The following is a 72,089-nucleotide window of genomic DNA, read 5'->3' on the forward strand; positions in this document are numbered from 1 at the left end:
AGGAACTGAGCTCCCGCCCCCCTATCCGCCTCCTCTCCGCCCCTCTGCACTATTTGCAATGGGAAGAGGTGGGGCGGGGCTAAGTTCCGAGAACTGCACACGAGGACAACGTATATCGGCTCGGCGTGAAAACCGAGCCGATATACGTTCGTGTGACTTCACCCTAACCTTGTTTTTTTATTTTTTGGGTTCTCCATCAGACAGTGATCGCAATGGCAGAAAATTACTCACTTCTCAGTAATGGCGCTAATGGTCTTATTTAAATGGCTACTGCACAGGCCCTCCCCTCACTTCTCAGTAATGGCGCTAATGGGCTTTTTTAAATGGCTGCTACACAGGCCCTCCTTTCACTTCTCAGTAATGGCGCTAATGGGCTTTTTTAAATGGCTGCTACACAGGCCCTCCCCTCACTTATCTCAGTAATGGCGCTAATGGGCTTTTTAAAATGGCTGCTGCACAGACCCTCCCCTCACTTATCTCAGTACTGGCTGCTGGTGGTGGCTGCTGCTGGCTCCCGCTGCTGGTGGTGGCTGCTGCTGGCTCCCGCTGCTGGTGGTGGCTGCTGCTGGCTCCCGCTGCTGGTGGTGGCTGCCGGTGCTGGTGGCTGCCGCTGCAGGTGTCTGCCGCCGGTGCTGGTGTCTGCCGCCGGTGCTGCTGATGGCTGCCGATGCTGCTGATGGCTGCCGATGCTGCTGTGGCTGTCGCTGCTGCAGGTGTCTGCCGCTGCTGCAGGTGTCTGCCGCTGCTGGTGGTGGTTGCCGCTGCTGGTGGTGGCTGCCACTGCTGGTGGTGGTGGCTGCCGCTGCAGCTGTCTGCCGCCGGTGCTGCTGTGGCTGCCGCTGCTGCAGGTGTCTGCCGCTGCTGGTGGTGGCTGCCGCTGCTGGTGGTGGTGGCTGCCGCTGCTGCTGGTGGTGGCTGCCGGTGCTGGTGGCTGCCGCTGCTGCTGATGGCCGCCGGTGCTGCTGATGACTGCCGGTCCTGCTGATGGCTGCCGGTGCTGCTGGTGGCTGCCGGTGCTGGTGGTGGTTGTTGCTGCTGGTGGTGTCTGCCGCTGCTGGTGGTGTCTGCCGCCGATGCAGGTGTCTGCCGACGATGCTGGTGGCTGCCGCCGCCGCTGCTGCTGGTGGCTAAGATGGCCTTACTTATGCTGCTGCTGGTGGCTAATATGGCCTCCAGATCCCTTCCCCTGCGCAGTCCGCGGCTGATAATGCCGCCGGCCGGAAGTGATGTCGGCCCCCTAACCGGAAGTCCCGGCACTACTAGATGCTCTGTGTCGGAGGTCTGTGGTTTTGGCTTACAGACCTCCGGCGCACAGCGTCTACCTGTCCCACCGTCCCATCGCAATGTTTTATCCTCGGCTACTGCACCTGGCCGTGCAGGAGCCGAGGATGAAACATCCCGATTCTCCGCATGTGGCCGCATAATTTCTGTATGCGGCCGTAAGCGGGCCGCGTGTCAGCGAAAATGGCCACGCGTGTCAGCACTGACACGCGTGTCATAGGTTCGCCATCACGGGCCTAAGCCCTAGCTGCAGGGAAAAGTAAAAAAAAAGAGTATACATCACCTTTAGAAGCGCCGTCAGCCCGGCCGCATCTTCACCCTGGGTCCCCGTCACTATTCTCTTTCATCTCTTCTGGCTAGGGATTGAAAAATCCCTGCCTCCTGTAAGCGCTGCCTCTGATTGGCTGACGCTTAGCAAATCACAGCCAGTGCTCGAGCATAGGCTCTGATTGATTAAGTGTCAGCCTATCACAGCCAGCACTTCCAGGAGGCGGAGATTTTTCAATCCCCGGCAAGAAGAAATGAAGAAGACCAGTGCCGGGGACCCGTGGAGAAGCTGCAGCGGAGCCCCGGACAGCGCTTCTAAATTTGTTCTTCTGCAGTTAGGGCTTATTTTCAGGGTAGGGCTTATATTTTAAGCCTCCACCCCCCTGAAGATCCTCGCATATGATTCTACAAAGTCGCACGACCTTGTAGCGCTATGAAATCGTGGTATTGCCTCAAGGATGCTGTGTTGCCCGTGTGAAGGAGGCCATAGGGCCCCTGCCCATGGACGAATATTTGCTGTGGATATTTTAAAGCAATGGGAGAACTCCGTGATCCTCTGCCGCGGCTGTGACAGCCACGTCTGGAGATTCCTTCATCCCCGCAGTGAGGCAAGGCTGTTTTCACGTGAAAGCGCCTCAAATCCACGGGTTTCACATGGTGGGTAGCTCGATATCGGGCCGTGAATCATGGCCCGACATTGCCCTCACCAGTGTGAAGGAGCTCTTAGACCCATGATGACGAACCTATGACACGCGGCCGCTCACCCCGTTAATGAATACCGGCAGGGGCTGTGGCTCCCCTGCTGGTATTCACTAACCAGCACTACTAGCAGCGCTGATCCCGGCGCACACTGTGGTGTCAGTGTGCAGCCAGGATCCTCCTCACCCCGTCCCCCAACGTCTCCTACCTGTTGGTTCTGCGAGAGCGTCCGGGGAAGGAGGCGTCCTGCGACACACTGACGTCACAGTGCGCGCCGGAGATCACCGCTGCTGGCGGCGTGCCGGGCACAGGAGGAGCAGAGCTTCCACAAGGTAAGTACATGGGTCTTGTGGGGGGGGCAGTCACTGCTGGGGGGCCGCTGTGGGGGGTAGGTAATGCTGGGGGGCCTCTGTGGGGGGCAGATACTGCTGGGGGGCCTCTGTGGGGGGCAGATACTACTGGGGGGCCTCTGTGGGGGGCAGATATTGCTGGGGGGCCTCTGTGGGGGGCAGATACTGCTGGGGGGCCTCTGTGGGGGTCAGATAATGCTGGGGGCCTCTGTGGGGGGTGCTGTCGCTGCTGGCGGCCGCTGTGGGGGGTGCTGTCGACGCTGGGGGCTCATCATTACTGAGATAAGTGAGGGGGAGGCTGAGAGAGGCGAGGGCCTGTGCTATGGGTTTTTTCGGGTTTATTAAATACAGTTATGCATTACAATTATACATATTTGTTATTTAAACTATAAATATCGCAAATTTATGGATTTTTTCTCGAAGTGACACACCACCCGAGTTATGCTCGGTTTTTGGCTAATTTTGACACACTGAGCTCAAAAGGTTGCCCATCACTGTCTTAGACCAAGAAACTTGATTCAATATCGCGCTCACCAGCGTGTGTTTTTACGCAGTTTGCAAGGTTTTTTTCTGGCAAACCGCCCCATCCCTTCTGTGAAGTCGCGTTCCTCAGGCAAATTAGAGGATCGGCAAGTGTTTCCCATTGTTTTCAATAGGAACCTTGCATCTCGCTCGCCTGCAGCTCGCACGGTGTGCAATGTCTTTTACTGTCCCCTTGAAAACAATAGGCGCTGCGTTTTGAGGAACGTGGATACAGCATGTCGCTCGCTCATGTATATTCACGTATGTTTTATGCGACACGCCAAGCTTGCGTGAGATTCTGGGCCGTGTGAAACCAGCCTAAGGCCACATTCATGTGAGTGTATTTGGAGGCGTAACATTTGCGTGCACGATACGAAGTGAATAGAATCCATTGATTTCAATGTGTTTATTCACGTGCGCACATTTTTCTACTTATTTCCAGAGCCCAAAAAATACACCGCAGTATGTGCTATTTTCCTGCACATTTGCACACCAAAAATACCCATAGTAAGTCAATGGGGAGGGGGGGATGCGCAAATGTGTGCAAAATATGCTAGGAGATGCGTGAAACACTGCGTAATTGCGCAGGAAAAATAACACATCTGGAACTCATTAGACTAATTAGCCGTTTCATGTACCTTTTTTTTTTTTTTGCTGCACGTAAATGCCTCGCGAGCTGAAAAAGTTCATGCTACTCTCATGTGCACGCAAATACATGTACGCTCGTGTGAATCCGGCCCAACATTCAGGACTTGTAGGACCACAATGTAGCCTGCTGTGTTCTTGCCCTGAACTATGTGCTGCTCCACATGAGAAACCTTCCAGAAGCTTGCACAATACAGGTTAGTGGATACAAATCTGCTAAATAAATAAGGAGGCAGCAATAAAAGACGGCAAGTGGAGCAAAGGTGACCCGGAGTAAGTGCCGACCAGCCAGGGGCGTGGCTTCGAGTTGGGGGCGTGGCTAGCTCTTATAAAGTTTGCGGCTCTTCCTGGAGTCTCCACAGCAGTACTGAGCTCCTGCACCATGACGGAGGTGGCGCTCTACCTGGACCTGGCCTCCCCGCCCTGCCGCGCTGTCTACTTCTTCGCCAAGGCCAACAAGATCCCCTTCAAGAACAATGTGGTGCTGCTAGCCAAAGGTCAGTCTGAGGGGGAAGCTGGAGGGGCAGTGGGGGATCCTGTGGTCGGAGTATGTCAGCTGGCAGCTCTAACAAGCAGATTGCGACATACGCTCTCCTGTGCAACTTTTTTGCTAGCGAACGAGGATACTTTGTATCTGTATTTGCGCAAGCAGATGGGTGGGTGAATCACCCTTGTCCTGATTTAAATGGCTATTAACCCTTTCCAATCCAATTTCCCTGCCACCCACACGCTCTCCAGCTCTTATTTATTTGGGGTGGGAAAGCGTACCGTAGATTCCTTGGAATAAGGCTGCCTGTCCATGGGCGAGTTTTCATTGTGAGATCCGTGGTGATAAATCGCCCGCAGACCTTGCATGACATGCTAACCATGGAAAGTGTAGCCCAACATCCACAAGCGGAGAAGACTGCGATTCTCCACTTGTGGGATTGAAATCGTGGCATGCTGGGATTATCTGCGATGAGCGTTTCCGTCGACATAATGAGCGAGGGCTCATTTTGTGCGGTACATCCTGTAGTTTCCATTGGTACCATTTTTGAATACATATGACATTTTGATCACTTTTTATTAGATTTTTTTTTTTTCTAGGCAACATGGTGACCCAAAAATAAGTGCATTTCTGGCGTTCTTTATTTATTTTTGGACGACCTACAGTGTGCAGTAAATAATGCATTACTTTGATTGGACTTTTACAGACGCAGTTTGTTATTTAGATATTATTATATAATAATTTTTTTTTAATAAAACTTTATTCTTTTTACCTTTTCTCTTAGTCCCCAGAAGGGACCATAACTAGCGATGCTTTGATCACTCCTGCAGTAGGATGTAATGCTATAGCACTTAGACATTCTGACAGGAAGTCTGTAAAGCCACCCCATGGGGATGGCTTGATGGGCATTCTGCCATGACAGCCCTGGAGCCTTTCAGAAGGACCCTGGCTGCCATGACACCCACCTGGCTCTCCCTATCTCACCGCGGGGGGGGGGGGGGGGGGGGGCTGTACGGGACCCCTGAACATCATTTTGGGGATTTAAATGCCGCTGTCAGGTTTGACAGCGGCATTTAAAGGGTTAACAGCCACAATCGGCCACGTGGCTTGTCGGGGCTGTTGCCCACGGGTGTCAGCTGTAAGAAATAGCTGACACCCATGATGTATGGAGGGAGATTGCACTGCGATCTCCCTACAGCGGCAGGATGTAAAAACATGATAGGGTGGTCACTAAGGGGTTAAATGAGTTGATATGTATATTCCACTGTGCAGGAGATATCTGACATCGGACCGCTCTCCTACATCCTGTAATATACAGAAGAGAATTCCGAGGACGACCCCCTCCTGCATGGTGTTCGAAACGCGTCAGACCTCGTCTGACATGGGATATATGCAGGGAAATCTCAGTGTATGGCCGGCTGCACACGGCAGAGCAGGATTCCGCATGCAGAACTCGGCTGTGGCATCCGGCTCTGCCAGCAGCGGCGCCCGCCATACCTGCTGTATTCTCTTTTCATCTGTACTGCGGCTGGTCTGTACGGCGAGCCGTCAAATGTGCGAAGTACAAATTTATTTATTTTAAAACTCCTTCTTTTCCTGCAGAAACCACGGCCTTTCCACAATTACACTGCAGAAGGGCCGTGGAGCGGACGGCTTCATTGGTTTCCGCAAGTGTGGAGGAAGAATCCATTTCCCATAGCTTGCTATGGGTGCCATTTGCTGCAGATCCGCGGTGCGGACGCCCGCAGTGGATTCCACAGCAAATATCCATTTGTGGGCAGGAGCCCTTAGATGAGGTCTGACACTGGATTGGAAGGGGTTAAGCCAAAAGAGGTGCCAGTGTGCCTCCCATAGACTGCTAAAATAGGTCTGCAAAAAATAGTAGTGAGTGAAATCGTGAGCCGTGCCTGCAGTAACAAGTGCCGGCCACTACACAGATTCACTGCACATATGGTGCCTGTGCGCCGACCGCCTCTTCTGCACACATCCGCAGTACAGAAAAAGAAGACCCGGACAGGTGGGCAGGGTGTTTGGCCACGGGCAGGGTCTGATTCCACTGCTGGCTCCCACATGCAGAATCCGACCTGCCCCTTGGACATGAGGCCTTAGGGCTCATCGCTGTAGATGTATTTAGATGTATCACCTGCCAACGTCTAAAAGCTGTGAATATGCATAAAACTATTTGTTGTTCTAACTCCATAGACTGCAGTGGACTGCTTCACCCAGCATGTCCCCTCATCACTGGACACTGTGACAATGATGTGACAGCACTGTCCCAGTGTCCAGTGATGATGGGACATGCCGGGGAGATGAAGAAATCTCCTGCTACAGCTGTCAGAGCAGGCTGCTGGCTCCATTCAAAGCAGTGAAGGGACTCGCAGAGAGAGAGCTATATCGGGCTGTCGCTCACAGCCCGATATCGCTCTCACCATGTCAGAGTGTGTTTCTCATAATGACGGTGGTCTTCCAGTCATGTGACCAGCATCATTGGGAGCGCGCACGCTGAGGAGAGAGAGAGAAAGCAGTGCATCATGGGAACTACCCAGCGGTGCCATCTTTGAAAAATTTTTCAGGCCAGCTTTATAAGGGGAAGAAAAGGAATAAAAAGGTTAGCAGAATATCGTGTTTTATGTGTAATGCTGTAGTGTGTGTGTGTGTGTGAGATGCTTTTACTCTACAAGGCAATAATGGGGGGGGGGGGTTCAGTTTGGGCTGCGGAACAACCCCTTTAACTGATCTATCTGTATTACCCATTTGGACATTTCCCTTCTTTTGTCACCTTCCACCATTTAGTGCTTGCTTCGTTTTGTTTATATTGCGGTTTTAGCGCTGCGGAATAAGTTGGCGCTATACAAATAAAGATTTATTATTATTAGTGTCTTTCTATATATTGTCAAACATTGTAATTCTTTAGACTTCCAAAAAAAGTTTGTGGGGTTTTTCTTGCACAAGGTTACACTTCAGGGTGGTATTTCTGGTAACATTCATGATTGCAGATAATATTTGGGCCTCTTTCTTTAGGAGAACACTTAACCGAATTCTTTAAACTTCCAAATAAAGCTTGTTTTTGGTTTTTTTTTTGTTGCACACGGTGACCCTTCAGGGCTTATTCAGACGACCGTATATCAGCTGCGTCTCACTGATCTCCCGCCCCCTCTCAGTCCCTTGCCACTATTTGCAATAGGAGGGGCAGGGCTGGGGTGAAGCTAAGTCTTGAAGCTTAGCTCTGCCCCCGTCCCGCCCCATGTAATGCAAATGGTGACAAGAGGCGGGAGCTCAGGTCCTGCTCCTGGCTCTTCCATGCTTCCTTCAACCCCTCCCCCCACCCCCTGCAGACAAGGACACTGTATATCGGCTCAGCGTGAAAACCCAGCTGATATACGGTCGTCTGAATAAGCCCTCAGCGTGGTATTTCTGGTAACGTTCATGATTGCAGATAATATTTGTCCTCTCTCTTTAGGAGAACACTTGAGTGAAGAGTTTGGCAAGGTGAATCCACTTCGTAAGGTACCAGCTCTCAAGGATGGAGACTTCACAATGGGGGAGAGGTAAAGGATCTAATGCTCTGAAGGGAATGTGTGATCTGAATATGGCCCACTCTACTTCAGGTGGGATTTACCAAACTGACCACTAATGGTGCATTTAGGTGGAATGATTATTCACAAAATCGTCTGAATGAAGGTCAACACTAATAGTTCAGTTTAAACTTAAGCCAACGACTGAACAAGAATCGTGAGGATCTTGTTTGTTTAGTTTAGCCGCCATACAAACCCTGCCAGTTCATGCAGCTTATACACTGATCATTCAGTATTTCACCCACGAATGGTGAACGATTCTTAACAAGAACTGCACAGTCTAAATGGGCTGCAGGAGCTGGTGGGGACGTCACCAGCTTGTTTGCTCAAGCAATTGATGATCGGGTCCTTCTTGTTATGTCTAATAGGCGCTAAAGCCTAAGGCTGGGATCACACGGGATGGATATCCATGGAATTCTCGCAGATTGGCCACACAGAAAATCTGAGAATTCCGCTGGAAAAATACAGCTGCAGGTCTTGGAGCGGCTTCACCGCCTGTATTTCCGCTGCACCCTTCCCTGCCCCTATAGAGGAGAGAGGATACAGCGGGGGGAAAAAAGGACATGCTGCATCTTTAATTTCTGCAATGCATGGCCATTTCCTCATTGTTTTTCCACAACAGATTGGCCGTAGCACGTGGATCCCGGGATTAGGAGCCGCATGTGGAATCCCGGTGCGGACAATCCGCACAGAAATTCTGCATCAAAACCGTTCCATGTTGACTCTCCCTGTTCTGTAGAGATCGCTTCTCGTTAGTACATGTGGGATTATGCTGAAGGGCAACACAGAATCCAACACTCACAATTGCAAATGCGCAGCCTGGCCTCCTTTGTACCCTCTCAGCAGTGGTGCCTCTTGGGGAACCCCTAACAGAACTAGTATACTACTTTTTTTTTTTTCTCCTCTCTAGTCCGTCCTAGACCACCATAAAGACTGCTCTCAGCCATGACTCCTCTCTCCACACTATCCTCAGCCTACTACAACCCAATGAACCTGTCACTAACTCTCCCATAGTGCTAGTGCCCCAAAGCTATAATGGTGCCACATGCTTCCTGCAGTAGCCTCCAAAACTTGGAATTTCATCTAAATTTGGGACATTGGGTTGTCTACAAGATAGTGTAACAATGATTGTAGGTGTACATAATAAATGCCTTCCCCAATCGGGACAGTGTGGACACAATGTCACATGCTTCATACAGTTACTAAAACAAGCTCAAACATGACTAGAAGAAGACAGATTATTGGAGTCTCTTGCCTTAAAGGCCAATATTGCCACCATGTGTATACAACTGGTATATGCCACTGTAAGTGGCTGCAGTACTACTCTATCAAGTAATCAGGTGACATGCCTTAGCCTGGAGTCCTTCACGTTCCCCTCTGCTTTCTGGCCCAAACCTCCATGATAACTTTCTTCCAGCCATGACTTGTCTCTATAATGTTCGCAACACGAGATCTCTTGGGGTACAGAAAAAGCGAGGAGCCAATCAACATTTTCCTAATTTATACAAACTCTCCATCCTGCTGCTACCCCCAATTCTGTGCCTGTTTCTGTCCCTGTTAATGTGGCATGATGTTGTCAAATACTATAGCTTAGAAATGTCATAACTATGATTAACACAAAAAAGTTCCCCCACAGGTGGCACCCTTGAAAACAATGCCAAGCAGATGGGGGCGCAGTATTAGACACCAAGGTTCATGGTGCCATCTTTTGTACAACACAGAGTAATACTGGTCATCTTGATGCCAAATAAGAAGCGTTCCTCTTAGAGCTCCCATATAGTAACACCCACCATTGTGGCCCTTACTTTGCCCTATAGACGACTTTCCCAGCTTAACCCCTTCCCGCTCCAGGATGTATATTTTCGTCCTGGAGCATTGGGGTATGTATGAAGCCTTAGGTGACTGCCTATAAAGCCACCCCCTATAGCATTACGTCATACTGCAGGAGCGATCAAAGCATCGCATGTTGTAGTCCCCCAGGGGACTTAAAAGAAAAGTTAAAAAAGATTAATAAAGTTTTATTAATTGTAAAAAAAAAAAGGGAAAGTAATAAAAGTTTAAATTCCCCCCCCCCCCCCTTTTGCCATATCTATAATTAAAAAATCTAAACCATAAAATAAAAATATATATTTGGTATCGCCGCGTCCGTAAAAGTTCGACCTATCAAATCAGCACATTATTTACCCCGCATGGTGAACGTCGTCCGAAAAAAGGAGAAAAAAAAGAAGCCAGAAATGCACTTTTTCAGTCACCCTGCCTCACAGAAAAAACGCAATAAAAAGCGATCAACAAGTCGTATGTATTGGTACTAATGGAAACTACAGGACATCCCGCAAAAAATGAGCCCTCGCTCAACTACGTCGATGGAAAAATAAAGAAGTTATTGCGCGCACAAGATGACTGCAGAAAATAACTGAAAAAAATTAAATGTCTGAAAAAAAAAGTAGTATAGTAAATAAAACTATACAAGTTTGGTATCGTAGTATTCGTACTGACCCATAGAATAAAGTTATCATGTCGTTTTTGTTGCAGTTTGTGCACCGTAGAAACAAGACTTACTGAAAGATGGCGGAATGTCGTTTCTTTTTCACTTTACTCTACTTAGAATTTTTTTTAAAGTTTTTCAATACATTCTATGGAACTTAAAATAGCACCACTGAAAGCAACTTGTCCCGCAAAAAACAAGCCCTCATGCAGCAACATTGATGAATGAATAAATAAAGGAGTTATGATTTTTTTTAAAGGGGAGAGGAAAAAATTAAAATGGGGGGGGGGGGGGGGGGGAGGGGAAAGGGTCCACGTCCTTAAGGGGTAAAGGAACCCATGGTAAAAAGGGGATGTGGCTGGGGCATGAGGCTGGGGCATGACCTATCACGATGTATGACTTGCATAGCAGCCTCTAGGGAGCGCAGCACCACTGACCACTTCTGTTTCAACTGACCAGCGGTGTTGCGGTGTTACCCTCACTAGAGGGTGCCTGGTGAAGGAGGTGCCAAGAGCACAAATACTTCAGAGGTGAGAGCGTCGTATCGTCTGAAATTCACTGCTAATTTTGAGTCAAAATGAACCCCAATGGTGCGTATTTAGGTTCTTTGTCTCTTGCAGAAATGCTGTGAATTATGTTCCAGAATTTTCTCCTACTCAGAATCTGCAGTGCTTCCGCTACGTGGGAACCTACCCTAAAGCTGGGTCCACATGGGGCTGTCTTGCTGTGAAATGTCCGCAGCGGATATTCTGCCTCCAAAACCCATTTAGTGCAGAATTTGAAGAGGGTTTTTGTGCAGAATTGAGAAGAGGTGAATTTTGCAGTGGAAACGGCAATAAAATTGACAATGCGCAGAATTAAATTCCACATGTCAATTTCCACACTGGTTTTGTGTGGATTTTCTTCTGCAGTTGTGGATGAGCTATTTGAAATCTCATCCCCTTTACTGCTACAGTAAATGCTGTGGAATATCTGTATGGAGGGTCCGCACATAAATTCCATGGCAAATCCACGACGTGTGTACCAAGTCCAAAGATGTTTTCCAGGCAACGCCTGCTGGCATACACCAAGATCTGAGTGGAAGCATTGCTCCGGCCTCTGTGTAGGGGCCGGTACTTGCAAGCGCAGCTCTTGCTGAAATCAATGGGAGCTGTGCTTGTAATTGCAGGTGTAATTTTTGCGCAGGTAATATGCAGTGAATAGAACCCATTGTTCTATGTGGGTTTGTTCATATGAGCATAGTTTTTGCACGACTGAAATGCGCTTATGCTTATGTGAGCAAGCCCCAGTAGTAATAATGGCCCCCATAATAGTCCCAAGAATGCTGCCCGGCCAGAGGCCAATAGCAGCCCCCCTATTGGCGTCTGGCTGGGCAGCATCACTACAGACTACACTCACCCCACCTGCAGCTCTGGTCCAGTGGCAACCGCTGCGGAGTCTGACCTCTCCCTTCAGCGCAGATGTCAGCAGACACAGACGGCTCTGCGCCATCGGAGCTTCAGGTGGGGTGAGTAAAGGCAGTGCCAGCCGGGATACACCAGGGTTGGAGCAGCAGCGCTGTGTAGTGGCTGGCAGGTCTCGTTGAAATTCATGGTACCCCAGGCTGCAATTACAAGCGCAGCTCCCACTGATTTCAATGAGGTGTGTCGGCCCCTACAGAGGTCGGAGCAGTGCTTCCACTCTCGACCCCCTGGTGTATCTGAACAGGAGCTGTCTGGATAACCCTGTCGGCTTAGTGATTCCCAGCACGTTGATTGAGAATCGCTGCTGTAGACCGTAATGTTGCCCCTTGAAAGTAGTGTTTTCCCAGTCGTCTCCACGACAGCACCACTTGAGATAGCCTCCTCCTGGTTGGACAGGAACACACCAAGAGGTTAAAAACTCCCCCCCCCCCCCCTCTCCCACCTTCCTCAGTGTCTTCCTGTCCTGTCAGGTGGAGACGCCAGCATAAAGAACTCACCGTGCGGATCGGAGGGCAGTGGGTCAGCCTATCCTCCCTTCCCGACGAGCGGCTCCTGGGACGCCACATGGGGTGGTTCCCCTGGGCCAGGTTCCTCCCACGGTGTCCCATAGGGGGTACAAAGTGTGGGCCTTAGCTCTCCTCCTCCGTCTGCGCAGACCTCTTCTCTGGCTGCAAAGGGCAGTGCACGGCGCTCTCTAAGTCCCTTTGCCGGAGGGGGGCGGGGCACCGCATCACGTTGCCGGACATGAGCAGCCGGCAGGGCTTGGTGTGGAGGTGCCAAATTTAAAGATTAAAGGAGCCAGAGAGAGGATATACAGGACAGGTAAGCCATTGCTATAAGGCTGGCTTGTATTGCTCCAAAGTGACTGCAGCACTGGTTAGATGAGTGCTCCAGCACTGGACATCTCTGAATCGTCAGCTACAGTGGGGGCCGTAAGTAGCCCGTGGGGCAAAAAGTTCATGCAAGGTCCATTTGTAGTATGCTGGAATGCAAGGCACGCGTAGCCAGGCTGGTTAAAGAGGAATCAGAGGGTTTCCTAGAAGATGTCAGAAAGCTGGTCAAGGAGGAAGTGCGGTCAGCTCTGACATCGCAAATAGCGCCGCCGGAAGGGGCATCCAGGGCTAAGCGCCAGTAAAGGTCGTATAGCCCAGAAGGATATTCAGACTCTGAAAGAAGCTTGATTGGGACAGAGCTGGAAGAACCAGCACCCAAAGAGTCCTCAGATGAAGAGGATTACAAAAAATATCTATTTCATCAGGAGGATTTAGCAGAGCTCATTAAATCAGTGAGGGCCACCCTTAAAATGGAGGAACCCAGAGAGCCGCGTACAATCCAGGACGAGATTTTCGGGTGATTAGGGGAAAGACGCAGACATACCTTCCCAGTCCATAGTAACATTTCCAAGCTAATACAGAAGGAATGGAAAAACCCGACGCAAGATCCTTCTCCTCCAGGGGGGTTAAAAGGCGATACTCGTTGGAGGAGGTGTGCGCAAGCTGGGAGATACTCAGAGTGGATGTCCCGATGGCGAAAAGAACAACCCTGCTCCTTGAGGATGCCACGCAACTAAGATGCGACGGACCGGAAGGCTGAGGGCCTCCTGAGAAGATCTTGGGAAGCAGCAGCTAGTACCCTCAGACCGAGGGTTGCAGCCACATGCGTGGCCAGGACCCTAGGAATATGGCTAGAGTAGCTGGAGCTCCATATATCTAACAAGACACCAAGTGAGCAGATTGTAAATTCTCTCCCTATTCTGAAGATGGCCACAAATTTTCTGGCAGACGCGTCAGCGGAGGCGGTAAAGCTCTCAGCAAAGGCGACAGCCCTGTCCAATTCAGCCAGAAGAGTTTTATGGCTAAAATTCTGGTTGAGCGATCTAGCCTCAAAAAACAAACTGTTCTATGGCCAATTTCTTTGGCCCAGATCTCGACAAAATTCTCAAGAAGGCATCCGACGGGAAGAAGGGGTTTCCAGAGATGAAACAACAGAAGGGGAAGACCTTTTTTTGGGCCCCAGCGCAGCAGTCTGAGTCATATATGGGCAAGGGCAAGACGGGCTGTTGGAGTTACCCCAAGGGGGGTAGAGGGAAGAATTTCCTCTTCAACCCCCATCAGGGGGACCCAACAAAGCAAAAACCCTGACGCCATCCCAGTGGGGGCAAGGCTGGGGAACTTTGCAGATCGATGGGCCTCAATCTCCGAGGGCTCATGGATCCCAGAGGTCCTACAGCAGGGATACCAAATAGAACTGGGGTCCCCCCCCAAAATGAAATGTTACCACAGGAGGCTCAGCACAACAACTACACCTACTCCAACAGAGCGTCTGGGACTTGCTACATTCAAATGCAGTATCTTTTGTACCTCCAAATGAAGAGACCCAGGGTCACTACACCAGACTCTTTCTGATAAGGAAACCATTCAGAAAGTCACTCATGATGATCAACTTAAAACCCCTGAATGCCTTTATCAGATATCGGAAGTTCAAGATGGAGTCAATCTCCTCAACAGTGAAGCTGATACCAAAGGGAGCCTATATGGCGTCTATAGATCTAAAGGATGCGTACTTTCATGTGCTGATCCACCGGGATTCTCAGAAGTACCTGAGATTCGCACTAGACATGGGCAGAAGAACAAGTCCTCTTCAGTTCAAATGCCTTCTCTTCGAGATTTCCTCAGTGCCACAAATTTTTACAAAGATCATGGCAGAGGTAGCAGCCTACCTAAGGCAAAGATCAATCCTAATAATACCTTATCTGGACGACATTCTGATCATAGCAGGGTCCTGAGCGCTCTTGGCGGAACACCTGGTGACGGTTCTCGGTCTGCTCCAATTCGTAGGTTGGATAGTAAACTGGAAGAAATACAGAGAAAAGGTATTCTTGGGCATAACGCTTGACTTGGAAACTCAATGCTCCTTTCTTTCCGAGATAAAAATACAGAAAATCCTTCAGCTAGTCAGGACTTTTCTACTGAGGAGGTCATGTACAGTTTGGGAGGCCATGTCCCTCCTAGGGAGCCTTACATCCTGCATCCCTGGGGTAGCATGGGCCCAAGTGCATACCAGACCCCTGCAGAACGCAGTTCTTTCAGTCTGGGACAGAAAACAGTCCTCACTAGGAACAAAGATGCGCATCAAGAACTCAGTGAAGATATCCTTGCGCTGGTGGACGTCCCCAGTGAACCTGCAAAAAGGAGTCCACTGGATTCAGAACCCAGCCACATACATCATGACAGACGCAAGTGCCTGGGGGTGGGGGTGGGGCGCACGTGGGAGACCAACTTCTACAAGGTCCCTGGCCACAGGAGATAAGAGGTCAGTCATCAAACTACAGAGAACTCCAGGCGGTTTGGAAGGCCCTCCAACAGCTGGGGGACTCAGTAAACAATTAACACGTAAAAATCCTGTCAGACAATACCACGGCGGTTGCTTACATCTGGCGCCAAGGAAGAACAAGGTCACCAGCCCTACAGGGCATCTCGCAAAAAATCTTCCGCTGGGCAGAGGGCCGAGTCCTCTCAATCTCGGCAACACATCTAAAAGGGTCGCTGAACCAGAAGGCAGATTTCCTCAGCAAAAGGCGTATAGACCCAGGAGAGTGGTCTCTATCTGAGGAGGCGTTCAGAGTCCTGACAGACAGGTGGGGACCCCCACAACTAGATCTGTTTGCAAGCAAAGAGAACGCCAAGGTGAAGAACTTCTTCTCCCTCAGACCAGGGGACCAGCCAACAGCGGTAGACACCCTCAGACAGAATTGGGGCAGAAAGCTTATATATGCCTTTCCTCCAATACCGTTGATTCCAAGAGTATTGCAATACTTCAGATCCCAGAAATGCATGCTGATTCTAGTGGCCCCCTTCTGGCTGAGGAGGAGCTGGTTCGGTCTTCTAAGAGCATTAAGCATCCAGGACCCAGTCATCTTCCCTGCCCAAGCAGATCTACTGACGCAGGGACCTCTAAGCTACCCGAATATAGACAAACTCCACCTAACAGCATGGATCTTGAAGAATCCACACCGAGAGGAAGAGGGTTCTCTGAGAAAGTAATCCGGACCCTAATGTCGAGTAGGAAGAGAACAACCAACCTTATTTACCAAAAAGTCTGGAGGAAGTTTATCTCGTGGTGGAGGCAGGGAAGAGAATCTCGGGGTTCCTTTCCGGACATCCCCTTAATTCTGGAGTTCTTGCAGAAGGGCCTGGATATGGGCCTCTCCCCAAGCACCTTAAGAGTTCAGGTCGCAGCCCTTAGTACTCTACTCGACACCAAGTTATCAGAGAGCAGGTGGATTAGCAGATTCTTGACAGCAGCAGATAGGTTACGACCCAGGCCCACAAATATATTTCCGGACTGGAATCTAAATTGGGTCCTGAAAGCTATGTCAGCAGAACCCTTCGACCCGATCGAACCACTTTCAATAAGAATGCTCACGATCAAGACAGTCTTCCTGGTGGCCATTACCTCAGCAAGATGGGTTAGTGAACTACAGGCCCTATCTATCTGCCACCCGTTCCTTAAAATCACTGACACAACTTTAGTCTTCAAATCAGACCCAGCCTTTATGCCAAAGGTGGCATCACCCTTTTACAGAGCTCAGAATGTAGTGATCCCCTTGTTCTTCGATAAACCGAAGGGCGAGAGGGAAAAAGCCCTAAATTGTCTGGATGTCAGGAGAGTGGTCCTGAGTTATATTAACACCACAAGTCACTGGAGACAAGACGACAATTTGTTCGTCCAGTTCTTTGGCCCAAATAAAGGGAACAAAGCTGCAAAAAGCTCCATAGCCAGGTGGATTCGCCTGGCCATTGCAGAACCCTATAGGGCCCTAGGAAAAGAAGTCCCCTCTGTTCTTAAAGCCCACTCCACAAGGACAGTAGCGTCTTCATGGGCCGAGCATAGTTCAGAGTCCGTTGAACAGATATGCAAGGCTGCAGTTAGGAAGAAGCCGCACAATTTTGTTAAACAGTATAGGGTAAAGGTGCAGCTGGACGAGGACATGGTGTTTGGACATAAGGTCCTCTCGGCAGCAATCCCACCCTAAAAATTTTTAGTTGGTACGTCCCAAGTGGTGCTGTCGTGGAGACGACTTGGACAAAGGTGATTTATACCTATCTGATAATCGGGTTTTCGCGAGTCTCCACGACAGCACCCGTAACCCCCCCCCAAAAAAAAGAGAATATATATTTAAAAAAATACTAGGAAATATTTATGAAATATAATTTCCATGAGGAAAAGTATAGGTTAAAATACCAGTTAGGTAAAGATTTAAAGGGGTTGTCCCTCGCCTAAAGAGGAAAAAATTTTTTTGCCCAGTACCTGTAAAGGAATACTGCTGCCAGGTGTTATTAAAAAAAAATTCACTTACCTGAATCCCCGTTCAGCAACTTAAAAAAAATCTTCTTTCCAAGATGGCTGCCGCTGGTCTTCTCCCACGATGCACTGCGGGTCTTCTCCCATGGTGCACCGTGGATGTTCTTCTGCTGTCTGTGCTCCACTGCCGATTCCAGCCACCTCATTGGCTGATCGGCACCATGTGACGGGGGCGGAGCTACGCGATGACGCTGAGAAGGGGGGAGAAGCCAGGACGTAGCTCGTGAGCCCGGACCCTCCAGAAGAGGATTCCTCTCTGCGCAAGCGCGACTGTTGCGGCGACCAGAGGAGAAGTTTAGTCATCGCCATGGAGACGGGGACGCCAGCACCAGGAGGGGGTAAGTATATAACTTCTGTATGGCCAATATTTAATGCACGATGTATATTACAAAGTGCATTAATATGGCCATACAGAAGTGCATAACTGCACTTGCTTCTCCGGGACAACCCCTTTAAGTTAAGCTCCTACCCCCAGCAATTTGTTAAAAACCACTGAGGAAGGTGGGAGAGGGGGGAGCTTTTAACCTCTCTGTGTTCCTGTCCAACCAGGAGGAGGCTATCAAGTGGTGCTGTCGTGGAGATAACCCGATAATCGGGTTGGTATAATCACCTTTTTGTGTGCCCTCTTAAGGTACTAATGTCACCTGTGTGCCTGACTTAGTTATGGCTCCCTCAAATCAGTAATGGTGCCCCCACACTTCAGAAGAATACCCCCATCTTGGTATCTGTGCCCTTATTCAGCAGTGTCTCCACTCAGTATTGCGGCCTCTTTTAGTGTCTTTACTTAGTAATCCCACTATTCTTGTTTGCCAGAGTGAGCCGGACGTCATCACCAGCTTGTTCGCTCTCGGGTGGCGAGACTGAAGATCAGCGCTTAAAACTGCCCGATGAAGGCACAAGCTGATGTTTATGCTAGTTGAAACTGAAGAACGAACGAGAATCGTGCGCTTGTTGTTCAGACGTTGGCTTACATTTAAGCTGAACAGTTATCCTTCATTTTCACTCGTTTGTATGATGATCGTTTTGTGTAACACAGCATAATGGTGCCCTCAATTGGTATAGATGCCCCCTTGGTAGTAGTGACCAAACGTAACAATAGTGCCCCCTTTAAGGGCGCCTGCACGCAGATGAATTTTGCGGCGGGCGTCCGCACCACGGATCGGCAGCAAATGCCATCCATAGCATGCTATGGAAAAACACCTTTTCCTGCACACTTGTGGAAACTAATTGCGATTTCCGCAAGCGGAAGAAAAATGGCTTTTTTTTTTGTTTTTTGTGCGGATGGCTTACATTGAAGTTCCATTTAAACTGGGCGCTTATCATTCATTTTCATGGAATGTTATGCTCTATATTAATATCTAAACATATACCTGAAATGAAAACACAGATGTCAGCGTGGATCTGAAAGGCTGTGGCATTTATTTTAAACGGGGTCACCTTATAAATATTAACTCAAAACCCCAACATGTATAACATGTAGCCTGAGTCTTACCTACTCAAGTCTACACTAATAACCAATCTTTAATCCATCTTTATACCCGCCCACAGGAGGCAGGCAGCATTCCTTCATTTAAACATGCCGTGACAAGCGGGAAGCTAAACAAGAGGGCGGGCGAGAGGAACACTCTTGTGATACTGTATTAAAAAAAAACAAAAAAACTGAAGCGTCCTGCCAGCACCTCCTTATATCAGCTCTCGCTTCCTCTCACCAAACAGCTCCTGTTGCTAGGGCCAGAGCTTCACAGAAGGATCCCTCAGGCTTCTTCCTGCCATTTTCTTCAGACTAATCACCATCCATCCTAGGGCTCCAACGTTCTCCTGGCAACCCCCCCAGCACTTTCCCGCCTGCTCACAGCTGACCCTGCAGTGAACTCAAAGAACATCTATTAAATAGCTACCTAATAAGCCAATACTCTAATAATTAACGCCCAAAAGACCTTTAAAACCACTTCCGCTCAGATTCCATGAGGCCTCAGTCCTTCATTGGCCTGCGGCCATACATGGAATCTTATGCTCTATATTATTGTCAAACCTATACCTGAAATAAAAACCAGACTCCTGTATGGATTTAAAAGGCCGGATTTATTTTAAACTGGGTTACCATATAAATATTAATAACTCAAAAACCCAACCTATCACGAGTCCTATATACTCACATCTACACAAATAATCAATCTTTAAACCATCTTTATACCTACCCGCAGGAGGCGGGCAGCATTCCCACCAGGCCATGACATAGCAATGAAACACAAGGCTGCTTGGCTCAGGAAGGACTGCCCTTTCTAACATCAGCAAAAGCATCAACAAGAACCATTTCATCCCTCTGACTCTGTACCAAAAGCCTCAAAAACTGATACATCTAATCCCCAATCATCCAAGTATCAATGATCCGCTGTTCTTGGCTGAGCCCCATGAATAAACGAGTGTCCAATGATCCACAAAACCGCTCATTAACCACTTAAGGACATGGCCTATTTTGGGCTTTAGGACACAACGATTTTTGGCGGGTTTTCATCTCCATTTTTCAAAAGCCATAACTTTTTTACTTTTGTGTCGACGCGGCCGTATAAGGGCTTGTTTTTTGCGTGGCGAACTGTAGATTTTAGTTTCAAATGGTTTTATTTTTTCTCAAATTATTACAGTAACTATAGATATACCCCTCGCAGGAGGATTTCAAGATGAAAAGATTTATAAAACAAAACATAACTTAAGAAAGCTTAGTCAAGTATCCAGGCAACAACTTCCGCAAACCATGTAGTGTATTATTGGGTGTAGTTCTGCTGCTATCCATACCTACCATAGGGCTACTTTATAACTCTCTCCCCTCCCCAACTTATTGCTAAAGGGCCTCTGTGAAACCTGGAGCTCCTAAGTAGTCGGACCCCAGCTGCCATGTTTTCAAGAACCGCTCCATCCTGTCTTCTCGGATAGCTGAAAGCTTTTTGAATGCCATCATCAGCGAGATTCTAGCTTTGACCAGGCCTATCTGCAATATGGGCGATAACCATTGTGAGGCTATATATACTCTGGTTGCCATACAGATGTTTTGAGCCAGTTTATGCTGTTGGTTGTTGCAGCCTAGTTGTTTATCCGCCAGCAAACATGTCGCTGGGGATCGGTCAAAGGGCTTACCAATCACTGATGAAACTAGACCAGCAACCTGTCTCCAGAGCTATGTCACCCTCGGACAGGTCCACCAGGTGTGCACAGTAGAGCCTAATTCTGCACACCTTCGAAAGCAAGACGATGAGCGGGTCTGATCGTATTTGCTAATTATTTCGGGGACCAAGTAGGATCTGTGAAAGATCTTAATTGAGGTCTCCACCAATGTGCAACAATGATGCCAACGAGGCAGAGGGAGAGATATTAAGGTCTTTTTCTCATCTAATCATATACGGAAGTTTTCTGTCTAGACGGGGTTGGTTCATAGATGCATATAGACCTGAGATGGTCCCCAGTTGAAGGGGGGGGGGGTCCATAGGCATATTCTTTCAAATGTGGTGTTATTGGGTATAGATGTCGACCTAGGCAGCGATGCTTTAACAAACTGTAGATCTGGTGAAGTTCGAGCCATCGATTGTTGGGGATGTCATATTTCTTAATAATCTGGGGAATGCTAAGAAGCATTTGGAACTGTAGGAATCGGTGTAAATGTGTTATACTCTTGTTCCTTCACCAACAGAAAGCCCCCTGTTGGGTACTAAAAGAGAAATCCTGGTTAGGGATAACGGGAAAAAGGGGGGGGGGGGGGAATCTGTCATCAAGGAATATTTGAATCTGTTTTTTCTCCAGATATCAAAAAGATGAGCTGTCAATGGGGACAGTAGTCGCAAGGTCGAGACCCTGAAGCCCCTATCCCAAAAGACTGTATGGAGGTCCACTGGGGCTATCATAGAGGCCTCTAGTTCTGCCCAAATTGGTGCTCCCAACCCTGCGAACATCCAGGGAATCAGACAATTGGGTCGCCGTAAAATATTTTTGAAAGTTAGGTACAGCTAGTCTGCCCACCCGTCCGTGGTAGTGCATAACACTTTGCCTGATTCTTGGTCTCTTTCCCCTCCAGATAAAGTGGGAGACTGCCTTTTGGATCTCTTTCAAATCTGCCACCAGAATGTTAATGGGGAGGCATCTGAAAAGAGTGAGTAGTTGTGGTAGTATTGTCATTTTGATAGCATTTATGCACCTAATCCAGGACAAGGTGGGCTGGTCCCATTTCCTCAGATCTGCCTTAACGGATTAAATAATGGGGGATAGTTCCACCTGTATAACGAGGCTAGATCAGGGGTTAGTTTTATACCTAAGTAAGAAAGTGTGAGGTAGTGTGGAACCCAAAATTGAGGTCTATCAGCTTTTTCATCTTGTTGGGGATATTAATATAAAGAGCTTCAGTCTTGTCCATATTGACCATTAAGCCTGACACCTCTGCAAAGGAGTCAAGAGATCTAATCAGGTTGACAAAGGAGGTTAGGGGTCTAGTAAGAGATAGTGGAATATCATCTGCTAAGAAGCTCAGTTTAGATTCCCTTTCCCCACATCTAAGACCCAATATATTCGGATTTTGTCTAATTAGGCAGGCCAGAGGTTCCATCGCAAGTGCGAATAGAGCCGGGGATAGTGGGCAGCCTTGTCTTGTCCCTCTCTGGATAGGAATCGAGTCCTTCTCTGAAACGGGGAGCTTCAGTCTCGCAGACTGACAGGAGTAGAGGGATCTCAAGGCCGCCACACCCATCCTATCTAAGACTGCAAATAGATATTCCCATGACAAGCTATCAAATGCTTTTTCTATGTCAAGTGCTAGGAGGAGCAGTGGGGACTTTTGAGTTTGTGAGATGTGGACTAGGTTCTAAATTTTTCTGACGTTATCTGGGGCTTGACGCGTGAGTATAAAAACAACTTGATCCTTGTGGATCAGGGTGGGGAGGAATTTATTTAGCCGGGTGGCAAGGATGCTAGTGAATATTTTATAGTCAAGGTTTAGGAGAGAGATGGGGCGGTAGTTCTTCGGGGTGGTGTGATCTTAATTGGGTTTAGGAATTACCACTATGTGAGAGTCAAAGAATTCTTTGGGTATGTGTTTTCCCGATAGGATGTCGTTGTACAGACGGACTAGCGGGTCGGAAAGGGATTCTGCAAATTTTTTTTATAGTAGAGGGCAGTCAACCCGTCCGGCCCTGGGGCCTAGCCTAGTTTTAGGTTTTGTTTTTTTTAATGGTTTCTTCCACCTCCTCTGTCACAACGGGCTGATTTAGATCAAATTGTTGATTTAGGGTCTAGCTGAGGTAGGGAAATTCCATCTAAGAAGGATTGTGGTGCTGATGGGTGTCTTTGTGGCTATGTTTATAAAGGGAGCTGTAGAACTCCCGGAATGTCTGGGCTATTGTGCGGAGGTTTGATGTGCATGTCCCATTATTGGATCGGATAGAGTAAACTGTGTTGAGCCTCTCTATTTGCCTGAGCTTGGCGGCTAGTAGTTTATCAGGTTTATTAGCCAGACGGTAATAGTGGGCCTTCGTCCACTGGAGGGCTCTCTCAGCTTGGGATGTGTAGAGTAGGTTTAATTGGAGCTTTATGTCTCTTATTTCTTTAATTAAGGCTAGGCTTGGAAGCTGTTGATTAGCTTGCTCCAAGGTGCCTAGCCGTCTCTCTAGGTCATTTAATTTTTCCAGCTTTCTCTCGCTTAATATGTGACGCAATATTAATGATCTGTCTCCTCATGAACGCTTTGTGTGCTAGCCAAACCCAGATCGGGTTGTGAATCAGGGGTGACATTAGTAGTTAAATAGGTTTTGAGTTGATCATTAATTTTAGAGTGAGACACTGGATTTTTAAGGAGAGCTTCGTTAAGTCTCCATCTTCCCGAGTGTGTGCGTGGGAGGTGATCTAGGAGATGGGTCATGACTATCATGGTCTGACCAGGCGTATAGGATGTGTCGGGCTTGGACCAACGCCGGTAGGATCTAGGTGGATACTAGGGTCCAGTCTATGCGAGAGTAGGACTTATGGGATGGGGAAAAGAAGGTGTAACCTCTTCGTGCTCCATGTTTCTCCCTCCACACATCTGCTATTGCGAGATCTACTAATGCCGTTTTTAATGAGGCTCGCTGCGCTGGGTTTAGTCTATCCGAGCCTGAATGAGAGCGATCTAAGGAGGGGGACTGCACCATGTTAAAATCTCACATCCAGTATAAGTGGGAGTCTGGGATATTTCAGAGTTTGTTAGCCACTATAGTAAAAATTTTATGTGGGTTTGTGACAGGGCATAGGAGTTAACTATTGTTGTTTTATTGTGATAGAGGGTACCCTGCAGGATAAGAAATCTGCCCTGTGGGTCGGCTTCTATATGGGTGACATTTAGCGGGAGGGCATTATGCACAAAAATGGTGACTCCCTGATGTTTCTTGAAGGCTGTTGAGGAGTATACTTTAGAGTATTGGGTGATGAAAGTTAGCTGGTGCGGAGGTGGAGGAGAAGTGGGTCTCCTGTAGGCATATAATATCTGGTTTGAGTTTCAGGTATTGTGCCAGTGCTTTGTCGTTTTATAGGTGAATTGAAACCTTTGACGTTATAGGAGAGGATAACTACCATCTTGTTGTTTTTTTTTTTAAGGTGCTATTGAGAGCTCAAATATATGGTAAACGTCCCCGTAGCTTCTGCCTATTTGGGGCCACGGGGGTCCCGATTTGAGGATTGCTGGTCTCCAGCAGGCTATTTTCCTAGATAGTCCTACATAATATGATAGATATGCACGGTGGTGATTTGCGGGTGTTGCCTTAGATAAAGATATGTTTGGAAGAGCTTGTAATTAACAGTAACATAACAACAATGTATTAGGCTTGTAGGCCCAAGGGGGTCCTGATTTCGAGTACGTCCCCCATATTATGTGGGGTACTCACTAGGTCCGGAGCGGAGTGGACAACAAATACCTCCATTCCATCCTGGAGCTAAATATAGCTGGGAAATAAAGGGTTAGAAATTCAATCACATCCACCGGCCTCAAACATTAACTATATTTAACATTGGCCAAACTATGTGTAACGTAAATTCTGAGGGTTGCTAAACAGAACAGTCATAGGGCATAGGGCCCTATATGCAAACCTTTGGGCAACTAATTGCCTAGTTTAGTCCCTTGTGAAGAGGAACAGAACATCACGGCTTTTTTGTTTGGAGGGTTAGGGAGCTGAGTCTTAAAATCTCTTTAGTTGTTTAGAGTCCGCTAACATAACCCCCCCCCCCCCTATCCTTGATGGTTCAGCGAGGTGTACCGTACAATCTCATTGTTGAGTGAGATGCTGTTTTATTAGGGGGGACTGAGCTCGACGCAGGGTTCCAGTTGTTGACCAGGTCCTTATCGGCCTTTGGGCTCTGGGAGTCACGAAATTCGGTTTGACGAAAGGGATTCTTTCTTCCTCCAGGACACCTGAGGAAGGTCTTCCTTCTTCTAGTGTTCGGAGATTATACGTTCGTTGGTTGATTTTGACGTTCAGTGCAAAGGGGAAATTCCATCTTTAGCGGATATTCGCTCTTTGTAGCGCCTGGGTAAGAGAATTTGTTAGCGCAATTTTCGCTATTCGATATACTGTGGGTGCCATATTAGATAGGAATAAAGTATAGGCCTGGAGAGCCTTTCAAAGACCACACGTTTTACATCATGTGTGCCAAAAAGCTTCTAACCTTTATTTAGGCGGGTAAAAGTTTAAATAAGGTTTCAACACAGGAAGTTAGGTAATTTAGGATACAGTTACATTAGTTTGTGTGCTGATAGGTTATTCTCATAGGGAGGTAGGTGTGAGATCATTCACCCAGGAGGAGCTTCTCTTGAGCATGCTCTATTCATTCTTGACTTGTGATCCTAAGGAAATACTTCCTGTTACTCTTTGTGTGCCAGCCATTTCCTGTCCCTTTACACAAAGACATTCCTAGATAAGTTCTCTGCTGGTTAGAACCAGTTTGACCAGTTTATGGACACAAAGCACTGCTCCTTCAATTCTTGTGGAGGTGGAGGGGCGATGTTCTCTTCTCCCAGAGGATTAGATTAGAGACACAATATAGCATCTTCACAGCTGATAAAAATACAGAAAATATAGACAAAATGGCGAACCTCTCAGCCATCTACCACAGTCTTGGGCTCCTTCTTTTAGCCAGGGTGATTGGGGTGATATCCGCATAGATCTGGACAGTTGGCGATACCCCTGGGAGTACTGTTAGATTTCTTGCGGCTGCTAGTATCTGGTCGCGCATCTCGTCATAGTGGAGTTTGAGGATGATGTCCCTTGGTAGATCTGGGTTGTTGGGTCTACTCAAGGCCCGATGGATACGGATGATGCGTAGACTTTCTTGAGATACTTCTGGTAGCAGGGCAGAAAATAAGTTAGTTGCTGCTTCACGGAGGTTGGTGATTGCCTCTGGCATACCTCTGATTTGGATATTTGCTCGTCCACTTCTGTTTCCAGGTCTTCACTTTTCCAGAGCTTCTACCCGCTCAGAGACATCTTCGCCGTTGGCTCGTTCCTGTTCTAGGGCTTCCACTATGTCATCTGTCTTATGTTTCAGATCAGCGGTGCGTTGCCTCAGGTCATAATTCTGTCTGTTGTCGCGAAGCGCGGACTGTAGTTCTGCTTTAAAAAGGTGTATACGTAGGAAGAGTGTCATATCAGAGGCAGTGAGTGAGGAATCGTCCGGTGTTGGCAGTAGGGAAGCAGGTTGGTCTCCCAGTGGTGGTGATGTTGATTCATCCATATTCGGAGCCTGTGTCTGTGGTCTTTCTAGTTCGGAGTTGGTGGGTTGATCATTTGAGAAGAGTTCCGGAAGCGTACTCTGGGAAGTAGAAGGATGTGACTTGTTCTGCTTTTTAATTCTCTTTGGCATAGTGGTGTGGTATCGACTTGAATCCCATCAAAATGACCAGGACGGGATGGAGCACAGGTCACAGATGAGAAAAAAACATTGTGACCATGTATGTGCCCCTCCGACTTGGCGGGGGTTCTTAGTGGATCTGCAGCATAGGTTTAGATGTTAAACATTGCAGTGGATGGGTAATTCGCAGAGCCGGATGAATTCCGCCACTTGCGTTTTTTTACACTTATTTGTATAAGTTGTGACAGAGTACGTTATCAGCACTGGCCACTAGGTGGCATCAATAGCTTAAACACAAAAGTGGGTTGTGGATACAGTGCTAGTGTTTGCCACTAGGTGTCAGCAGCACTCTCGGGGAAACGTGGAGAGAGTTGCAGACCTTGGCCTCAGGGAAGAGCGGAGCGCAGCTCCTGACAGTGCTTTCAATCTAGCGTGGGGAGCAGCTCAGCTACTGATCAGGTATGTTTAAGTTCTCTCTTTTTTTTTTTTTTTCCCCCCTTCCTCCTGCTTCACTTCTATGGGCCTAGGTAGGGGGACATGAAGGGGCTTCCGTTCACACCTTTTCAGGTAGGGTGGCAAGTCACTGCCACCGTACCCACCGCTGTGTCGCCCCGTCCTCCGCTGCTTTGTCAGAGCCCGCTGTATGTCCTGAGGGTCCTTCAGTCCTCTGCCACCGGTCTGGTTGCGAACTGTAGTTTTTGATAGTGCTATTTTTGGGTACATAGAATATATTGTAAAACTTTTATTATTTTTTATTTATGATAAGAGGTGGAGAAAACGCATCAATTCTGCCATAGATTTTTTTTTTTTTGTACAGCGGTAATCATGCAGCATAAATGATACAATACGTTTTATCTGTGGGCCAGTACGGTTCTTATATTTTTTTTTTTAGGTTTTTCCACTTTTCTGCAATAAAAACCCTTTTTTTGGAAATCTTTTTTTCTTTTTTTCTAAATCACTGCATTCAAAATCCTGAAACTTTTTTATTTTTCTATGTGCGGAGTTTTGTGAGAGCTTATTTTTTGCGAGACGAGCTGTAGTTTTTATTGGTACCTTTTTGGGGAATATACGGCTTTCTTGATCACTTTTATAGCATTTTTTGGGAGGCAAAATGCTAATTTTTAGCATTTTGCCTCTGTTTTTTTAGCGTTTTTTTTACGCTTTTTGCCGTACAAAATAAAAAACATGTACAACTTTTTGTACACGTTGTTACAGACGTGTCAATACCAAATATGTGCTATTGTAATTTTGTTTTTTACCTTTTTTATGCTAATCTGAGAAGCACAAAACTTTTTTTTTTTTTTTTGCACTATTTGTGTCCCTCTAAGGGACTTAAAGCACAGCACTGATGATCACTGTGATAAGGCATGGCAGGACTTCTGATAAACTCCCACCCCCCAACCCCCACCTCTGCAGGCTTACCCGTCTTCCTCCCCTTTCGTTCTGTGTGATGGGATGGGGCGGAGCTAAGCGCTGGTCCACCCCACCTCCTATTGATGCTATGGACAAGGGGCTCCTGCCCTGGCTGACCCGCACCCCACAGGCAAACCGATCTAATCATTAACCCTTTTGGGACCCACCAATTGCTTGTATGTTTTAAACACCAGCTGAACTGATGAAAGGGTTAACCGCGAAACGCGTTTTCATAAGCTTATCACGTACTTTATTAAATAAAAGGAGAAGTTTCCCAAACCTTTGGTCACTTCCTATTTGCTTTATCCTGGAGTATTGCGCCTTCTCCACTGCCAGTTTTTTAGTTCTATCCTCTTACTCTATCACGCCCCCCCAGGTGGTGCGTCCTCTGGTCAGGCAGCACCTCCACTATTGAAGTTACCACTTCACTCTCTTCACCACTTTTACAGTATTATTGTTCACAACAAACACAACTGTACGGGTTTTGCTCCACCCCTTTTTTCCTCTTCGTCCACATTAATTTCATGATGGACTTATAAGGCAAACCTGCTTTAAATCTAGGAAGTAAACAGAAATAAACACATTCCCCTCCTGCAAATGCTTATCCATTTCGAGCTTACACCATGGTGCAGGCGGCCAGTGACCATTCCAGAATACCCCGTAATCTTGCTTACAAGAAAAAGAACAAATAAACCGTAAATAACTTTAATTTGGATGCTAAAAGCCTAAATTCACTTGTGAAGCGGAACTACCATTAAACTCTAGCAAAACTGCATCCATGTGAGCAGATCATTCTTCTGAATTGACAGTCAACATGCTCACTGCGAAGGTAAAGACCTCTTGTGACTCAAAACCTTCTAAAAAGAAATAAAAAAAAATTACCATCAATGGTGCAACTATCAATTATGTTTAATCTCTTTTTATTAAGTTTTCAGAATATTTTACAAACATTAGGAATTATCAGTAAGAAAAAGAAAAGAAAAACAATAAAAAGGAAAATGGAAATAGGCCTCGCAGGGCCTATGGTTCATATTGTACAACAATTGGGCACATCTTCTTGTAAACAACAAATAAAACAGTCAATTCGTCTAGCCCATAGATGATCCCCGGACCCCCTTGCCCTCAATCCACTGTTCTTTTACTATATCAACGCATATTTAACTGACGGTAAAGGTGGGGTCTATGTCGTGATGAATATTATGGTTTGCAACTATCAATTATAATGCCCAAGAATTCTAATCTGATGCTTGGGAAAAATGTTTCTCATGACCCAGTAGGATACCAAAAAAATTCCATCATTGAACAAAAACCTTTAAACTGCCTTAAAATTGGCTTTATCAGGAGGACCAACAAATAAAAAATCATCCAAATAATGTATCCCCCCCCCCCCCCTCACTTTTTTTTTTTTTTTTACCCAGCGAATTCTTATTTCCTGGATGCAAGAAATTTTGTACTTATTTCTGACTAAAACAACAATATAAGGATAAAACCAGCACAATATGAACACTCATCAGTACTTACAATTCTCCATTTGCAATGATTCCCATTAACTGCAAAGCACATCCCTTTTCGCATCCCAGAAAATGAGGTGCCCCGAGGATGCACCCTAAGAGCCACTTAATTACACTGAAATAAAACCAAATTCAGCCATAATCTTACTTCCTTCACATCCCATTTTATATTGGGGTAAATCACCTATTTTTGATGGAATCTCTCGTCTTATGAAAACCAGGAGATCCCAACAATTTGTCTATATGCTGAAACAAAACCAGACCTAGAAGTCGAGGATCGTCCAAACAATACATCAGCAAAAACACAGAAAGCCTGTAACCAATTACTAAAAGATCTGTTTCTTAGGTAATTATTAGAGATGAGCGAACGTGTTCTTCCGAGCTTGATATTCGTGCGAATATTAGGGTGTTCGGGATGTTCGTTATTCGTAACGAACACCATGCGGTGTTCTGGTTATTTTCACTTCCTTCCCTGAGACGTTAGCGCACTTTTCTGGCCAATTGAAAGACAGGGAAGGCATTACAACTTCCCCCTGTGACGTTCAAGCCCTATACCACCCCCCTGCTGTGAGTGGCTGGGAAGATCAGGTGTCACCCGAGTATAAAAATCAGCCCCTCCCGCGGCTCGGCTCAGATGCGGTGTGAGTTAGATGAGGGACAGTGCTGTTTGTACCGGAGCTGCTGTAGGGAAAGAATTGGTAGTTAGTGTAGGCTTCAAGACCCCCCAAAGGTCCTTATTAGGGCCACTGATAGCTGTGTGTTGGCTGCTGTTAGCAGTGGCAATTTTTTTTTCTCTCAAAATCGGCTCTGCAGAGCGTTGCACCCGGCATTAGGGACAGAAGTGCTGCATAGGCAGGGAGAGTGTTAGGAGTGAGTGTAGCCTTCAAGAACCTCAACGGTCCTTTCTAGGGCCATATTTATCCGTGTGCAGTACTGTCCAGGCTGCTGTTAGCTGTGCTGCATTTTTTTTTTGCTTCTCAAAATCGCCTCTGCAGACCATTGCACCCTCCATTGATACTGCAGGGAAAGAATTGTATAGGCAGGGCGACAACACAGTTGTTATTCATTGAATATACGCAGTGCTGCCTTTTGGTGCCAAAAAACTGAAAACAAATCTATTTGTCCAGCCTCTGTCCGTCCTAAGGGCTGTGGACACGTGTGAGCTGCGTGAACAACATTGCTAAATCAGACGCACCCAGCTACGCTTTACTGCTGGCTTCGCCATTTGCTTTCCTTAATTGGGAAAAAAATACCTGCTCTCCAAGAGTTATAATAACTCTGCTACCCTCACGTTCTGTGACACATAAGCAGGGACACAGCACAGTTATTAAACTTCTCATGTTCATTGAATATACGCAGTGCTGCCTTTTGGTGGAAAAAAACTGAAAACAAATCTATTTGTCCAGCCTCTGTCCGTCCTAAGGGCGGTGGAGACGTGTGAGCTGCGTGAACAACATTGCTAAATCAGACGCACCCAGCTACGCTTTACTGCTGGCTTCGCCATTTGCTTTCCTTAATTGGGAAAAAAATACCTGCTCTCCAAGAGTTATAATAACTCTGCTACCCTCACGTTCTGTGACACATAAGCAGGGACACAGCACAGTTATTAAACTTCTCATGTTCATTGAATATACGCAGTGCTGCCTTTTGGTGGAAAAAAACTGAAAACAAATCTATTTGTCCAGCCTCTGTCCGTCCTAAGGGCGGTGGAGACGTGTGAGCTGCGTGAACAACATTGCTAAATCAGACGCACCCAGCTACGCTTTACTGCTGGCTTCGCCATTTGCTTTCCTTAATTGGGAAAAAAATACCTGCTCTCCAAGAGTTATAATAACTCTGCTACCCTCACGTTCTGTGACACATAAGCAGGGACACAGCACAGTTATTAAACTTCTCATGTTCATTGAATATACGCAGTGCTGCCTTTTGGTGGAAAAAAACTGAAAACAAATCTATTTGTCCAGCCTCTGTCCGTCCTAAGGGCTGTGGACACGTGTGAGCTGCGTGAACAACATTGCTAAATCAGACGCACCCAGCTACGCTTTACTGCTGGCTTCGCCATTTGCTTTCCTTAATTGGGAAAAAAATACCTGCTCTCCAAGAGTTATAATAACTCTGCTACCCTCACGTTCTGTGACACATAAGCAGGGACACAGCACAGTTATTAAACTTCTCATGTTCATTGAATATACGCAGTGCTGCCTTTTGGTGGAAAAAAACTGAAAACAAATCTATTTGTCCAGCCTCTGTCCGTCCTAAGGGCGGTGGAGACGTGTGAGCTGCGTGAACAACATTGCTAAATCAGACGCACCCAGCTACGCTTTACTGCTGGCTTCGCCATTTGCTTTCCTTAATTGGGAAAAAAATACCTGCTCTCCAAGAGTTATAATAACTCTGCTACCTTCACGTTCTGTGACACATTAGCAGGGACACAGCACAGTTATTAAACTTAGATAATTCATTCACTAGAGGCAGTGGGGCCTTTCGTTTTCCAAAAAGGGCAAAAATTATATTTGGCCTGCAGTCTTGCGCCAATTTATTTCCTGCCTGTAAAAATCAAATCACTGGTAATACAGCATGCTGAGGGGTAGGGGTAGGCCTAGAGGACGTGGACGCGGCCGAGGACGCGGAGGGCCAAGTCAGGGTGTGGGCACAGTTCGAGCTCCTGATCCCGGTGTGTCGCAGCCGACTGCTGCGCGATTAGGAGAGAGGCACGTTTCTGGCGTCCCCACATTCATCGCCCAATTAATGGGTCCACGCGGGAGACGGTTATTAGAAAATGAGCAGTGTGAGCAGGTCCTGTCCTGGATGGCAGAAAGTGCTTCGAGCAACCTATCGTCTACCCGCAGTTCTGCGCCGTCCACTGCTGCCAATCCGAATCCTCTGTCTGCTGCTCCTCCTTCCTCCCAGCCTCCTCACTCCACTACAATAACACCTGCTCAGGAGCGGGAACACTCCCAGGAACTGTTCTCGGGCCCCTGCTTAGATTGGGCAGCAGCGGTTCCTCTCCCACCAGAGGAGTTTATCGTCACTGATGCCCAACCATTCGAAAGTTCCCGGGGTCCGGGGGAAGAGGCTGGGGACTTCCGCCAACTGTCTCAACAACTTTCTGTGGGTGAGGAGGACGATGACGATCAGACACAGTTGTCTTGCAGTGAGGTAGTAGTAAGGGCAGTAAGTCCGAGGGAGCAGCGCACAGAGGATTCGGAGGAAGAGCAGCAGGACGATGAGGTGACTGACCCCACCTGGTGTGCAACGCTTACTCAGGAGGACAGGTCTTCAGAGGGGGAGTCAAGGGCATCAGCAGGGCAGGTTGCAAGAGGCAGTGCGGTGGCCAGGGGTAGAGGCAGGGCCAGACCGAATAATCCACCAAGTGTTTCCCAAAGCGCCCCCTCGCGCCATGCCACCCTGCAGAGGCCGAGGTGCTCTAAGGTCTGGCAGTTTTTCACAGAGACGCCTGACGACCGACGAACAGTGGTGTGCAACCTTTGTCGCGCAAAGCTCAGCCGGGGAGCCAACACCAACAGCCTCACCACCACCACCATGCGCAGACATATGATGGCCAAGCACCCCGCAAGGTGGGACGAAGGCCGTTCAGCGCCTCCGGTTTGCACCCCTGCCTCTCCCCCTGTGGCCCAACCTGCCACTGAGATGCAACCCCCCTCTCAGGACACAGGCACTACCGTCTCCTGGCCTGCACCCACACCCTGACCTCCGCTGTCCTCGGCCCCATCCAGCAGTGTAGTTCAGCGCACCGTCCAGCCGTCGCTTGCGCAACTGTTGGAGCGCAAGCGCAAGTACGCCGCCACGCACCCACACGCTCAAACGTTAACCGTCCGCATAGCAAAATTCATCAGCCTTGAGATGCTGCCGTATAGGGTTGTGGAAACGGAGTCCTTCAAAAGTATCATGGAGGCGGCGGCCCCGCGCTACTCAGTTCCCAGTCGCCACTACTTTTCCCGATGTGCCGTCCCAGCCCTGCACGACCACGTCTCCCGCAACATTGTACGCGCCCTCACCAACGCGGTTACTGCCACGGTCCACTTAACTACGGACACGTGGACAAGCACAGGCGGGCAGGGCCACTACATCTCCCTGACGGCACATTGGGTGAATTTAGTGGAGGCTGGGACAGAGTCAGAGCCTGGGACCGCTCACGTCCTACCCACCCCCAGAATTGCGGGCCCCAGCTCGGTGGTGGTATCTGCGGAGGTGTATGCTTCCTCCACTAAAGCACCCTCCTCCTCCTCCTCCTCCTCCTCCTCCTCTGTCTCGCAATCAAGATGTGTTAGCAGCAGCATGTCGCCAGCAGTCGGTGTCGCGCGGTGTGGCAGCACAGCGGTGGGCAAGCGTCAGCAGGCCGTGCTGAAACTACTCAGCTTAGGCGATAAGAGGCACACGGCCCACGAACTGCTGCAGGGTCTGACACAGCAGACCGACCGCTGGCTTGCGCCGCTGAGCCTCCAACCGGGCATGGTCGTGTGTGACAACGGCCGTAACCTGGTGGCGGCTCTGCAGCTCGGCAGCCTCACGCACGTGCCATGCCTGGCTCACGTCTTTAATTTGGTGGTTCAGCGGTTTCTGAAAAGCTACCCACGCTTGTCAGACCTGCTCGTAAAGGCGCGCCGGCTCTGCGCACATTTCCGCAAGTCCCACACGGACGCTGCCACCCTGCGCACCCTGCAACATCACTTTAAGCTGCCAGTGCACCGACTGCTGTGCGACGTGCCCACACGGTGGAACTCTACGCTCCACATGTTGGCCAGGCTCTATGAACAACGTAGAGCTATAGTCGAATACCAACTCCAACATGGGCGGCGCAGTGGGAGTCAGCCTCCTCAATTCCTTTCAGAAGAGTGGGCCTGGTTGGCAGACATCTGCCATGTCCTTGGTAATTTTGAGGAGTCTACCCAGGTGGTGAGCGGCGATGCTACAATCATTAGCGTCACCATTCCTCTGCTATGCATCTTGAGAAATTCCCTGCAAACCATAAAGGCAGCTGCTTTGCGCTCGGAAACGGGGGCGGGGGAAGACAGTATGCCGCTGGATAGTCAGGGCACCCTCCTGTCTATTTCTCAGCGCGTACAGGAGGAGGAGGAGGAGCATGAGGAGGATGAGGAGGAGGGGGAAGAGACAGCTTGGGCCGCTGCTGACGGTACACCGGCTGATTGCCTGTCATCCTTTCAGCGTGTATGGCCTGAGGAGGAGGAGGAGGAGGAGGAGGATCCTGAAAGTGATCTTCCTAGTGACGACAGCCATGTGTTGCGTACAGGTACCCTGGCACACATGGCTGACTTCATGTTAGGATGCCTTTCTCGTGACCCTCGCGTTGCACGCATTCTGGCCACGACGGAATACTGGGTGTACACACTGCTCGATCCACGGTATAAGGAGAACCTGCCCACTCTGATTCCCGAAGAGGAAAGGGGTTCGAGAGTGTTGCTATACCACAGGACCCTTGCGGACAAGCTGATGGTAAAATTCCCAGCCGACAGCGCTAGTGGCAGAAGGCGCAGTACCGAGGCAAGGTAGCAGGGGATGTGCGTAGATCGAGCAGCATGTACATCCCAGGCAGTGCAACAGTCTTTAAGGGCCTGGCCAGCTTTATGGCTCCCCACCAAGACTGTGTCACCGCTCCCCAGTCACGGCTGAGTCGGCGGGAGCACTGTAAAAGGATGGTGAGGGAGTACGTAGCGGATCGCACGACCATCCTTGGTGACGCCTCTGCCCCCTACAACTACTGGGTGTCGAAGCTGGACACGTGGCCTGAACTAGCGCTGTATGCCCTGGAGGTGCTTGCTTGTCCTGCGGCTAGCGTCTTGTCGGAGAGGGTGTTTAGTGCGGCTGGGGGAATCATCACAGATAAGCGTAGCCGCTTGTCAACCGACAGTGCCGACAGGCTAACACTCATTAAGATGAACAAAGGCTGGATTTCCCCAGACTTCTGTTCTCCACCAGCGGACAGCAGCGATACGTAAGCAATACGTAGGCTGCACCCGCGGATGGAAGCTACGTTCTCTCTCACCATCCAAAACGGGGACATTTCTGTTTCATCAATCTGTGTCTAATATTCCTCCTCCTCCTCCTCCTGCTCCTCCTCCTGAAACCTCACGTAATCACGCTGAACGGGCAATTTTTCTTAGGGCCACAAGGCTCACTCAAATAATTTTTCAGAACAATTTTTATAAGTTTCAATGCGCTTAAAAGCGTTGGAACTTTAACTTGAACCAATTTTTCGTTACACTGGGCTGCCTCCAGGCCTAGTTACCACTTAAGCCACATTAACCAAAGCGATTCACCTGCCATCTTGGTTGGGCATGGCCAATTTTTACTGAGGTACATTAGTACTGTTGGTACACCAATTTTTTGGGGCCCTCACCTACAGTGTAATCATAGTAATTTCTATGTTCTTCGCCTGCACTCATGGTACAGAAAGGTGTGTGGGGTTGGCCTACAGTTTAGCTACATAAATGTAACTTGTGCCTTGGCTATACTAAGGCTACTGAAATGGAACGAAGACTGCGCTCCCGCTATACTGCTGCTTCAGAATTGTTAATGGGGCCTGTCCTGAGTGCTACTATTGCTTACATGGAACGAAGACTGCGCTCCCGCTATACTGCTGCTTCAGAATTGTTAATGGGGCCTGTCCTGAGTGCTACTATTGCTTACATGGAACGAAGACTGCGCTCCCGCTATACTGCTGCTTCAGAATTGTTAATGGGGCCTGTCCTGAGTGCTACTATTGCTTACATGGAACGAAGACTGCGCTCCCGCTATACTGCTGCTTCAGAATTGTTAATGGGGCCTGTCCTGAGTGCTACCATTGCTGACATGGAACGGACACGTGGAGAGGACACGTAGTGCCTCAAAAACATCCCCCTCCAACAGGGAAAACATTGTTGGCAAATGCCTTTGCATTGGTTCGTCTGGTGGCAGTCCAAGAATTTCACCTTTACCGACACAACAAGAGAGCCCCCACACCATCCCCCCGCCACGGCCCACTTAATCCTGGCCACATTCCGAAAACCAAAAAAATACAACCGTGCTACTAGGTCCGCAGTCACCACCACATTACCACCAACGCGGTTACTGTTAAGGTGCATATAACCACGGACACGTGGAGAGGACACGTAGTGCCTCAAAAACATCCCCCTCCAACAGGGAAAACATTGTTGGCAAATGCCTTTGCATTGGTTCGTCTGGTGGCAGTCCAAGAATTTCACCTTTAACGACACAACAAGAGAGCCCCCACACCATCCCCCCGCCACGGCCCACTTAATCCTGGCCACATTCCGAAAACCAACAAAATACAACCGTGCTACTAGGTCCGCAGTCACCACCACATTACCACCAACGCGGTTACTGTTAAGGTGCATATAACCACGGACACGTGGAGAGGACACGCAGTGCCTCAAAAACATCCCCCTCCAACAGGGAAAACATTGTTGGCAAATGCCTTTGCATTGGTTCGTCTGGTGGCAGTCCAAGAATTTCACCTTTACCGACACAACAAGAGAGCCCCCACACCATCCCCCCGCCACGGCCCACTTAATCCTGGCCACATTCCGAAAACCAACAAAATACAACCGTGCTACTAGGTTCGCAGTCACCACCACATTACCACCAACGCGGTTACTGTTAAGGTGCATATAACCACGGACACGTGGAGAGGACACGTAGTGCCTCAAAAACATCCCCCTCCAACAGGGAAAACATTGTTGGCAAATGCCTTTGCATTGGTTCGTCTGGTGGCAGTCCAAGAATTTCACCTTTACCGACACAACAAGAGAGCCCCCACACCATCCCCCCGCCACGGCCCACTTAATCCTGGCCACATTCCGAAAACCAACAAAATACAACCGTGCTACTAGGTCCGCAGTCACCACCACATTACCACCAACGCGGTTACTGTTAAGGTGCATATAACCAGTCTGACTGGGGCATGCAGACACCTTGACAGAATGAATAGTGTGTGGCACATAGCTTCCCCATTGCTATGCCCACGTGTGCAGCTCCTGATGGCGGTGGCACAGGATTCTATTTCTCATTGCTTCTGTACAGCATTGTGGGCTATCGCCCCGCCCCTATTAAAGAGGGTCGCTGCCTAGCCGTGCCAACCCTCTGCAGTGTGTGCCTGCGGTTTCTCCTCATGGCAGACGCACTTCTAAATAGACATGAGTGTGGCGTGGCATGAGGGCAGCTGAAGGCTGCACAGGGACACTTTGGTGTGCGCTGTGGGGGGGAGGGGGGGCGGTTGGGCAGCATGTAACCCAGGAGAAGTGGCAGCGGAGTGTCATCCAGGCAGTGATTGTGCTTTGTTGTAGCTAGTGTGGTGCTTAGCAAAGGTATGCCATGCTAATGAGGGCTTTTCAGAAGTAAAAGTTGTTGGGAGGGGGGGGGGGCACTCTTGCCGGTATTGTGGCTTAATAGTGGGACCTGTGAACTTGAGATGCAGCCCAACATGTAGCCCCTCGCCTGCCCTATCCGTTTCTGTGTCATTCCCATCACTTTGTTGAATTGCCCAGATTTTCACACATGAAAACCTTAGCGAGCATCGGCGAAATACAAAAATGCTCTGGTCGCCCATTGACTTCAATGGGGTTCGTTGTTCGAAACGAACCCTCGAGCATCGCGGGAAGTTCGTTCCGAATAACGAACACCCGAACATTTTGGTGTTCGCTCATCTCTAGTAATTATCCTTTTATTAGTAGAGATGAGCGAACACCAAAATGTTCGGGTGTTCGTTATTCGAAACGAACTTCCCGCGATGTTCGAGGGTTCGTTTCGAATAACGAACCCCATTGAAGTCAATGGGCGACCAGAACATTTTTGTATTTCGCCGATGCTCGCTAAGGTTTTCATGTGTGAAAATCTGGGCAATTCAAGAAAGTGATGGGAACGACACAGCAACGGATAGGGCAGGCGAGGGGCTACATGTTGGGCTGCATCTCAAGTTCACAGGTCCCACTATTAAGCCAGAATACCGGCAAGAGTGGGCCCCCCCCCCTCCCAACAACTTTTACTTCTGAAAAGCCATCATTAGCATGGCATACCTTTGCTAAGCACCACACTACCTCCAACAAAGCACAATCACCGCCTGCATGACACTCCACTGCCACTTCTACTGGGTTACATGCTGCCCAACCGCCCCCCCTCCCCCCCACAGAGCACACCAAAGTGTCCCTGCGCAGCCTTCAGCTGCCCTCATGCCACACCACCCTCATGTCTATTTAGAAGTGCGTCTGCCATGACGAGGGACCACAGGCACACACTGCACAGGGTTGGCACGGCTAGGCAGCGACCCTCTTTAAAAGGGGCGGGGCGATAGCCCACAATGCTGTACAGAAGCAATGAGAAATAGAATCCTGTGCCACCGCCATCAGGAGCTGCACACGTGGGCATAGCAATGGGGAAGCTATGTGCCACACACTATTCATTCTGTCAAGGTGTCTGCATGCCCCAGTTAGACCGGGCTTTTTAATTCATAGACACAGGCAGGTACAACTCCCTATTGTGAAGTCCCTGTCGACCGACAGCATGGGTGGCTCCCTGGAACCCACCGGTGGTACACAAAAATATCCCATTGCATTGCCCAACACAGCTGAGGTAGTAATGTCGTGCGTAATACAGGTGGGCTTCGGCCCACACTGCATGCCCCAGTCTGACTGGGGTTCTTTACAAGTGGACACATGTAGGTTACACTCCGTGTGCACCTACAGCATGGGTGGCTCCCTGGAACCCACCGGCGGTACACAAAAATATCCCATTGCATTGCCCAACACAGCTGAGGTAGTAATGTCGTGCGTAATACAGGTGGGCTTCGGCCCACACTGCATGCCCCAGTCTGACTGGGGTTCTTTAGAAGTGGACACAGATGCATTTACAACTCCCTGTGGACCGACAGCATGGGTGGGTGCCAGGAAGCCACCGGCGGTACATAGAAATATCCCATTGCATTGCCCAACACAGCTGAGGTAGTAATGTCGTGCTTAATGCAGGTGGGCTAAAAATTTATTTGATTACACTGTAGGCGAGGGCCCACAAAAATTGCTGTATCAACAGTACTAATGTACATCCCAAAAATTGGCCATGGCCAGCCAAGAGGGCAGGTGAAACCCATTAATCGCTTTGGTTAATGTGGCTTAAGTGGTAACTAGGCCTGGAGGCAGCCCAGTGTAACGAAAAATTGGTTCAAGTTAAAGTTCCAACGCTTTAAGCGCATTGAAACTTTTAAAAATTGTTTAGAAAAATTATTTGAGTGAGCCTTGTGGCCCTAAGAAAAATTGCCCGTTCAGCGTGATTACGTGAGGTTTCAGGAGGAGTAGCAGGAGGAGGAGGAGGAGGAATATTAGACACAGATTGATGAAGCAGAAATGTCCCCGTTTTGGATGGTGAGAGAGAACGTAGCTTCCATCCGCGGGTGCAGCCTACGTATTGCTTACGTATCGCTGCTGTCCGCTGGTGGAGAAGAGAATTCTGGCGAAATCCAGCCTTTGTTCATCTTGATGAGTGTTAGCCTGTCGGCACTGTCGGTTGACAGGCGGGTACGCTTATCTGTGATGATTCCCCCAGCCGCACTAAACACCCTCTCCGACAAGACGTTAGCCGCAGGACAAGCAAGCACCTCCAGGGCATACAGCGCTAGTTCAGGCCATGTGTCCAGCTTCGACACCCAGTAGTTGTAGGTGGCAGAGGCGTCACGGAGGACGGTCGTGCGATCGGCTACGTACTCCCTCACCATCCTTTTACAGTGCTCCCGCCGACTCAGCCTTGACTGGGGAGCGGTGACACAGTCTTGGTGAGGAGCCATAAAGCTGTCCAGGCCCTTAAAGACTGTTGCACTGCCTGGGATGTACATGCTGCTCGATCTCCGCACCTCCCCTGCTACCTTGCCCTCGGTACTGCGCCTTCTGCCACTAGCGCTGTCGGCTGGGAATTTTACCATCAGCTTGTCCGCAAGGGTCCTGTGGTATAGCAACACTCTCGAACCCCTTTCCTCTTCGGGAATGAGAGTGGGCAGGTTCTCCTTATAGCGTGGGTCGAGCAGTGTGTACACCCAGTATTCCGTTGTGGCCAGAATGCGTGTAACGCGAGGGTCACGAGAAAGGCATCCTAACATGAAGTCAGCCATGTGTGCCAGGGTACCAGTACGCAACACATGGCTGTCTTCACTAGGAAGATCACTTTCAGGATCCTCCTCCTCCTCCTCCTCCTCAGGCCATACACGCTGAAAGGATGACAGGCAATCAGCCGGTGTACCGTCAGCAGCGGACCAAGCTGTCTCTTCCCCCTCCTCCTCATCCTCCTCATGCTCCTCCTCCTCCTCCTGTACGCGCTGAGAAATAGACTGGAGGGTGCCCTGACTATCCAGCGGCATACTGTCTTCCCCCGCCCCCGTTTCCGAGCGCAAAGCAGCTGCCTTTATGCTTTGCAGGGAATTTCTCAAGATGCATAGCAGAGGAATGGTGACGCTAATGATTGTAGCATCGCCGCTCACCACCTGGGTAGACTGCTCAAAATTACCAAGGACATGGCAGATGTCTGCCAACCAGGCCCACTCTTCTGAAAGGAATTGAGGAGGCTGACTCCCACTGCGCCGCCCATGTTGGAGTTGGTATTCGACTATAGCTCTACGCTGTTCATAGAGCCTGGCCAACATGTGGAGCGTAGAGTTCCACCGTGTGGGCACGTCGCACAGCAGTCGGTGCACTGGCAGCTTAAAGTGATGTTGCAGGGTGCGCAGGGTGGCAGCGTCCGTGTGGGACTTGCGGAAATGTGCGCAGAGCCGGCGCGCCTTTACGAGCAGGTCTGACAAGCGTGGGTAGCTTTTCAGAAAGCGCTGAACCACCAAATTAAAGACATGGGCCAGGCATGGCACATGCGTGAGGCTGCCAAGCTGCAGAGCCGCCACCAGGTTACGGCCGTTGTCACACACGACCATGCCCGGTTGGAGGCTCAGCGGCGCAAGCCAGCGGTCGGTCTGCTGTGTCAGACCCTGCAGCAGTTCGTGGGCCGTGTGCCTCTTATCGCCTAAGCTGAGTAGTTTCAGCACGGCCTGCTGACGCTTGCCCACCGCTGTGCTGCCACACCGCGCGACACCAACTGCTGGCAACATGCTGCTGTTAACACATCTTGATTGCGAGACAGAGGAGGAGGAGGAGGGTGCTTTAGTGGAGGAAGCATACACCACCGAGCTGGTGCCCGCAATTCTGGGGGTGGGTAGGACAAGAGCGGTCCCAGGCTCTGACTCTGTCCCAGCCTCCACTAAATTCACCCAATGTGCCGTCAGGGAGGTGTAGTGGCCCTGCCCGCCTGTGCTTGTCCACGTGTCCGTTGTTAAGTGGACCGTGGCAGTAACCGCGTTGGTGAGGGTGCGTACAATGTTGCAGGAGATGTGGTCGTGCAGGGCTGGGACGGCACATCGGGAAAAGTAGTGGCGACTGGGAACTGAGTAGCGCGGGGCCGCCGCCTCCATGATACTTTTGAAGGACTCCGTTTCCACAACCCTATACGGCAGCATCTCAAGGCTGATGAATTTTGCTATGCGGACGGTTAACGCTTGAGCGTGCGGGTGCGTGGCGGCGTACTTGCGCTTGCGCTCAAACACTTGCGCAAGCGACGGCTGGACGGTGCGCTGAACTACACTGGTGGATGGGGCCGAGGACAGCGGAGGTGAGGGTGTGGGTGCAGGCCATGAGGCGGTAGTGCCTGTGTCCTGAGAGGGGGGTTCGATAGCAGTGTCAGGTTGGGGCACAGGGGGAGAGGCAGCGGTGCAAACCGGAGGTGGTGAACGGCCTTCGTCCCACCTTGTGGGGTGCTTGGCCATCATATGTCTGCGCATGCTGGTGGTGCTGAGGCTGTTGGTGTTGGCTCCCCGGCTGAGCTTTGCGCGACAAAGGTTGCACACCACTGCTCGTCGGTCGTCAGGCGTCTCTGTGAAAAACTCCCAGACCTTAGAGCACCTCGGCCTCTGCAGGGTGGCATGGCGCGAGGGTGCGCTTTGGGAAACAGTTGGTGGATTATTCGGTCTGGCCCTGCCTCTATCCCTGGACACCGCACTGCCTCTTGCAACCTGCCCTGCTGCTGCCCCTGCCTCCCCCTCTGAAGACCTGTCCTGAGTAGGCGTTGCAAACCAGGTGGGGTCAGTCACCTCATCGTCCTGCTGCTCTTCCTCAGAATCCTCTGTGCGCTCCTCCCTCGCACTTACTGCCCTCACTACTACCTGACTGCAAGACAACTGTGTCTCATCGTCATCGTCCTGCTCACCCACAGAAAGTTCTTGAGACAGTTTGCGGAAGTCCCCAGCCTCATCCCCCGGACCCCGGGAACTTTGCAATGGTTGGGCATCAGTGACGATAAACTCCTCTGGTGGGAGAGGAACCACTGCTGCCCAATCTGAGCAGGGGCCAGAGAACAGTTCCTGGGAGTCTTCACGCAGCTGAGCAGGTGTCATTGTAGTGGAGTGAGGAGGCTGGGAGGAAGGAGGAGCAGCAGACAGAGGATTCTGATTTGCAGCAGTGGACGGCGCAGAACTGCGGTTGGACGATAGGTTGCTCGAAGCACTTTCTGCCATCCAGGACAGGACCTGCTCACACTGCTCATTTTCTAATAACCGTCTCCCGCGTGGACCCATGAATTGTGCGATGACTGTCGGGACGCCAGAAACGTGCCTCTCTACTAATCGCGCCGCAGTCGGCTGCGATACACCTGGATCAGGAGTTTGGCCTGTGCCCACACCCTGACTTGGCCCTCTGCGTCCTCGGCCGCATCCACATCCTCTAGGCCTACCCCTACCCCTCAGCATGCTGTATTACCAGTGATTTGATTTCACAGGCAGGAAATAAATTGGCGCAAGACTGCAGGCCAAATATAATTTTTTCCCTTTTTTGAAAACGAAAGGCCCCACTGCCTCTAGTGAATGAATAATCTAAGTTTAATAACTGTGCTGTGGCCCTGCTAATGTGTCACAGAACTTGAGGGTAGCAGAGTTATTATAACTCTGGCAGAGCAGGTATTTTTTTCCCAATTAAGGAAAGCAAATGGCGAAGCCAGGAGTAAAACGTAGCTGGGTGCGTCTGATTTTTAAACGTTGCACACGCAGCCGACACGTGTCCACCGCCCTTAGGACGGACAGAGGCAGGACAAATAGAATTTTTTTCAGTTTTTTTCCACCAAAAGGCAGCACTGCGTATATTCAATGAACATGAGAAGTTTAATAACTGTGCTGTGGCCCTGCTAATGTGGCACAGAACTTGAGGGTAGCAGAGTTATTATAACTCTGGCAGAGCAGGTATTTTTTTCCCAATTAAGGAAAGCAAATGGCGAAGCCAGGAGTAAAACGTAGCTGGGTGCGTCTGATTTTTAAACGTTGCACACGCAGCCGACACGTGTCCACCGCCCTTAGGACGGACAGAGGCAGGACAAATAGAATTTTTTTCAGTTTTTTTCCACCAAAAGGCAGCACTGCGTATATTCAATGAACATGAGAAGTTTAATAACTGTGCTGTGGCCCTGCTAATGTGGCACAGAACTTGAGGGTAGCAGAGTTATTATAACTCTGGCAGAGCAGGTATTTTTTTCCCAATTAAGGAAAGCAAATGGCGAAGCCAGCAGTAAAACGTAGCTGGGTGCGTCTGATTTTTAAACGTTGCACACGCAGCCGACACGTGTCCACAGCCCTTAGGACGGACAGAGGCAGGTCAAATAGAATTTTTTTCACTTGTTTTACAAGCAAAAGGCCGCACTGCGTATATTCAATGAATAATAACTGTGTTGTGGCCCTGCCTACACAATTCTTTCCCTGCAGTATCAATGGAGGGTGCAATGCTCTGCAGAGGCGATTTTGAGAAGAAAAAAAATATGCAGCACAGCTAACAGCAGCCAGCACAGTACTGCACACGGTTAAATATGGCCCTAGAAAGGACCGTTGAGGTTCTTGAAGGCTACACTCACTCCTAACACTCTCCCTGCCTATGCAACACTTCTGTCCCTAATGCTGGGTGCAACGCTCTGCAGAGGCGATTTTGAGAAGAAAAAAAAATTCCCACTGCTAACAGCAGCCAACACACAGCTATCAGTGGCCCTAATAAGGACCTTTGGGGGTCTTGAAGCCTACACTAACTACCAATTCTTTCCTTACAGCAGCTCCGGTACAAACAGCACTGTCCCTCATCTAACTCACAAGGCATCTGAGGCGAGCCGCGGGAGGGGCCGACTTTTATATTAGGCGGACACCTGATCTCGCCAGCCACTCACAGCAGGGGGGTGGTATAGGGCTGGAACAACACAGGAGGAAGTTGTAATGCCTTCCCTGTCTTTCAATTGGCCAGAAAAGCGCGCTAACGTCTCAGGGAAGGAAGTGAAAGTAACACGAACACCGCATGGTGTTCGTTACGAATAACGAACATCCCGAACACCCTAATATCCGCACGGATATCAAGTTCGAACGAACACGTTCGCTCATCTCTATTTATTAGCTTCTTTTACTGAAGGTAACAATGATAAAGCAAGTAACTATAGAACAAATCCGATTAACCCCAGCAGCATTCCAAACCACTGGCTGCTCCAACTCTGCAGCACTCAGAGGTACCGCCAACAGAGTTACCTCAGAAATGACACCAACTTTCTCTCAAGCAGAGCTCAGAGTTACCAACTGCAGTGAGTTACCACCAGTTACTAATCCTCTCCCAAACAGTGAGAGACCTCAGAAATCCACCCAGATCAAATCAGATATATAATCTCATATGGAGTAGAATTAGCCCTAGATGCTCCAGTCTACTAACAACCACTCCATTTTTATACCCACAGCGGCAGGCAGCAAGCCATTTTCGCAGTTCCGCACTCCCTATTAATAAAACACATCTGTTAAGACATAAATTCCCCATCTTCCCTGAACCAGCCCTTAGCTGAAAAAGCCTAGGAAGGGTTAACACTGACCCATTTACAAATGACCAATCTACCTTAACTAGTATACAAGATAAATCCTTCTATACACCACTGCCAGTAACCAAGTACCAGTGCAGGACTTGGTGTTGGCATCTGGTGGGCACTGTTCCTTCTGGTGTTGGCATCTGGTGGGCACTGTTCTCGCTGTCCGGTCTCAGTCGCCTCCACTCAGATGACGGTAAAGGGTGTCTCGCTCCTTCCGTGTTCGCTTCGCTGGCGGTTTTCTACCGACAAATCCTCCTCAGATACAATGTCCTCTGCCTGTTCAGTGCTCGTGACAGGAATTGTGAGAGGAAAGCTCGTGGGGGAGATGCAGCCGCCACACTAGTAGCTCTCCAAGAACTGGAGGAGGTGGTTTCCAGAGCAAAGCCACCCAGCAGGAACCATGAGCCTTCAGTTCCCAATAGAGTCCATAAAAGAGCAAGGAATTGGCAGCAGCAATGGTGGAGTACAAATAAGAGTCCCCTTATTCTCCATAATATACAGGTCTTGTGAGAGGAGCTGACAGGAACAGGGAGCCTTCACATGGATTCAGTAACTGCTCACAATCTTGTGGTGCTGTATTAAAAAAAAAAAAAAAGACCTGAAGCCCCTGTCCTGCCAGCACCTCCTTATATCAGCTCTCGCTTCCTCTCACCAATCGCTCCCACCAATCGGCTTCTGTTGGTAGGGCCGGAGCTTCACAGAAGGATCCCTCAGGCATATATCTATATTCATCAGCACTTTAGCACTATTCAGCAAATCCACCAACCTGATTGGCTCTGATTGACAATTCCAGCAACCTGATTGGTGAATAGTGCTGATGAATATAGATATATACATGCCTCAGGCTTCTTCCCGCCATTTTTTTTCAGACCAATCACCATCCATCCTAGGGCTCCAATGTTTCCCCAGCAACCCCCAGCACCTTCCAGCCTGCTCACAGCTGAGCCTGAAGTGAACTCAAAGAACATCTATTAAATACCTACCTAATAAGCCAATACTCTAACAATGAATGCCCAAAAGACCTTTTAAAACCGCTTCAGCTTAGATTCCATAAGACCTCAGTCCCTAATTGGCCCGCGGCCGTACACTAATTTTGAACGATGATAGTTTTGTGTAACGCAGCATAATGGCGCCCTCAATTGGTAGATGCCCCTTTTGATAGTAGTGACCACAATTAACAATAGTGCCCCCTTTAAGGCCGCCTGCACACAGATGGATTTTTGCTGAGGAATCCATGGCAGGCGTCCGCACCACAGATTAGCAGCAAATGCCATCCATATCATGCTATGGAAAAACACTTTTTCCTGCACACTTGTAGAAACCAATTGCAGTTTTCGCAAGTGAAAGAAAAATAGCAGCATGCGTTTATTTATTTCCCCCGCGGATGGCTTCCATTGAAGTCAATGGAAGCTGCCCAGCCTGTCCGCAATTAACATTGCAGACAGGTCATGGATTACACATCACCTAGCAATGGCGCTGGTAAAAAAAATAATAAAACTCTGACCTCCACATGTTTGACAGTGAGTCACTAGGTAAATCCGCAGTACAGATGAAGAAGCAAAAATACAGGTACACGTGGATGCCACAGCTGTTGGGCTCTGATTCCACTGCGGGCCCCCACGTGTGCAGGCAGCCTAACCGTGCCTCTATTTTTAAAAGTGTGTGTGTGTGTGTATAATAGTGCCTACCCCCCTTCCCATGCCAAGTGGAGATCAGCCTCCGCCTCTTTAGTGCTGTAGTGAAGGGGATCCCTGCAGCGGCCCATGTGATGCAATAACATCATAGTGCTGGAGACCCATTCCAGTGTTCTCATTGGCACTTGGCCCCAGATGATCCGATGCATGGGGCTAAAGATTCGGGGCTTAACTTCTGAATACCTGTTGCTAGCATCCAGGGGCGTAACTATAGGGGATGCGGTTGCACCCGGGCCCAGGACCCTTAGGGGGTCCATAAGTCCTCTCTTCTCAATATAGGGAGCCCAGTACTATGAATTAAGCATTATAATTGGGGGCCCGGTTGCAGATTTTGCATTGGGGCCCAGAAGCTTCAAGTTACGCCTCTGCTAGCATCACCCCTGACAAACGGACCTGTTGCAGTGCCACAATGAATTTTACTTGGGGGCAGAAAAAAATTATACATACAAGTGAGTGAGATTAGTTTTCAAGTCTCGGCCTTCCGGCTTGTACTTCTAACTGCTACAGAAAGTGTTGCATCTTATTGTACGTGTAAATATATACTTTTTCTTTCCCCAGCTATGCAATCCTCCTTTATCTCATTAGAAAGTTTAAGACCCCTGATCATTGGTACCCATCAGACCTCCAGAAACGGGCGCGTGTAGATGAGTACCTTGCTTGGCACTTCACTAATGCACGTCCGGGTACTTCCAAGCTGTTTTGGCTCAAGGTAAACATGCCTATTAAAATAAGATGTGCTTCCCACCCCCATGCAACAATGTAAATGAAGTCTCAGGTATTCCATTAATACATCCAGAGAAAGCATTCATACTTGGCTTGTAGTGGTAGGGTGTTTGTCCAGTGTCCTGGATCTACTAAGAAGCTTAATGAGAGGGGAAGCCAAGACTAATATATGCTGCAACTGACCAGGATAAAGCCACTAACAACCAAAACGCTGTTGGAGGAGAATTACTGTCTTAAGTTAAAGGGGTTGTCCCGCGAAAGAAAGTGGGGTTCAGCACTTCTGTATGGCCATATTAATGCACTTTGTAATGTACATCGTGCATTAATTATGAGCCATACAGAAGTTATTCACTTACCTGCTCCGTTGCTAGCATCCCCGTCGCCATGTATACGTCTAAATTCGCTGTCTTCTGGCGTTTTTAGACGCGCTTGCGCAGTCCGGTCTTCTCCCTGGTGAATGGGGCCGCTCGTGCTGGAGAGCTGGTCCTCGTAGCTCCGCCCGTCACGTGTGCCGATTCCAGCCAATCAGGAGGCTGGAATCGGCAATGGACCGCACAGAGCCCACGGTGCACCATGGGAGAAGACCCGCAGTGCATCGTGGGTGAAGATCCCGGCGGCCATCTTGCTAAGGTAAGAAAGAAGTCGCCGCAGAGCGGGGATTCGGGTAAGTACTAAACAGTTTTTTGTTTTTTTTTAACCCATCCCTTGTGTTTGTCTCGCGCCGAACGGGGGGCCTATTGAAAAAAAACAAAAAACCGTTTCGGCGCGGGACAACCCCTTTAATGGAAACCCCTGTCACCTCGTCCCCATGGTATAACACAAATCGGCAGTTCTCCCTTGTTCATCTGCCACCTGCTCTAGCCTACGCTGTCTGTTTACAGACATCAGTGACAGCAGCCAATGACTATGTTCAGCCACAATCGTCCATCGCTGTCATTGGCCGCTCCAGCTTGTTGGTAGGCGGGCTCGGCATGCAGAGTGACATCACAGGGAGACCAGAGCTGGTGGCGGAGGACGGATGGGGGAGCAGGTAGAGGTGAGTAACATTTATTTTATACCATGGGGATCTGATGATGGGAGGGTGTCTGGAACTCTGACAACCCCTCTGGCACATGTTCTGCCTGGTCTAGTGTTCAACTTACCACGGTGGCAGAAACTAATTTATTATTATTTTTTTTAATACAAATGTCAATGAGACTTTCTAATGTTAAAATCTCAAGTTTGTGCGCTGCGATTTTAACATTAGAAAGTCCCATCGACATTTGCATTTTTAAAAAAAGCACTAGTGGGTAGGAGCCTTGAGTCCTATTGACAATCTACACTCTCAAGCCACATTTTCATACTTGTGCATTTTAGACATTGTGTCCAATTTGACAACCTGTGCACAACATGTACATCCTTCCTTTCTTTAACCCCTTCCCGCTCCAGGGCGTAAGTTTACGTCCTGCCAGTGGGGTACTTCCCGCAACAGAGCATAAACGTATGTCCTGTAGATAGCGCGAGATCTCGCGCTATCCTGCAGCGGGAGCCGGCTGTTAGTCACAGCCAGCCTCCCGCTGCAACAGCGGGGGTGCATCGGAGATGTGCCCCCACTGTTAACCCCTTCCCTGCCGCGATCTATGTAGATTGCGGCATGGGAAGGGTTCACAGAGAGAGCCCGGCCTGTTGCCATAGTGCCATAGCCTATGATCGCTATATAAGCGATAAGGCATGGCAGGGCAGTAGACCTGCCACGCCTTATCACAGCGATCATCAGTGGTATGGTGTAAGTCCCTCAGAGGGACTCAAATTGTGTGTGTTTAAAAAATAAAAAAAAAAACTAAATTAAAAATGAATAAAAAAGAAAAATGTAAAAAAAAACCCTTGTATGCTTTTTCCCATATTGGCATAAAAAAAGGTAAAAAATAAATAAAACCCCACATATTTGGTTTTGTCGCGTCCGTTACAACACGTACAATATGTTGCACATGCTTTTGACTGTGCACGGAAAAAAGCGTTTAAAAAAAACGCTAAACTAAGGCAAAATGCTAATTTCTCGTCCGTATCATTGGGGGCCACAGCCTAGACCATGGGATATAGCCACTGCCCTAGGAGGCGACACTAAGCAAAAAAGTGTTAGCTCCTCCCCCTGGCTATATCCCCCCTGCAGGCACTCAGCTAATTAGTCTTTAGCTTAGTGTCTGCTTGGAGGCAGACGTGGCTATTCGCGGGAATCCGGGGAGTCGGGGCTTTTCCCTGGCTCTACTGGCCTCCCGGGGGGAGACACAGGCAGAGGGTGTCTCCACCACTTCTGCGGTGTCTCACCCAGAGAAGAAAAAGGGGCCCGACCCTGCAATGCGCATTGGCGTCGGTTACCCGCCAGCCATATGGCTCCCCCTCCCTGGAGTAGCGCACTGTCTGACTAGTGACGCATAGGGGGCAGCACTGCTGGAGGAAGGTCGACGTGCAGACAGGCTGTGGCTTCCCTAACATGACGCAAGGTACCTCAGGGCGGACGTAATGGAGAACGGACAGCATGATGGCAGCGGCAGCAGCAGCTGTCCCGGCAGCAGGGGTAGGAGCACGGCATGCTAGCAGGACGCCGAGGCGCTGGCTGGGCAGGTCACTTCCGGGCGCGGCGCTCCGGGGGGCGGGGCACCGACGCTGGGCTGGAAAACGTCACTTCCGGGTCGCGGGCGGACTTCTGGGGCAAGCCACGCCCCCTCCACCCGCTGTAGACTTAAAAGAAGCAGCCAGGCAGAGGAATGGCCGCTCTCAGCAGCAAGACACTCCGTTTGTCTGGCACTACTGAGCCCAGCACTGTGCGCAGCTCTCAGCTCGCAGCACACAGCAGACAGCAGCATCCAGCCCTTATACGGCCCTGCAGACTTTTGGCTACAGAGTGAGCACCCGGACAGCAGCAGCACCTTCTGTAACGGACACCAGCAGCTGTAGCAGCACCGCAGCAGTTTCTGCCACACACCTGCCGGGTCATCAACGCTACTATTTCCGTGTGGTGGACCCATGTCGACTCCTGACGGCCTTCAAGCTTCAGGACCAGAGGCTCCAGCTGGATCAGGGGAACCGCTAAAACAGCTGCTAGACCGGGTAAGCCCTGCCAAGGCAGCACTTCCCCTCCCCTGTCCCCCGTGCAGGTACTCCTGTGGCAGTACGTAGCATCCCCTCTACCCGGGGTTCCTGTTTGCCATGTCTGACCCTAGATCAGAGGGTTCCAGCCCGGCCAAGGGGAGGGTGAAGCATTACGCTTGCACAGCTTGCAGCGTTAAGTTTGCCTGCGGTCAAGTCGACCCCTGCTGCGCTAAGTGTACCACGGCACGCGCGGTTCCAGGGATCACGGTGCCCCCCGCCGCCCCTGTTGAGCCAGGGCCCGAATCCCAATGGGCGGGGTCCTTGGCCGCTGCTGTTTCCGGCCTGGCCACATCTTCTGTGGCGATTTTACACCGGTTAGAATCCAGCTCGGAAGTTTCCTCTTCGGAATATGCGCGCGGGAGGGCACGCAAGAGAAGGAGGTCCCGCAGCAGTGAGGACACCTCCCGTAAATCTCGCCATACCAGGAGGTCGTCTAGACCCTCAAGTCCAGGCGGTCCAGAGACTCTCATGGTTCCCATGGGTCCAGGGAGTCCGTCCATACTTACCACAGGTCAAGGCATTCTTCACGGTCCCGGTACTCTGCAAGACCGGCCCGGGCTCGCCATGACTCCCCCCGAGCATCGTGCTCGCGGGCTTCTCAGGATACGGCCCAAACAGCGGGCGTGAGCAGTGGGTCAGAAGACGACGAACGCTCCGCGGTCTCGTCTGCTTCTGATCTGGACGATGAACAGGTTTCGCGGCTGGCGAGCCTAATGGACAGCCTAGTAATAGCTGTAAAAGAAACCCTCCAAGTAACGGAGGAACCAGTAGAGACAACTCCTTCCACAGTGTCGTTTAGACGGCAGAGGAGATCGCGACAGGTCTTTCCAGACCATCAGGATTTCGCGGATGTCCTTAATAAAGAATGGCAGAACCCTAACAAAAAATTTAGGCAACCTGGGAAAACTTGGGAAGTTACATACCCATTCCCAGGAAGTCTGAAAAAGGGTTGGGCGGTACCCCCGGTAGTCGATCCGCCAGTGTCATGGCTATCTAGAGGCACGGCGTTGCCAACAGCCGAAGTGGCAACTCTGGTTAATCCTCAAGACAAAAAACTGGAAACATTGACGAAATCAGTGTTTCAGGCTACGGGCACCGCCCTGCAGCCGATCTTCGCGGCCGCATGGGTCAGTAAAGCGTCCATAGCCTGGGCCAAACAGCTGCGGAAAGACATTCTGGCAGGCGCTCCACCTAGTGAACTACTGGAAGCAACAGACAATATCATACAAGCGAACAAGTTTGTATGCGCAGCAGAGCTAGATGCAGCTAAGTTCGTGGCTCAAGCGCCTGCCGCATCTGTCGCGGCAAGGCGAACCCTCTGGCTAAAAAACTGGTCAGCCGATTCAGCGTCCAAGATGGTCCTAACAAAGTTACCATTTGAGGGAAATAGGCTCTTTGGGCCTAAGTTAGATGACTTAAAGGACGCCACAGGCGGCAAAAGCACGTCATTGCCACAAATTCCAACAAGAAAGGAAAAGGTTCCATTGAAGAGGAAACCGTTTTTTAGCTCCTTTCGGCGTTTCTCGTCCCGTTCTGGGTCAAGGCAGTGGTCCCAATCTAGGAGGACTCCGACGGACGCAAGGAAGGGTCCAACCTTCAAGACGAGACAAGCATGGCGATCCCGACCTGGAACATCTAAGGCGGCGGGATCAAAGAACGCGGCATGAGTCGCCGCCCCCACCCAGTGTCATCAGGGTGGGGGGCAGGCTCTCCTAATTTCGGGAGACATGGTGGAGTCGTGTGAGCGACAAATGGGTGCAGGAGATCATGACATCCGGGTACGCGATCAAATTCGCGACTCTACCACAGAATTCGTTTTGCAAGTCCAGAGTGCCTGCCACCCCGGAAAGAGTAGCCAACCTACAATTGGCAGTGGAAAATCTGCTGGCACAGGGGGTTGTAAAACCGGTGCCAGGGGCGCAAGAGAAGCAAGGGTTCTACTCAAATCTTTTTCTAGTGCCCAAAAAAGACGGCAGGGTCAGGGCAGTACTAGATTTAAGGAGACTGAATCAATTCATCAAAACAAAACCTTTCCGGATGGAGTCGATCAAATCCGTGATAGCCTCCATGCAGCCGGGGGAATTTTTGTCCTCAATAGACATCAAGGACGCATACCTCCATATTCCGATTCGGGAAGCACACCAAAAATTCCTTTGTTTCGAGATGCAGGGAAGGCATTTTCAATTCACAGCTCTGCCATTCGGCCTGTCAACTTCCCCAAGGGTATTTACGAAAGTACTAGCAGCAGTGATGGCACTACTCCATGCAAAGGGCATAGCGGCCATACCATACCTGGACGATGTGCTAGTAAAAGCACTGTCACGGGATGGCAACATCAGGAGTTTACGCGTCACGATGGAAACTTTACAAGAATTTGGCTGGATAGTAAACCGCGAAAAATCGTGCCTAATACCAGCACAACGGTTGGAGTTCTTAGACATGATATTCGACACCAGCCAGCACCGAGTTCTACTACCTCAAACAAAGGTAGACAAGCTTATACACGGTATTCGGTCTCTAATGCAGAAGAGAACGCTAACCATCAGACACTGTATGAGTATTCTGGGCCAGATGGTAGCAGCCTTCAAGGCGGTCCCCTTTGCCCAGTTCCGGTCAAGGATGCTACAACATCTGATATTGTCCCGCTGGAACAGGTCCACACTGACCCTGGAACAACGAATCCGGATAACCCCTCAAGTCCAGGATGCGTTGAAGTGGTGGTTGAAACCTGGGAGGCTTCAGGCGGGACGGCCTTTGGACCCAAAACAATGGGTAGTATTGACGACGGCCGCCAGCCACTCAGGCTGGGGCGGAACACTGGGGGGCCAGTCTGTTCAGGGAGTTTGGTCTCAGAGAGAAACAAGGTTGCACATCAACATCCTAGAATTACGGGCCATTTACCTGACTCTCCGGCACTTCGGGTCCAGTCTCAAGAAGAAGGATGTGCGCATCCAGACGGACAACACCACAGCTGTAGCCTATGTCAACCATCAAGGGGGCACACGGAGCACATCAGTAATGGACGAAGTAGCTTGCATATTGACGTGGGCGGAGAATCATCTGAACTCAATATCAGCAGTCTACATTCCCGAAGTAGACAACTGGGTGGCAGATTACCTAAGTCGGGAAATGGTGGATCCCGGCGAATGGGTGTTGCACCCAGAAGTATTCCGGACGATATGTCTGAAATGGGGTACACCGGACGTGGACCTCATGGCGTCCAGACTGAATTACAAAATTCTTCCATTTGTGGCTTGAGCACGGGATCCGCAAGCGGCGGCAACAGACGCACTGACCATCCCGTGGGGAGCATACAAACTCCTGTACGTGTTTCCACCAATCCCTCTCATACCAAGAGTCCTAGGGAAAATCAAACAGGAAGGGCGACCAGCGATATTAATAGCGCCAGATTGGCCAAGAAGAAGCTGGTACGCGACCATCATAGAAATGTTGACCGACACACCATGGCACCGACCGGATCGAAGAGACCTGCTATCCCAAGGGCCTTTGCTACACCCGGATTCCAGGTCTCTACATTTGACGGCCTGGCTGTTGAGACCGAGGTATTAAGAAGAAAAGGTTACTCGGCGAAGGTGATTCAGACAATGATACGGGCCAGGAAACCAGCCTCGTCGACTATTTATTACAGAGTCTGGAAACGTTTCTTCACCTGGTGTGAGGAGCGGCGAGTGCAGTCGATGCAATTTTCGGTGGCCAGAATACTGGCATTCCTACAATCGGGGCTCGAAATAGGATTAAGAGTAGGCTCGCTAAGGGGGCAGGTGTCAGCACTGACGGTGCTGTTTCAGAGGCCAAACGCAAACAGAATGGCTGTGCATACATTCCTACAGGGAGTCGCCCATACGACACCCCCATTGAAACCCCCAGTTCAAGCATGGGATCTTAATCTCGTGTTGGAGGCTATGACAGACCAACCATTTGAGCCGCTGAAAGAGATTCCTATGCGACTACTGACCTGGAAGGTAGTATTCCTCGTCGCTATTACCTCTATTCGTAGGGACTCGGAGCTGGCGGCCTTGTCAATACAGACCCCCTATATGACTTTCCACCAAGATAAAGTGGTACTGAGACCATCACCAGAGTTTCTACCGAAAGTAGTCTTGGAGTTTCACATCAATGAAGAAATTGTCTTGCCTTCCTTCTGTCCAACGCCAGTACACACAAGGGGAAAAACGCTGCACCACCTGGACTTGGTGAGGGCGTTGAAGATTTATGTAAAAAGAACCAAAGAATTCCATAAGACTGATACCCTCTTCGTGATTCCGGAGGGGGCCCGGAAGGGCTCGGCAGCCTCAAAGGTCACCCTATTTAAGTAGATAAGGTCCTTGATAACAGAGGCATATCATACTTCAGGACGCACGCCACCATTTCGGGTTACGGCCCACTCCACATGGGCGGTAGGGGCCTCCTGAGCGGTCCGGCACGGAGCCTCGGCGCTTCAGGTGTGTAAGGCAGCCACCTGGACTTCCTTACATACGTTTTCAAAGTTTTATAAGGTCCACATATCTGCATCATCGGACGCCGCGCTCGGCCGGAAGATCTTGCAGACGGCGGTCCTTTGACCACACGGTCAAACTTTAAATGCCCACCCAATATATATATATATATATATATATATATATATATATATATTTATATTATATTATATTTATTTTCGGGACTGCTTGTGGACGTCCCATGGTCTAGGCTGTGGCCCCCAATGATACGGACAAGAAACAGATATTTTTGGTATAACTTACCGTAAAATCTCTTTGTCGTCACGTTCATTGGGGGCCACAGCACCCACCCCTTGTTTATTTAAGCGGTTGCTGGAACTTTCTGTTCTTCGGTCATTGTTTGGCAAAGAATTATGCCAAAGTATGTATTTTGGTATGTATAAAACATATGTATAATTGTACTCCCACTGGCTTCCTTATGCTTGCAGACAGACTAATTAGCTGAGTGCCTGCAGTGAGGATATAGCCAGGGGGGAGGAGCTAACACTTTTTTGCTTAGTGTCGCCTCCTAGGGCAGTGGCTATATCCAATGGTCTAGGCTGTGGCCCCCAATGAACGTGACGAGAAAGAGATTTTACAGTAAGTTATACCAAAAATATCTGTTTTTAGCATTTTGCCTACCTAAAAACGCAATAAGTGATCAAAAAAGCCGTATGTACCCCAAAATGGTACCAATAAAAACTACGGCTCGTCTTACAAAAAAGAAGCCCTCATAGAGCTCCGTACATAAAAAAATAAGACTTTGAATGCATCAATTTAGAAAAACAAATTCCAAAAAAAGGGTTTCTATTGCAGAAAAGTGGAAAAACCTAAAAAAAAGTAAGAATTTTGGTATCCCTGTAACCGTACCGACCTGCAGAAAAAATGGATTGTGTCATTTATGCTGCATGATTAACACTGTAAAAAAAAAAAAAAATCTATGGCAGAATTGATGCGTTTTCTCTCCCTGCTATCATAAAAAAAATAATAAAAGTTTTACAATATAGTCAATGTACCCAAAAATGGCACCGATAAAAACAATTCGCCACGCAAAAAATAAGCTCTTATACGGCCGCATCGACAGAAAAATAAAAGTTATGACTTTTGAAAAATGGAGAAGAAAATCCCCCCAAAAAAATCGTTGCGTCCTTAAGCCCAAAAAGGGCCATGTCATTAAGGGGTTAATTTAAGCTAGCGCTCTAGCGAAATATAAAAACTGCTATATATTCTGGGCAGACTTCTGACCAACACTGTTTTAGCCCAAGATTAAGAAAATGCCAATATGATGGGGGGGGGGGGGGGGTGTTGATCAGTAAAATATGACTGGTTACATATTGTGGTGGTTTTCGTCAAAACCTCAGAATGCTTGTGCAAACAGTTGCAGTAACACTATGAGGGCTATAAATCGTTATTTATATTCTACATTACATAGTTAGATTTGATTAACACAGCACTTACAGAGGATTTGTAATTAAAAAAAAAACACATTACTTTCCTATTCCTTGTCAGTCCCCATACCAGATTTTCTCCTCGGTAATCTTCTCCAGTTCCCCGAGTTACCTCACCTCCAGTCAGCCAGATCCTTTTCTTGTTATGACGCGTCCATTCTCTGCATTTTTCTTCTGGCAGGTCGGTGTAGGTTACGTCACTAGTGATGTAACGTTCACTGCCTAGCAGGGAGTGCCAAGCTATTGCCGAACTGCGACTGCGTGCTTTCTCGCTGCGAGTGTTCATATGCTGTTGCAGAGAGACAGTATGTATGCACAGTCTATGCAATAGCTCAGCACTCCCTGCTAGGCTGTGAATGCTACACTACTAATGACGTAGTGTACACTGACCTGCAGGAAGGAGACTGGATGAGAATGGATGCTTCAGTACTGGAAGAAGAATTGGCCAGCTGGAGGTGAGGTGAGCCGGGGGAACTGCAGGAGACAGGAGAAGATGCAGTAAGGAGACTGCAGGGGGAGGAATAGGTAAGTATTTTTTTTTTGTTTTGTTTTTTTTCTTCTCTTCCTCCTAATGACAGAACCCTTTTTAACATCAGAATCTCAATGTCAAATCTACAGTTTAGTTCAAGCAAATGGAGTTTAATAAAACCTTCACTGCTGTACAGCATTAAAATATATGGTATATTTAGACGGGCTGCAGCTAGTAGGGCACTTGTGTTAGAAAAATCTATGCATATGGCAAATCCATCACTTAACTATTCTAAAGTAGCTTTCTTTTTGCTCTAGGGCATGACTCCATATGTCACTGGGCACGAGGTAAACCCTGAGAAGCTAAATGCTGCTCTGTGTGAGTTTAAGACCATTTCGACAACCATACAAGATGTATTTCTGCAGGACAAACCATTCCTTGTTGGCGATGAGGTCTCTATTGCTGACGTGGTAGTTCTGGCCGATATTGGACAGGTGAGCAAATACTGATCAACCATGATATTAAAGCCACTAATGGGTGACATGAATAACATTATCTTGTGATGACTGCATCCGTCAAGGGGTTGGATTTATTGGGCAGGAAGTGACCATCACTACTTGGAAGTTGGGTTTGGCACATATCCAATTTGGCTGGTCATTTTTGTATCCAGTGCTTGCCAGTTGTCCTTCCAAAACTAGTCTTTGGAAGGACAACTGGCAAGAGTCCTGGGCACCCAAGGCATCAGTGATGTGCTTGTGGTGCAAAGGCTAGCTGATCTGCTCTCAGAAGAGCTACTGTAGCACAGACTTTTGAAAGATGAGCTATTGCTGGCAATGATAGACATCAGAACATATTGCATAGCTTGCTGTTGATTGGGCTATGTAGCCACAGACTGACACCTGGCCACCAGCCAAAATGGCTATAGTGTGAGCGTCAGAACTTGGACAGTAGAAGGTGGCCTAATCTGATCCTTGTTTTCTTCATGTCGATGGCTGGGTGAACACCTGTGGATGAAATGGTACCAAGAGACACTATGGAAAGTAGGCAAGCTGGCCAGTCATGTGACTTGCTGGGCAATGTTCTGTTGGGAATCTTGGGCCCTTGAATTTACTTGGATGTTACTATGACTCATTCCACCTACTGCAGTGCCCAAGTGGAAGCCGGCTGTTGTGGGTGAAACTACGGGGTTCTCAAGGTGGTTATCATAGGTGGCTCTGATCTCTCGCCAACAATGGCGGAACGTGACCCAGCTCTGTCACACGCAGCGCAAAAAGAACAGGCAGGTGTAAACTATAGTGAACAGTCCTATCAGTGTTGTCACGTAACGCCAGTACTTCTTTTCGATTAAACTGTTGCTATAGGAGCTGCTGGAAAAGGGAGGGAGTTTAGCAGCAGCTTTGGTACAGTAGCTTCTCTAAAATCTCTTGATATACGGTAAGTGACAACTACTTGGATTATTGGATTAAAAGGCAGTATGGACATTACTAAACTGTTTTCTACTCCAACTTTTTGTTTGTTTTTCAGACATGTGCAGCTGAACTTGATGTCTTTGAGGACTATCCTAAGTTGGCAGCTTGGAAGCAAAGAGTAAAGGAGGCAGTTGGAGTAGAGCTATTCAACGAAGCACAGGAGGGAATAGCTAATTTTAGGGAGACGCAAAAACAAGCTCCTCCAGAGTTGAAGGAGAGGTTAAAGGCCAGAGTAGAATATTTCAGTCGCTGATAAGTCATTCCAAAAGTTACAAGCTACTTTCCAATCTCTTGTGAAAAAATGTTTGTATAATAAATGTGCCATAACCATCAGTGTGATCTCAGTACATGCTGATATTGCAGAAGTGACCAGCATTTAATAATAAAATTTTAAAAGGTAATAAGTGTGTAGGCTCTCGTGTTTGGGGTTTTCCTCCTTTCTTATCTGTCATGTTGTGAGCACCTGTGAATTGGACTTGTTCTATACCACAACTGCCCAAGACTATCTTATTGCTGCTTTGACTGCAGCATCTCTAGTGCAGAGACCAGGTGGAGCACGAGCCAAGATCTGCCAGTAGTGTCAAGGAAACCACATTGTGGTGACAAGTCTAGATGGATGTCCATGTGACAGTCTGTGCGTGCCTCTGCCTGTTTAATAAATACTTGGCGCTCCTTCACACAGTATCTGCATGTGCAATATGCAAAGAATAGAAGCCATTGATTTCAATAGGTTAATTCACATGTACAGGGAAATACAGCAAGCTCTACTTTTGTGCATAGTTGCCCCCCAAATGTCTCCATTAGAAGTCTATGGGGGTGGTGCGAGTAAATGCACAAGGCATAAGCATGAAAACTGCACAACTTCACAAGAAAAACATGTGGAACTCATTAGGCTAAATACATTTAACTCAGGGAGTGCTTGCCACATGCAAATGAACATGCCCTGTGAGTGCAAGAAATACGCTGATATGCACGCAAAAGACTTGTTCACAGTGCAAATGCGTCACGCAGAGTTGCACATATGCTCATGTGAAGGAGCCCATAGGATGCATAAGACTTAAACTGAAAGGGGTGTAATCTAAAGCAATTGAAAACAAGTAAATGTACCCCTAGGCCTCATGTCCATGGGTGGTCGGATGCAAGAGCCAAACCTGACCGTAACCGAGGACCCTGCATACCTGTCCGGGTGTGGAGTTCTTCAAACTCCTGCTTTGCTGTAGAATCCGCGGCCCATCTGCAGTGTCAATTGGGGACGGGGTGCAGATCGGCTGGCTTCCATTGACTTCAATGGAAGCCGTCCACACTAAAATGGAGCATGTTGCTTTTTTTTTTTTCTTCTCCTGCATGTGGAATCCGGAAAACAAATCTGCTTGTGTAAATCCAAGTGTGAACGCCCATGGTTCCCTATGGGCGGCTTGAACTGTGGATCTTCCGCAGTTTAAATCTGCCTTTGAACATGAAGCCTTGAGCTATGTTTGAATTCTAAATTTCTCAAAAAACATGTCTTTATTGGCACATTAAATTCTGCTGTGAATTTCTAACATACTAGAGATGTAATTCTGCAATTAGTCTGCTGAAAAGATGCAAGAAACTTTACAAAATGTTCTGCAGAAACAATCTGTACTACTAAACAAAATCCACAACTGCACGGCATCTTGTGGAATCATACTTGTGTGACAGCACCTTTTTGGGGAGTATAATGGAAATATTTTCATGTCTTCTGTATTTTGGACCCACACATGGTTTTGGCTCACAAAAAACAGAACATAAACACTGTTGTGTGAAAGCGCCCTTAGGCCTCCCTCACATGGGCGACTGTTGCCTATATTTGTCACAATCCTAATGTGTTGCTCAAAGCCCATTAATTTCTATTGGACCATTCATACTTGCCTTTTTCAGATCTGTGAAAAAGACTAAGCATGCATGAAAAGTACACATGTAATATGCAAGACACATGCCCGTGAGCGAGCGTTTAGATTATGTTGCCACACAGCAGATATCCATCAGGGTCAAAAGAGCTTTAATAGAAGGATAATTGGTGGTATGAAAATCTGAGTGGGTGTTTACGGTGAGTCCATAGATTCATGCAAAGCTAGATAAAAATTGTGGGAGGTTGGGAAGAGTGATGTGGGGCTGGATAATGAAGAGAATGTTGTCAGCAAATAAGTTTATTTCTGTGGTGGATGCCACCAAATTTAATGCCTTACGTGAGTTATGTACTAACATAGTCAGAGGTTCAAAGGCCAGTACGAATAAGCTGATGATAGAGGACACTCCTATATCATCCTTCACTCAGTGGGAAAGGATGACGAGGAATAGCCAGCATACTGAACCATGGTATTGGCTTATAGTTGAGATAGCCAGTGCAAAAAGTGGTGACCACAGCCCCATTTTTGAAGAACTAAACAGTCTTGTGCTATGGAATGAAAAGCGATAAGAAGTGATAAGAAGGGGCCATGCAGTCCACTGTCAGCCATCATATGGGCCAAATGTATGGGCCTACATAAGCGATTTCCTCACATGGCAGCCCAGTACAAAGCCATACTGATCTTTGTGAATCGGATGAGGCAAGAAGATGCATGCACACTTCTAAAGATAAAGCCCTGGAGCCGGACGGGTTTTCAAATGAGTATTATCAAACATTTCAGTCTCTCTTGGGGACTTTGTTTTAAGGCTCATTTAGATGGGACAAATGATGTCCGACTCTCGTCTTCCGCAAGTACCCACTCACATGCTTTTGCACAGGAGTGCGCATCATTGCTTCACAGGGGGGCGGCTGGAGGAGATTTCTCTCCTTGCGCTCCCCTGCCCCTCTCTATTCACTTAACATAGCGGCCGTTCAGTACTGAACGATCATTGTTCAGGATTTTATGCTGCTTACCATGAACCTTCGGACGCTTGCTCTGTTCGTGACATTGGATGTGGAGAAGGCGTTCAATGGGATCCATTGAGGATATGCATTTGCAGTACTGCAGAAATTGGTTTTGGAGGTAATATACCAAGAGCAAGTCAAGCTCTCTACTCCACAGCTTCTGCCAAGGTACTAGTAAATGGGACCCTATCTAGCTCTTTCACCTGTCCAATGGCACCACCAAGGAAACCCCCTTTCACCCATACTGTTTATATTAATGGAACCTGTTACGTCTTACACAACAACGAACAGGCGAATTTGGACAGAACCACAGAACTGCGAAACGAACTTCATCCACGCCAACAGGCGAATTCAAACACAGAACTGAGAAACAGACATCATACTTGCGGACAGACATAAAACAATGAGTGACAAACACTCAAGACACACACCTGCATACACAATCAGATGGAATAACTATAGGATGTACAAGGTTTTCGCATTTTGGCCAAGATACTTAACCCCGCGAGCCCACTTCACGGGTCCTCGTCTCGCGGGTCCCTACTCTAACGAGACAACTTCCACATGAAACCTGTCTGCATGTGGGGCAATCGTTCTGACAAGGATGGCCCTGCACTGGAACCTAGGCACCTACCTAGACAACAAACAAAACACAGCAGGACTGAACACAGCTCACACCAGCACACCAGTGATTTGCATACAACACTGCATACCATGCACCCTGAACAGGACTGTTCACACCACACGTCTGGCACATGCACTGAAATGTAGGAACATCACACTGTTCACACTGAACACACAGAGGAAAGCCTAGCAGTCTCTAGCAGAGGAGCTGGTACATATGAGCAGCAGACTGGTGGTGATTGGCTGGCTTCAGAAACTCACACCCAGCCAGCTTAATCAACCCCCACCTATGTCGCTATGCTGCGTGAAACCCATGTAGAACAACAGATCCCAGCAGCACACCCTAACAGTACCTCAACCTTAAAAAGTGGCCTCTGAAGACACAGGTACCCCACACACAGGGGTCTGAGACCCGGGAGACTGGCTGGCTGAAGAAATCCACACCTAGCTAGCTCAATCAACCCCCACCTGTGGGCGGCTGCCCTGGAACCTAACAAAACCTTTTGCAGAAAGCATACGCACAGATACCTATCAACATGTCAAGAATCCTACTCCCTCTTAGACAACAGGAGGTTTTGTTGTATGTTATCAAAATTCAATAAAAACATTTTAAAAATAAGTCTTCCGATTGCAGGTATGCTTGGCACAGGCAAGTAACTTTTGAAGAATGCACATCAGTGTATAGACGGTGTAGGCGGATTAATGTGTGCAAAAGTGCTGGCAGGTTCCTTCTAAACAGCCATGCTGCTAGAGAAGTATCCTTTTAAAGCTACAATATAGTAGTTACATATATTATTGGCAGCCTGTCTCCTCCGGGTGCCAAGTCCTGCCGTAGTGCTCTCGTTCATCCACACAACACAACTAAGTAATAAACTTGGTATTAACGCTGTAAAACACTCAGCAGTGTTGCAGAAGTTACCCACTGCATAGGAATGGGGAAAATCCTTAGGTTATTACATGCTGCTTTAACCCCTTAAGGACATGGCGTATTTTGGGCTTAAGGACGCAACGATTTTTGGCAAATTTTCATCTCCATTTTTCAAAAGCCATAACTTTTTTTATTTTTCTGTCAATGTGGCCGTATAAGGGCTTCGTTTTTTGTGTGGCGAACTGTAGTTTTTATTGGTGCCAATTTTGGGTACATAGACTATACTGAGAAACTTTTATTAATATATATTTTTTTTTTTTTAGAATAGCAGGGAGAGAAAACGCATCAATTCTACCATTTGTATCCCTGTGGGGGAGTTACAGCATACCACCGATGATCGCTATGATAAGGCATTGCAGGACTTCTCTCCTGCAATGCCTTATCACTTATTATTGCGATCATAGGCAGTGGTATACAGGACGCCTGTAGGTAACGTCTTGTTACCAGGGCAACCAGCCAGACTCTCTGCAATTACATTGCGAGAGCCCGATAACATGACAGACGGAACATGCTCCCTCTGTGAAACCTTCCCATTATTATTTATTTAAGCATATAATGTGTAAAACTGACTTGGTGTATCTGAGCCTATCCTGTTTTATTCTGTGGTAGTCAACCAGTGTATTTAAGGCTAGTTTAATTGCTCTCAGTAAAGCCCCATTTACACGAAACGATTATCGCTCAAAATTTGTTCAAACGATGGCTTTTGAGCGATAGTCGTTCGTGTGAACGCTTCCATATTTTACTTTTTGGCTGAACGATGATTTTTAGGTGAGCTTAAAATCCATTGTTCTGCTGGAGAGAAGATAACACAGACCGCATGCTGTGTTCTGCACGGAGCAGCGGATTGCCTTGTATTCAGCTAATAGCCCGGGCAAAGACAATGCAGCTGAGTGAAAAGTCCAACCCACATGCTGGGATTTGCCAACAGCACTGGAGGCTCATTTACATGCAAATGAAGGTAGTAAACTGCTAATGGATATTAGTGTCCATTACCAGTTTATGCAAAACGATTGCTAAAACTATCAATATTTCAATTAATTGAAAGATTGTCTTTGCGTGTAAATGGGCCTTAAGAGAAACCAAGTGATCTTGTAGATATGATGACTTTTAATGGCTAACAAAAATACATGATAGCTAGCTTTTTAACTTATGCAGGGTCCTTCCACAGGCATAATGGAACAGATCTAAAAGCGTTAAAACATATACACATGATCTTATAGGAGGACACAAGCGTGGTGTGATTAATTTGCACTTGAAACAAATTCCAGAACAGGATAAGGCTGAATGCCCACGGACAGATTATCACTGGGGAGAATCGTGGCAAGTTCTATTTTGTGCCGAAAATTGCACGCATGGCTTCCATTACAGTCAATAGAAGCCGTCCGTCCTGCGACACTTTGACAGTGAGCACTGCAGAAGTATTACAGGAATCCGCGGCAAAGCCCAACGCTGGCGTCATGCACTCCACTGCTTGCCGGCCTAAATACTCGCGATGGATCTGGATAGGCGAATATAGGATCTCTGGGGGTGCTGGGTCTAATTTAGTTGTGATATTTCGCTTTCAGAATCCAACCCAGTCATGGGTATGAGGCCTAAGATGGCACAGTTTCTGATGCACATTTAGAGTCAATGATGCGAACACTCCAGATATACACATTGAACGTGTCTATAGAATTACATTACCCTGATGGAGGCCAAAAGAGTGCCCCTTTATCCTTCCTCTGGCTGGTGTATGGCAGAATATAGCAAAAAAAAACAACAAGTTATTCCATTCAGTGGTGTCCAGTGTTGTATTGCTACTACAGTATATAGACAAGAAACATTACTTGGATATCGGCACTATTGTGATTGGAAATGACAGAATTATAATCTATGCCTCTTCAGTTGTTCTCCCTGTTCTTGGCAACTAGACGGTCTCCTTTACTAAAGGATGTCATTCACAAGGACCAGATGGGATTCATGCAGTCCAGGCAGGCATGGGATGAGATCATCAGAGAGATTCATTTTATTTATCCAGCACTTACAACCAACACGCCCATGTTCTTGTTATCGACTGATGCCGACAAGGAGTTTCATTGTGTTAACTGCCATTTCATGTTTGAAACACTGAAACATGTGGGTTTAGGGGTAATATGATCTGCTGGATGTCCAGTTTATACTCACACCCCTCTGCTGTGATGAGGGTCAATGGTCTTTTGTCCTCTCTGATCTTGATTGCCCGCTATCGCCTTCAATAGTTATCCTTTGCTTTCTCCACTGGCTATGATCCAATCCAGATGTTTAGACCTCATGTCCACGGGGAAAATCAGGCCCGCTACGGATTCTCCATGGAGAATCCATAGCGGGTCCCTCCTACCCCGCGGACATGAGCGCTGAAAATAAGAATAGACTTACCTGCAGGGGTCCGTGCAGATCTTCTATTCTTCGTGGACGGATCTTCTTTCTTCGGCCGGCGGATGTGCTCGGCACGTCGGCGGCGTGCTGTGCGCATGCGCCGGGCACATCCGCTGGGCCGAAGAAAGAAGATCCGGCCGCGAAGAAGGGAAGATCTGCACGGTCCGCTGCGGGTAAGTTTATTCTTATTTTAGGTCTCCTGCGCATCCGGACGGCTTCCATAGGCTTCAATAGAAGCCTGCGGGAGCCGTCCCCACGGGACACCCGCACGAAAATGGAGCATGTTCATTTTTTTTCATGCTCCATATTTTTTTTAATTCACTTTTATTGACCATCCGCGGGTATTTATCTACCCCCGCGTGGTCAATGCATCCCTATGGGGTGCAGATCCGCGTGCGGGTGAAGAGTTAAAATCCGCTGCGGATTTTAATTCTTTTTTTCCCCGTGGACATGAGGCCTAAGGGCATATCAACTGGAGCTGTTACATATAAGGTGGGTGCTTATGTAGACAACCTGTTTTTTTAACTTATATCTCCTTGTGTCTCTCTCCCGAATGCATTCGTATGCTGATTCCTCCAATTTTAAAGTCATATGAAAAAGATATAAAAAATAGCCCTACATGTCACGGAAAAAAATGCAGTAAAAATAATTTCGGTAGCTGAAAAAAAAAACTGTTAAGCCACCACATGGGTAAAATCCCTAAAAATCCAATCACAGCGGCGCTCAGCTGTCATTCAATGGCTGAGCACTGCCTGTGATTGGCTGAACGTTCAGCCAATGAGACCAGCACTTTCTGGGGACAGGGATTTTTCAATCCCCTGCCTTCAGAACACAGAATAAGGCTGCCGTGCTGGAGAGAAGAGCTGGCCGGCTCTTCTAGGTGAGTATAATTTTTTTTTTTCCCTTTTTTTTTACAGCTAGGGCTGATTTTCACGGTAGGGCTTATATTTCAAGCCCTTCCCCAAAAAATCATCGCTGCAGGAATTGCCTGCAATCCACTGCTTTCAATGGGGACGCAGCAGTGCTGGCCCCATTGAAAGCAATGGGATAGCATCACGGACTTCTGCCACAGCTGTGATAGCTGTGACAGTTGTGGCAGAGGATACCTTCATTCCCTGTCACAGCTGTGACAGAAGACCGCGATGTACTCCCTATGTTTTCAATGGGGCCAGCACTGCTGTCGCCGACCCCATTGAAAACACTGAGCGATATTGCAGATTTTTTTTCTCTGCGCTGTGAGACTTAAGAATAAAAATCGCGAATGAGTATGAAACCATTGAAAATCATTGGTTTCATAATCATCGCTCTCACATCTCAAGAAAAAATATCGCTAGTGGGTAGGCACCCTTAGATGGTCAAAAACGGCGTCCAGAACTGGGAAACTGGAAGGGCGGCAGAGAACAACAACTGCAGGTAATACGTCCCCCTCTTCTCCCTGTCCCAGGACAGGATTTATCCCGAAATTTATACCAGCAGAACTCTCCTGGTTTTGGTTAAAAAAGAGTGCAAAAACGACACCAAGATGGCACCGTGCAAAGGAGGTCTAGGGACACGTTCACATGTGTGGTTTTTGTTTTCTGTTCAGTTTCATCTGAGGAGCAGCAAAATGGATAACAATGAAGTGCTAAAATAAAGAGGTTTGCCAAGCGGAGGGTGTGCGGTGTGCTGTCAGGTGCTGCTGGGCTTATAGGGGTCATTCCAGGACAAAGCAGGTATAATTATATAGCAACTAAACAGGAGGTAAGCTGCATGTACCCAATAAAAGATTTATCTCTGATTTAGGCCTCCTTCACGCGGCCGACAAGGTCACGTTGCTACAAATCGCATGTATGTAAAGCCCGTGCTTTCCTATGGATTTCTTCACACTTGCGATGTTTTGTAGCATGCGGAATCCCAACCCAAAAACCTTGTGGATCCGGCGATATGCCCGCGACCCGTGAGGTTTTATAGCCCATGTTTCCCTATGGAGCCTTTCTTTCTGTTGCATCGCATCGCACAAAAATGCGATTTTCATGCGGTGCGATGCAGCTTTGACAGTAGGAAATCCTACTATCTAAGCCATAGCCTAAGCCCTAGCTGCAGGGGGGAAAAAAAAACTAAACAGTATACATGACCTTTAGAAGTGCTGTCAGCTCTGCCGCATCTTCTCCGCGGGTCCGCGACACAATTCTCCTTCATCTCTTCTGGCTAGGGATTGAAAAATCCCTGCCTCCTGTAAGCGCTGCCTCTGATTGGCTGACGCTTAGCAAATCACAGCCAGTACTCGAGCACAGGCTCTGGTTGGTCAAGTGTCAGCCTATCACAGCCAGCACTTCAAGGAGGCGGAGATTTTTTAATCCCCGGCAAGAAGAGATGAAGAAGACCAGTGCCGGGGACCCGTGGAGAAGCTGCAGCGGAGCCCCAGACAGCGCTTCTAAAAAAAACTTTTCTGCAGTTAGGGCTTATTTTCAGGATAGGGCTTATATTTCAAGCCTCCATCCCCCTGAAAATCCTCGCATATGGTTCTACAAAGTCGCACAACTTTGTAGCGCTATGAAATCGCGGTATTGCCTCAAGAAGGCGCAGCGATATTGCACAAACCAGCGATGCAATATTGCTGTGATTTTCTCACAGCGATGCCGTATCGCCCGTGTGAAGGAGGCCATAGGGCCCCTGCCCATTGACGAATATTTGCTGTGGATATTTGAAAGCAATGGGAGAACTCTGTGATCCTCTGCCGCGGCTGTGACAGCCACGTCTGGAGATTCCTTCATCCCTGCAGTGAGGCAAGGCTGTTTTCACGTGAAAACGCCTCACATCCAAGGGTTTCACATGGTAATATAGTAACATGGTTCGTAAGGCTGAATGAAGACAATGTCCATCTAGTCCAGCCTGTCTAGCCTCCTGTTTTGTTGATCCAGAGGAAGGCAAAAAAACCCCAAGAGCAGAAGCCAAATAGCTAGAGATGAGCGAGCACCAAAATGCTCGGGTGCTCGTTGCTCGAGACGACATTTTCGCGATGCTCGATGGTTCGTTTCAAATAACGAACCCCATTGAAGTCAAGGGGCGACTCGAGCATTTTTGTATATCGCCGATGCTTGCTAAGGTTTTCATTTGTGAAAATCTGGGAAATTCAAGAAAGTGATGGGAACGACACAGCAACGGATAGGGCAGGCGAGGGGCTACATGTTGGGCTGCATCTCAAGTTCCCAGGTACCACTATTAAGTCACAATAGCGGCAAGAGTGCCCCCCCCCCAACAATTTTTACTTCTGAAAAACCCTCATTAGCAAGGCATACCTTAGCTAAGCACCACATTACCTGCAACAAAGCACAATCACTGCCTGCATGACACTCCGCTGCCACTTCTCCTGGGTTACATGCTGCCCAACCCCCCCCCCCCCGCGCGCGCGCGCGCACGACCCAGTGTCCACAGCGCACACCAAAGTGTCCCTGCGCAGCCTTCAGCTGCCCTCATGCCACGCCACCCTCATGTCTATTTATAAGTGCGTCTGCCATGAGGAGGAACCGCAGGCACACACTGCAGAGGGTTGGCACGGCTAGACAGCGACCCTCTTTAAAAGGGGCGGGGCGATAGCCCACAATGCTGTACAGAGGCAATGAGAAATAAAATCCTGTGCCACCGCCATCAGGAGCTGCACACGTGGGCATAGCAATAGGGAACCTATGTGCCACACACTATTCATTCTGTCAAGGTGTCTGCATGCCTCAGTCAGACCGCGTTTTTTTATAAATAGTCACAGGCAGGTACAACTCCGCAATGGGAATTCCGTGTGCACCCACAGCATGGGTGGCTCCCTGGAACCCACCGGCTGTACATAAATGTATCCCATTGCAGTGCCCTGGACAGCAGAGCTAACGTCAGATTAAATGCAGGTGGGCTTCGCCCCACACTGCATGTCCCAGTCAGACTGGAGTTCTTTAGAAGTGGACACATGCAGTTACAACTCCGTGTGGACCGACAGCATGGGTGGCTCCCTGGAACCCACCGGCGGTACATAAATATATCCCATTGCAGTGCCTAGCACAGCTGAGGTAACGTCAGATGTTTAATGCAGGTGGGCTTCGGCCCACACTGCATGCCCCAGTCAGACTGGGGTTCTTTAGAAGTGGACACATGCAGTTACAACTCCGTGTAGACCGACAGCATGGGTGGCTCCCTGGAACCCACCGGCGGTACATAAATATATCCCATTGCAGTGCCCAGCACAGCTGAGGTAATGTCAGGTTTAATGCAGGTGGGCAAAAAATTACTAGGATTACACTGTAGGCGAGGGCCCAAAAGAATTGGTGTACCAACAGTACTAATGTACCTCAGAAAATTGCCCATGCCCAACCAAGAGGGCAGATGAAACCCATTAATCGCTTTGGTTAATGTGGCTTAATTTGTAACTAGGCCTGTAGGTAGCCCAGTAAAAATAAAAATTGGTTCAGGTGCAAGTTTCAACGCTTTAATGAGCATTGAAACGTATAAACATTGTTTACAAAAGTTATATGACTGAGCCTTGTGGGCCTAAGAAAAATTGCCCGTTCGGCGTGATTACGTCAGGTTTCAGAAGGAGGGGCAGGAGGAGGAGGATGAATATAATACACAGATTGGTGAAGCTAAAAGGTCCCCGTTTTTGATGGTGATAGAGAATGATGCTTCCATCCGCTGGTGCAGCCTACGTATTGTTTAGGTATCGCTGCTGTCCGCTGGTGGAGAAGAGAAGTCTGGGGAAATCCAGGCTTTGTTCATCTTTGAGTGTAAGCCTGTCGGCACTGTCGGTTGACAGACGTGTACGCTTATCAGTGATAATTCCCCCAGCCGCACTAAACACCCTCTCTGACAAGACGCTAGCCGCAGGACAAGCAAGCACCTCCAGGGCATACAGCGCGAGTTCAGGCCACGTGTCCAGCTTCGACACCCAGTAGTTGTAGGGGGCAGAGGCGTCACGGAGGACGGTCGTGCGATCGGCTACATACTCCCTCACCATCCTTTTACAGTGCTCCCGCCGACTCAGGCTTGACTGGGGAGCGGTGACACAGTCCTGCTGGGGAGCCAGAAAGCTGTCAAAGGCCTTAGAGAGTGTTCCCCTGCCTGTGCTGTACATGCTGCCTGATCTCCGCGCCTCCCCTGCTACCTGGCCCCTAGGGTCCTGTGGTATAGCATCACTCTCAAACCCCTTTCCTCTTCGGGTATGAGAGTGGGAAGGTTCTCCTTATACCGTGGGTCGAGCAGTGTGTACACCCAGTAATCCATAGTGGCCAGAATGCGTGTAACGCGAGGGTCAAGAGAAAGGCATCCTAACATGAAGTCAGCCATGTGTGCCAGGGTACCTGTACGCAACACATGGCTGTCCTCCCTAGAAGATCACTTTCAGGATCCTCCTCCTCCTCAGGCCATACATGCTGAAAGGATGACAGGCAAGCAGCATGGGTACCCTAGGCAGTGGGCCAAGCTGTCTCTTCCCCCTCCTCCTCATCCTCCTCATGCTCCTCCTCCTCCTCCTCAACACGCTGAGATATAGACATGAGGGTGCTCTGACTATCCAGCGACATACTGTCTTCCCCCGCCTCCGTTTTCGAGCGCAAAGAGTCTGCCTTTATGCTTTGCGGGGAACTTCTCAAGAGGCATAGCAGAGGAATGGTGACGCTAATGATTGCAGCATCCCCGCTCACCATCTGGGTAGACTCCTCAAAGTTTCCAAGGACCTGGCAGATGTCTGCCAACCAGGCCCACTCTTCTATAAAGAATTGAGGAGGCTGACTCCCACTACGCCGCCCATGTTGGAGTTGGTATTCCACTATAGCTCTACGCTACTCATAGAGCCTGACCAACATGTGGAGCGTAGAGTTCCACCGTGTGGGCACATCGCACAGCAGTTGGTGCACTGGCAGATTAAACCGATGTTGCAGGGTGCGCAGGGTGGCAGCGTCCGTGTGGGACTTGCGGAAATGTGCGCTGAGCCGGCGCACCTTTCCGAGCAGGTCTGACAAGCGTGGGTAGCTTTTCAGAAAGCGCTGAACCACCAAATTAAAGACGTGGGCCAGGCATGGCACATGTGTGAGGCTGCCGAGCTGCAGAGCTGCCACCAGGTTACGACCGTTGTCACACACGACCATGCCCGGTTGGAGGCTCAGCGGCGAAAGCCAGCGGTTGGTCTGCTCTGTCAGACCCTGCAGCAGTTTGTGGGCCGTGTGCCTCTTCTCTCCTAAGCTGATTAGTTTCAGCACGGCCTGCTGGCACTTGCCCACCGCTGTGCTGCCACGCCGCGCGACACCCACTGCTGGCGACGTGCTGCTGCTGACACATCTTGATTGCGAGACAGAGGTTGCGTAAGAGGAGGAGGAGGGTGGTTTAGTGGAGGAAGCATACACCGCCGCAGATACCAGCACCGAGCTGGGGCCCGCAATTCTGGGGGTGGGTAGGACGTGAGTGGTCCCAGGCTCTGACTCGGTCCCAGCCTCCACTAAATTCACCCAATGTGCCGTCAGGGAGATATAGTGGCCCTGCCCGCCTGTGCTTGTCCACGTGTCCGTTGTTAAGTGGACCTTGGCAGTAACCGCGTTGGTGAGGGCGCGTACAATGTTGCGGGAGACGTGGTCATGCAGGGCTGGGATGGCACATCGGGAAAAGTACTGGCGACTGGGAACCGAGTAGCGCGGGGCCGCCGCTGCCATCATGCTTTTGAAAGCGTCCGTTTCCACAAGCCTATACGGCAGCATCTCCAGGCTGATCAATTTGGCTATGTGCACGTTTAACGCTTGAGCGTGCGGGTGCATGGCGGCGTACTTGTGCTTGCACTCAAACACTTGCGCTAGCGACGGCTGGACGGGGCGCTGAGAGACATTGGTGGATGGGGTCGAGGACAGCGGAGGTGAGGGTGTGGGTGCAGGCCAGGAGACGGTAGTGCCTGTGTCCTGAGAGGGGGGTTGGATATCAGTGGCAGGTTGGGGCACAGGGGGAGAGGCAGTGGTGCAAACCGGAGGTGGTGAACGGCCTTCGTCCCACCTTGT

At 48.8% G+C, this 72,089-nt stretch overlaps 1 protein-coding gene across 1 annotated transcript; it reads left to right on the plus strand.

The window, feature by feature from the left end:
* Positions 1 to 4,111: 4,111 nt before the first annotated feature.
* On the plus strand, positions 4,112 to 58,661 carry LOC136627995 (glutathione S-transferase theta-1-like). The gene is made up of 5 exons (XM_066603554.1): positions 4,112 to 4,261; positions 7,712 to 7,799; positions 47,098 to 47,248; positions 57,122 to 57,298; positions 58,329 to 58,661. The coding sequence occupies exons 1-5, from the start codon at positions 4,147 to 4,149 to the stop codon at positions 58,524 to 58,526; spliced, it is 729 nt and encodes a 242-aa protein (XP_066459651.1). The 5' UTR covers positions 4,112 to 4,146; the 3' UTR covers positions 58,527 to 58,661.
* Positions 58,662 to 72,089: the final 13,428 nt, after the last annotated feature.

This window comes from Eleutherodactylus coqui, chromosome 5 (genome assembly GCF_035609145.1).
Source record: "Eleutherodactylus coqui strain aEleCoq1 chromosome 5, aEleCoq1.hap1, whole genome shotgun sequence".
Classification (NCBI taxonomy): domain Eukaryota; kingdom Metazoa; phylum Chordata; class Amphibia; order Anura; family Eleutherodactylidae; genus Eleutherodactylus; species Eleutherodactylus coqui.

Excerpts from the sequence above, each read along its gene's own strand:
- LOC136627995 (XM_066603554.1), top strand. The coding sequence starts at position 4,147 with ATGACGGAGGTGGCGCTCTACCTGGACCTGGCCTCCCCGCCCTGCCGC. Across the intron at positions 7,800-47,097 it reads GACTTCACAATGGGGGAGAG|CTATGCAATCCTCCTTTATC; the intron begins GTAAAGGATCTA and ends TTCTTTCCCCAG. Across the intron at positions 47,249-57,121 it reads CCAAGCTGTTTTGGCTCAAG|GGCATGACTCCATATGTCAC; the intron begins GTAAACATGCCT and ends TTTTTGCTCTAG.